Raw genomic sequence first — 72,089 nt, forward strand, 5'->3', positions numbered from 1 at the left:
AATAGTGATAAGTGCGGAGTCATCCACATGAGCACGAAAGGAATCAGCTAAATTTCATTTACACGATAAATCACACAAATCTGAAAGGCGTCAATTAAACCAATACGAATAACTTCAATTGGGACGCTCACATAGATAACATACTGGGGAAAGGAAACCAAAGACCGCGATATATTGGCAGAACACTTCGAAAATTCAATGTGGTTACTAAACAGATTGCATACACTACTCTTGTCCGCCCCCTTCTGGAATATTGTTGTGCATTGTGGGATCTGCACAGTTAGGATTCACAATGGACGTCGAATGTAGGCTCAGCACAGCTGGGATTGACGAAGGACATCGAAGAAGTTCAAAGAAGGGCAGCTCGTTTTGTACTACGGAGAAATAGGCGGAGTGCCACGGATATGATACGCGAATGGAGATGGAAATCGTTAAAACAAAGGCTTTTTCGTTTCGGTAGAGTCTTCTCATGAAATTTCGATGGTGATCCTCCTATTCAGAGTGTGAAAATATTTTATTGGCGCGCACTTACAACCATCATAATAAAATAAGTCAGAGCTCGCACGGAATGATTTAAGTGCTAGGTTTTTCCCGCGCTGTTAGTGTGGAACAGAGAAACAACTTGAAGGTGTTACGGTATACTGATAATTTTTACTTTTGGACCGTCTAACTACAAGTGAATGAAACAATTTTCGTGCCATACGCGTTTCCTTCAGTGGCAGGTTCTGTAGACGACCTACATGTCGTGTTCTTGTTCCATTTTTGGCACTGCTCTTCTCGCTACGGTCGTAGGTTCCAATCCTGCCTCCGGCATGGATGTGTATGATGTCCTTAGGTTAGTTAGGTTTAAGTAGTTCTAAGTTCTAGGGGACTGATGACCTCAGATGTTAAGTACCATAGTGCTGAGAGCCATTTGCACCATTTGAACTGCTCTTCTTGTAATCGACAGTTGGGTTTTCGTTACCCACACTTCCAAAGTAAAAATTATATTAATATACCATAATATTACACGCAACTGTGGAAGACACGTCTGCAAGTTGAAGATCTTAGCTTGAAGGTGGTTCAATGAACCCTGTTCCAGGTACTTAATTGTGAATCGCAGATGAATAATGTAGATGTAGATATTGACAGCTATCATAGTGTGGCAACCATCTGCAAGTCTTAAGCAGAGAAAGAAGAAAGTAGTTATGCTGTTGTATTGCTGATTGGGAGACCTGGAATAAAGTATTTCAGCCACGTATTTGGTAAGGGATTCCTTCCTCCGCACTTAATGCCCCTTGCAACGTAGTCTGTCAGCTGCCTCTTAAGTGATCTATCAAGTTTGTCACTGTTGTGGGTGCGGCAGTGGTGCAGTGTAACGCTTGTTTGATGATGATGATGATGATGATGATGATGATGATGATGATGATGATGATGATGATGATGATGATGATGATGATGATGATACAAAGTAAAGGATGAAACCTGGTGTTAGCAGGTAGTCTACTGCTCTCAAATAGCACCAAGGGAACTGCAGGATTTAATGTCTCCATTCGACGGACGTGTCATCAACAGTGTCACAAACCATCACTTCATGAAACACTTGAGTTCTGGAAATTAATCTAGGACATAGGTGCAAAGTCTGGTGATCAAGGACTTCGCGAAAGCACCAGGCGAAATACTGAAGGTGAAAATTTCTACCACCATCGGGATTCGAAGTGGCTACCTCCTAGTCGATTGCTGTGTGCTTCCGAAAGCGGCTACAGATACGGGTGTTATGAGAGTTGTCGATAGTCTGGATGGAGCTAATGTGGCATTGTGGAAACGAATAGTTGCGTGATGATACAATGCAACACACTGCAAACCCTACTGCACGACATACTGTAAGTAACTTGCATGCAACAGAATGATAATTCTGTAGTCGCTTGCAGTAGCAAGTATAAATTTACCTCCATCCCACCTCTTTCCCACTAAAGCTGATGTGCCCTTATTAAGCTGCCGATTACAGATGTGCTCATAATTTTGTGTAACGAAAATGGTATCCAGTTTCTATCATTTTGGTCGAGTGAAGTAGTGCAATGGTAAGCATACGAACCCGCTAAACAAAGTGGAAATTCTATGCTCAGCTTCTCATCCGAAATTGTGGCACTGGACCAACTTGTCGCCTAATGAGGTTGCATAGACAAGTGCAGGTGTGGCGAAATTCAGATCATGGAGCAACTTCGAAATGCCCGTCAGTGGTCACGCCTAGAGAATTCAGTCAGGAGGACCTTACTGTATACAGCTGCAATATACAGTGACCTGTCCGACGATCGAAATAAACCTTCTCCGCGTTGCTACATCTCTTACATGTTCTAAATTTATGTTCCCTATATTGCAGATACGTTATAGGTAATATACATACAAATGCTTCCACATTATGTGTTGGGTTCTTTTATGTTTTAAGACGCAGTTCGTACAGGATTACCCCCCTGTGGGTTCGGGGGTAAGAATAGGCCCGCGGTATTCCTGCCTGTCGTAAGAGGCGACTAAAAGGAGTCTCAAACGTTTCGGCCTTCTGTGATGGTCCCCTCTTGGGTTTGACCTCCTTTTTTTTCCAAATTTCCGTTGTTAGTGCGTGCCATTTGGGGAAGGACACCTTACGTGGTGTTTTTCTATTGGTCCATCATGCTCCACCATCTTGCATGTTACCTATTGTCGTGTGGGGGGGACTACGCCCAACATCTTCTGGATTGTCTCCTTCTCGCCTTGTGCGCACTCTTCCTCTTAGCGCCTACGACAACTGTGGACCCTTTCAACACCTAAAATCCAGCACGGTAGCCAGTCCGTTGTGGTGGGGTCGTCATGTACCCTCTTGGTGGTAGCCCCCTGACCACGCAGGGATCGCACTACAGATGCCAGAGCTGTTTCCTCCCCATGCATACCAAGGAGTATGTGCCCATCTTGTCTGGGGCACGGGGACTCCAGGCAACGGGATACTGGCCAGGTACCCGTTGCTTTGGCTGGGTGGCGCCCTTGGGGAGAGCCCTCATTCGGAGTAGGTGGCATCTGGGCGGATGTGGCGCAATGAAGCGCAATAAATCACATCAAGCTGGTGGTCGCACGGCCACCAGCGTCTCTAAGCGTGCTAGAGTAGACTTTGATGCTGCACAATATGATCCTCAGTCGTTCCCCTCGTTGGCTGCGCCATGGGAGGGACGCCGATCTAGTGCCAAGCGGGAGCCTTACGTACCGCAATACCTTGTCTGCAGCAGGACTGATGGTGACTCCTTTCTTATGACGAAGCCTCTGTTTTTTGTGGAACACCTGGAAGATAAGTTTGGGGAAGTGGCGGGGTTGTCTAAAATTAGGAATGGGTCCATCCTCCTCAAGACATCCTCCCCAGCCCAGTCACGAGCGTTGCTCTTGTGCGATAAGCTGGGTGATGTCCCTGTTACCGTCACTCCCCACAGTAGCTTAAATATGGTCCAGGGGATTATTTACCATCGTGACCTCTTGTTACAATCCGATGACGAGCTGAGAGCCGACTTGGAACGACGTGGTGTACATTTTGTCCGTCGTGTACATAGAGGGCCCAAGGCTAACAGGGTGGCCACCGGTGCCTTTATCTTGGCCTTCGAGGGTGATGTCTTGCCCGAGAAGGTCAAGGTGATGGTTTACCGTTGCGACGTGAAGCCATACATCCCTCCCCCGATGCGGTGCTTCCAGTGCTGGAAGTTTGGGCATATGTCCTCCCGTTGTCCATCCAGTGCTACATGTCGAGATTGCGGACGCCCCTCTCATCCTGATTCTCCATGTGCGCCTCCGCCTGTATGTGTCAACTGCGGGGAGCACCACTCTCCATGCTCGCCGGATTGGCCCATTCTTCATAAGGAGCGGAAGATCATGGAATTTAAGACCCTGGACCGGCTTACTTATCAAGAGGCAAAACAGAAATATGAAAGGTTGTATCCTGCTTCCATTCGACCATCTTATGCTGCAGCCACGTTATCATCGCCCACGCGAGCGACGGTTGTCGCCTCCTCTGTGCCGCCTTCAGTGGGCCCTCGGGGCCGTGTATCTCTCTGCCCCCCTCGTGTCTGGGGGCAAGCCTTCCTGTGTTGCCCCCTTAGCAGTTGGGGGCAAACCCTCTTCTGTCGCTCCCCCCGCGCTTACTTTGGGAGTGACATCTGCTCCACAACCGGGAGGCTCGATCCCTCCCCCTCCTTCTCCGCCGGCGTTGCCTCCGCCGGTTCCTCTCTCGCGGAAGGGGTCCCTCGGGGCTCTCCCTTCCTCCGTTTCTTCTCCTTCCCAGCCAGATGTCAGCCAGTGGCTGAAGGTTCCGCCACCTGCTGGTCGTAGGGCTTCTGCGTCGTCGTCAGCCTCCGACGCTCCTTCAGAGAAGCTCTCCCAGCCCTCTCACCCTAAGGGCCGACGTGAGAAGAAGGAACGGCATGTGTCCAAGAAGAAGGACGTTCCGGCGGTTTCAGCACCGCCTGCTGCACATAGTCCTGGCTCCGGGGATGAGGTGGAGATCCTCGCCTCTGCCGCGTATCTTGCCCTCACAGAACCCTTGGGGGCCTCTCCTATGGACTCAGCTGACTCACCCCCGGTGGCGGCAGTTGGCTCTGAAGCGCTGTCTGCCTCTTAGTCGCATTCACGCCCTCCCAGTCCCTTCCTGTTTCCATTCTCCAATGGAACTGCGGCGGTTATTTCCGCCACCTGCCTGAGCTCCGGATGCTTCTGAGTGATTCCCCTGTTCTCTGCATTGCTCTGCAGGAAACTTGGTTTCCTGCACTGCGGACCCCCGCCCTTCGCGGTTATCAGGGATACTATAAGAACCGTGCTGCCTGTCAACAAGCGTCAGGTGGGGTTTGCCTCTTTGTTCACCACTCTGTCTGTAACTCGCCAGTACCCCTTCAGACGCCTTTAGAGGCAGTTGCTGCCAGGGTTGAGCTCTCGCCAGCTCTTACTGTTTGCTCTGTTCACATTCCTCCAGATGGGGAGCTCCCCCGACATGTCTTGGCTGCGCTGCTGGCTCAACTCCCGCCACCATTGCTGCTTCTGGGCGATTTCAATGCCCACAACCCTCTATGGGGTGGGACTGTCTCTGATGACCGCGGTCGGGCCGTGGAGCCTTTGTTGGCTCAGCTCGACCTTAGCCTCTTGAACACCGGTGCTCCCACGCATTTCAGTGTGGCCCATGGCTCGTTCTCGGCCATCGATCTCTCTATTTGCAGCCCTGGACTTGTCCCATCCTTCCACTGGAGAGTGCATCCTGACCTGTGTGGTGGTGACCATTTTCCCATCTATTGGTCACTACTCGAGTGTCATTCTTCTGGGCGCCTGCCCCGCTGGGCTCTCCACAGGGCAGACTGGCTGGCTTTTACTTACGCTGCAACCATTGAGTCTCTCCCACAGGGTGACATTGACGAGGTGGTCCGTGTTTTAACCACGTCCATCATTTCAGCGGCCGAGGCTGCCATCCCCCGATCTTCTGGCCTCCCTCGGAGGAAGGCTGTACCCTGGTGGTCGCCAGAGATTGCTGAGGCTGTTCGCGACCGTCGGCGGGCTCTCCAGCGTCATAGGCGGCACCCGTCTCTCGAGACCCTCATTGCCTTTAAGAGGCTCCGTGCCTTGGCCCATCGTCTTTTGCACGGCGTAAGCAGGAGTGCTGGGAGAGGTATGTCTCATCCTTGGGCTCCCATGTCTCCCCCTCGCTCGTGTGCTCCCGGATCCGGCGGATTTATGGATACCAGACCCCTATGGGTGCCCCTGGGCTCTCCTTGGACGGCGCTGTCTGCACGGACGCTGCCGCCATTGCTGAATGGCTTGCCGCGCACTTTGCTCAGAGCTCTGCGACTGCATCTTATCCCCCCGCCTTTCGCTCTCTAAAGGAGCGAGCCGAGCGGACGCCGTTCTCATTCCACACGCATCGTTCTAAAAAATACAATGCTCCTTTCAGCGAGAGGGAATTCCTCGCTGCCCTCGCCGATTGCCCTGATACAGCACCAGGCCCAGACTGCATCCGTGCGCAGATGCTGAAGCATCTCTCCAGGGACTGCCAGAGACACATTCTCGCGATATTTAATCGCATTTGGAGCGAAGGCGTGTTCCCGTCGCGATGGTGAGAGGGTGTTATTGTCCCCATCTTGAAGCCCGGTGCAGACCCACTGGCGGTGGACAGCTATCGTCCCATTACCCTCACCAACGTTTTGTGCAAATTACTCGAACGTATGGTGGGGCGGCGTTTGTGTTGGGTCCTTGAGTCGCGCGGTCTCCTCGCTCCATCCCAGGGTGGCTTCCGTTGGGGCCGGTCTGCAGTGGACAATTTGGTGCAGCTGGAATCTGCTGTCCGTACGGCCTTTGCCCGACGTCAGCATCTCGTTGCTGTATTTTTCGATCTGCGGAAGGCGTATGACACCACATGGAGGCATCACATCCTCACCACGTTGCAAGAGTGGGGTCTTCGTGGTCGGCTCCCGGCTTTTCTTCAAAGCTTTTTATTGCGCCGCTCTTTCCGGGTGCAAGTCGGTGCCACCTCTAGTTCATTTTATATACAGGAAAATGGGGTCCCGCAGGGCTCAGTGTTGAGCGCCTACTTATTTCTAGTGGCCATTAATGGTCTGGCTGCAGCAGTGGGGTCGTCAGTGTCTCCTTCTTTGTATGCCGACGACTTCTGCATCTCATTTAGCTCCACGACTATGGGAGTCGCCGACCGCCGGCTGCAAGTCGCCGTTCACAAGGCAGCATCATGGGCTCTGACTCATGGTTTTCAGTTCTCTGCAGCCAAGACTCGAGTTATGCACTTCTGCAGGCGTCGGACGGTCCACCCTCATCCTGAACTTTACCTCGACGGCCACCTGCTTGAAGTGGTGGACACTTGCCGCTTCTTGGGACTCGTGTTTGATGCCCGGTTCACATGGGTTCCTCATGTTACTCAGCTGAAGCAAAAATGCTGGCGGCACCTCAACGCCCTCCGCTGCCTTAGCCACACGTCTTGGGGTGCAGATCGCTGCACGCTGCTGCGATTGTACAGAGCCCTTGTGCAGTCCCGGCTTGATTATGGGAGCCTGACCTATGAGTCTGCGTCACCGTCAGTGTTGAAGTTGTTAGACCCCATACACCACTGTGGGGTTCGGCTTGCCACTGGCGCTTTTCGCACTAGCCCCGTGGATAGTCTACTGGTGGAGGCGGGGGTTCCCCCGCTGCGGATTCGCCGCCATCGTCTGCTCGCCGACTATGCTGTCCACGTGCATTGCTCGCCAGGCCATCCCAATCGTCGCCTGCTTTTCCCTGCCATGGTCCTCCATCAGCCCGAACGGCGACCTAGGTCTGGGCTTTCCGTAGCTGTCCGTGTCCAGTCCCTGCTGTCGGAACTGGGGTCATTCCCTCTTCTGCCTCCCTTCCGGGTGCGTACACCTACGCCTCCCTGGTGTTTGTCCCGGCCGTCCGTCCGTCTGGATTTGGCACAGGGACCTAAGGACTCAGTTCCGCCTGTGGCCCTCCGTCGCCGTTTTCTTGCGCTCCTCGCCTCATTTCCGGGCTGTGAGCCTGTCTACACTGATGGTTCCCTGGTTGATGGTCGCCCTGCCTACGCTTTTGCTCATGCTGCCCATGTTGAGCAACGCTCCTTGCCAGCTGGCTGCAGCATTTTTACTGCAGAGCTGGTGGCCATCTTGCGCACTCTTGAGCATAGGCGTTTCTGCTCAGGTAGGTCCATCGTCATCTGCAGTGACTCCCTGAGCAGCCTTCAGGCCATCGACCGCTGCTATCCCTCTTCTCCTCTGGTGTCATCTATTCAGGAGTCTGTTTCCGCCATTGCCCGCTCTGGTCGTTCGGTGGTCTTGGTTTGGACGCCAGGTCACGTTGGCATCCCGGGGAACGAATGTGTTGACAGGCTGGCCAAAGGGGCGATCGACGCCCCAGCTTTGGAGATCGGCCTCACAGCTCGTGACCTGCAGCTGGTGTTGCGCCGTAAGGTGCTTGGGGTGTGGTCTGTTGAGTGGCATGGCATGACAGCCCAGAATAAACTGCGGGCTGTCAAGGAGACGACCGATGTGTGGCGCTCCTCCCTGCGGTCTTCTCGCAGGGAGTCTGTTATCCTGTGTCGGCTCCGCATCGGCCATACATACCTGACGCACGGCCATCTTTTGCGTCAGGAGGATCCCCCCCCTGTCGGTGTGGGTCCCGGCTGACGGTCGCCCACGTTTTATTGGAGTGTCCCCGACTGCGCACCCTTCGGCAGTCTTTTAATCTCCCGGGCACCTTGCCTTTGATTTTATGCGACGATGCCTCCATGGCTGACAGTGTTTTACATTTTATCCGTGCTAGTCCTTTTTATGGTTCCATTTAGAGTGGTCCTGCACCTTTCCCTTTGTGTGTCTCTTGTCCTCGAGTCTCATATTTGGTTGCAGATTTTAGTGTGTAGTCGGTTGGTTGACTCTTTCCCTTTTTTGTTGTCGTGGTCAGTCAACCAGTCTCCGGTCATCTTCTTTTGTTCTGTTTCCTTTTGTCTGGTGTCTTCATGTCTGTAGTGTTCGTTACCGCGTTTGTGTTCTTTTAGGGCCTGGGGGGAGTCTCCTTCCCCTTGGGGTTTTACCTGTTTCGTGCATTTCTGTCTCGCCTTGTTTTTGGAATGGGGGACTGATGACCTTAGCTGTTTAGACCCCCTTAAACACCCCAACAACCACCACCACCGTACAGGATTATCCGTACAGAATAAAAATGTCGGCAAACGACAAACTTTTTATTTCTTCTCTGTGAACTTCAAAATATTTCATGTTATTTACGTTCAGTCTCCTAATTTCTTCTTGATTTTCTGTCAGAGACGGGAAAGGGCTTTGCACAGCAGCTGAACGGTGTTAATACTTTCTGGAAAAGAGGTTACAAGAAAAGTCAGCAAAAATCATTGAAGGGTAATAGAATGCAGTCAGATTAATTCGGGCGATGTTGAGGGAAATAAATTACAGTAAGAGACACTAAAAGAAGTACGCCAGGTTTTCATTTGGACAGAAACGTAACAGACAATGATCGAAGTAGAGTAAATATAAAATGCAGAGTGAAAATTGAGAGGAAATTGTATCTGAAAAAAAAGTTTTAACATATTCAGAAGTTACTAACAATTTCAAGAATAAGTTTGTCTGGAGTGTAGTCCTCTACAGAAATGAAACGTTCGTAAAGAAACTTACTAATTTTTTTCTTATTGATAAATGTATAGATAATTCGACTCTCGTACCAACGATTCATTTGAAAAGTATTTAACACTGACGGACAAAAGATGATTTACGCTCTCCGTTTATTAGTTTTAGTAATATTTACGTTTCGTTGTGCTCATGTACTGGTGATAAGACGAAGTGCTGTGTAATTTCAAGTGAAATTTGCTAAATAATGAAAGGAACTTCAGAAACAATGAGATTTCATCATTTACGATGCTGTGGATCCCAGCTCCTGTAACTCTGTAAGATTATCATTATTTCAATTTTGTGTGGAGAATTTAGAAAAAGGCGACGATCTTCACAACGGCACTGTTCAACAATAGAGGTGCGTGAATGTGCTCACCTCTTTCCCTTCGTGGCCACCAGTGTCAATTTCAATATTTCGGTCATATTTGCCGCGACATTCGGAACCTGAAATCTTTTTTTCATTTAATTACGAAGTCTGATTATTTTCTTTTAACCACAACTCTGTTTACCCAGATCATGGGAAAGATAGTACTTAGAACGTACTTGCCTGTGTCACAATCTTACGTTCGCATATAACTGTGTACCGACGTAACTATACTTATGACCCGTTTCCCTCACAGTATTAATTCTTATTTTGAACAACTCACTCGCGAATGTACGTGCCCTCTTATTTTGTGTAGTGAATAGGGTGTATTCCTTAATGACGTTACTTTTAATATTCAGTGGCTTAGTTTCCACAATTGACCCTTGCCTCTATCGCAACGTCGCTTCACGTGAAACTTTTATTACGCGACGTTCATACTAACTCTCATTTCAAAATTACGACTCCAGCTGACTACGTTTTTAACAGTTTAACAGGGCGGTTACACGTTGATGATAAACGGTTCAGAGGAGAAGCTCTTGAAATGTGGTGGTACAGGAAATGTTGCGCATGAGTTGATTAACTAATGAGGAGCTACTGAATCACATTAGGAAATAGAAAGTCATGGCACCCCTTGACTAAAAGAAGGCTTTCGTTGACAGGACTCACCCTGAAGCAGTAACGGATAGTCAGTTTGGTAATGGAGCGGAGTGTGCATACGGCGGCGCGCTGCGTAGCAAAGTTCCACTCACCTGGTGGTGAATCGCTTCTCATAGGCACACCTCCCTGAAGTTACTGAAATGCAGTTCTCAGCCGCAAAAAGCTACAGAGAAAACATCCGTACACGTCTCAATCACAAGTAGCATTAAAATTTGTTTTGCGGGGGAAGGAATAGTTAAATGAAAGTATTTATGTGCGTAAAATTTCACTCTATTATTGTAAGCTTGCAAAAACCAGTGACTACCAATCCTTATTCTGAACTGTACGAAGTCTGAAAAGTTCACACGCACGCATCATTCATAACCGTAGCCAGTTTATGGTAATTATTAATGCCACTTCCCAAAAAGTTTAAAAACGGATTGTTTCCTTTAGAATAGCCCGCTCAAATGTTCCTATAATCAATCTAGCGTAACACAATGTTCACGTTCGCGATTAAGCAACAGGCCACGCTGAATTTGATTCTTTAAAACGTCACCACAAGTTCTGAATTTCACGCCGTGCATTAAATCGAACTATCTTCCACACCTTATGGCACTTCTCAAACGTTTTGGTACCGAAATATCACAATATTAATGATTTTCAGTAGATAAGAAGATGTGATAACTATGACATCCAGGCCTCGACTCTCATCATCTCTCTACGCAAAAGAAACTTGTAGTTCCCGCAATAAGCGCGAATATGCTAATTTCTGATTGGCAGAGAAACAACATAACCAATCGGAAGGCATCATCAAACACGCTCAGTCCCGCGCAATTGTACAGAGCTGATCAAAATTTTGTCAATGAATCACAACATTAAATTAACATAAATAACTTTGAAAACCCACAAATATAAAGTTAATTTGCTCCTAACAAAACCACTTCCCCGAAATCGTAATTTCATTTCCCCAGTACTATAAACGGATGAAATAGTTTATAACGAATTCCCGGTGCGAATGACTAACAAGCATGTCATCCTCGAACATTCCTCACGTGACCAATTAACTCAATGTGTTTTATAAAAACTTCACATAAAACATTATTTCACATTCACACCTTCATTCACTCTCATAACTAAGCACAATAATAGTAGTAATTAATAAACAATTCGAAAATTGAACAAACAGAACTGCAAATAAAAATGACAGTATTTTGACTGCAGCTCAGTGTCTGTCAGCTAGTGACCTCCACCAGATCACAAATAAACTACATACCCTCCAGCAATCTGACACCACCTGTCCTGCTCTTGACTCCCACTGCACGCCTGTTCACAGATCTCCCATTTGAATAGCTACGATGTAAGGTGCTATGCCTCAAGCAGGTTAAAAATGGCAGGGTGAAAAATTGCAGGGTGAAAATTGGATACAGAAAGTGGGTCCAGGGGTTCAATGGTTGCAGTGGTGAAGCAAGAAATGAAGAAACTTGCACAGGATACATTAGTATGAAGAGCTGCTTCAAACCAGTCCTCGGAGTGAAGACCACAAAACAAACTATCGTAAGTTACAATGTTTATACGCAGACTAAAGAGACGAATGAAAATTTGGGCCGAGGCTGGGAGTGGAAACGGGGCCTCCAGCTCACTAGGCAGATGCTCTAAACAATATACCGCCATGGCTTTGTACAACTGCATGGAATACAATAGCAAGCCCCCCTCCTCAATCCAAATTCTCATTGACCTCTCAGCCCACGTTGTACCCCCACAAAACTGGAACAGGATTTTAGAGGTTCTCCAACTGTACTGGAACAGCACTAGGAAACAGCGGATCCTGCCTGAAACCCAAGTGAAACTGTATGGTTCCAGAGACATCTTCGCGTCTCAAACATCTATGACGTTTAGCAGTCATTGCGGGAGGTAGGTGTGCTAGTGTAGCTCGTGAACCTGTGCAAAGCCTTTATGCCGGGCGCCTAGTGATCAAAAGACCTGGGTTCGAATCGCGGCCAAGGTACAAATTTTGAGTCTCACTTCGGCCTGCATGGGTATTTGAGACTTGAAAATTTCTCTGGAAACATAGTTTCATTCATATTAACAGAATCTTCCGTCGGTTCTTGGTAGAACAACATTGTAATAATAAATGAAAGCACCAGTTTGCTTTTGTTCTACAATATTATTTTTATTGCTAACCTGTTTTCGGCTTACAAGGCCATCTTCAGACATTTACTGAGTATTATCACCAAAGAAGTTAAATGTTAGCTGACAACATTGGAAGAGAAGTAACACATCTAGAGTGAAGTAGAAACATACAGTGAGTAACATCTTTGCAATGAAATAGTAAAAACTGAACAGTACATAAATAACAATGGAGTTGACAGGAAAACCTTTAGCACAAAATAGGAATAGCATCCCTACATAAGTTTATATTAATAAACAAAACTAATGAAATAAGATAAAATTAGTACTAGAAAAGGCTGCATCAAGAGGTATGAAACATGGAGAGTGATACACAACCAATTAAAAAAGAGAAGAGACTGTAGTCAATGTAAATACAGAATACACGAGGAACTTAAGCAATATCAATAAGATAAACAGAAATTAGTAAATGCAGGAAAATTGAGGTGTTTGAGGGAACCTACAGTTTGAGAGTGTGGTGGTACTGCATTTTAACATTAACATTGTAATCAAAGCAGTGGCTGTATACCAGTTTACATTAAATAAATGAGCAAAGTAAAATATGAACAGTATTATATAATACTCAGTAAATGTCTGAAGATGGCCTTGTAAGCCGAAAACCGGTTAGCAATAAAAATAATATTGTAGAACAAAAGCAAACTGGTGCTTTCATTTATTATAGTTTCATTCGATTGTCAAATTCAAATAACATATCAAAGTGGGTGAAACTCTTATTAACTTAGTAACCGTGAACCAAACTGTTGCACAGACAACTTTTCCTCTGTATGTAACAGAGTATAGTCACTGATGCCGTAAATGTCGTGGTCCAGAAACTCCGTGCCGTACCACCGAGCTGTTCTCCTCGCCTCACTTCCACGGATACCGAGAACTGGAAGCTGAGCTGGCCTTGCCTCGCCACGCTTTTTCTCGCCGGTTCTCCCGGCTCGTGCATCAGTTAAAGCGGGAATCACAACAGTTGCTGTTCATAAGCCGCGTCTCGGCAGAGCGCGTGCGCCCACAAGGGCCGCCTTGTTCGATTCCGTGTTTTTAGTGGGGGCCGTTAGCCGGCATGATGTCCCTCTGCGACGCACAAAAACGTCCACAGCTGCGGCGGATAAACCGTCGCCGGCCTCTCTCTAATGGGCGACGGCTGCCACCGACGCCGCGCCGCGCCGCGCCTCTAACCCACTTCCCTTATTTGGGGGACCGGCGTTAATCCCGGCGGCGCAGAGGACGCCGTCTGACCAACATTCTGCGGCTTAGACACACAGCAGACAGGCGCCGACGCCGCGGTTCCCGTACACGGAAGTCAAAAGTATTCGTATCTTCATAGTTTCATCCATATTTTACTCTTGGGGATGTGACTGTATTGAACACACATGATGTGCAGGGTTAGCCAGTGAAACGGGAAGATTTATATAAGTACCGAATTCTTTAAGAAAATTTATTTTTTTAATTTAATGGTGAAACCTTCCCGTCTCCTCTATACCTCTTTTGTTAATAACTTCCCCTTCTACAATAACCTATGTAACCTTACCTTAGGATTTCTCTCTCTTGCTTAATAATAACAAATGAAATCTTCCCTTTCAAATTTATTCTCCTCCTCAATCTTAGCATACAAATTTAATTGCCGCTTTTTAAAAGTGATTTTCGGATTATTTCGACGAAACATAGAATGTGTCGTCGTCGTGGCCCTCAGTCGTTATCTGCAATAGCCCAAAAGTGTTCCTTACCTTTTTTACTGTTACTGGATCGCCATCTGACTGCTACATCGAACTGCGACATGAATCTACTTACTGTTCTTTACTATACTCTATTAGCTGCTGGTGGGCTTTCATAATAACTGGCTGTATTTATTACTAAAGCTGACGTTATTCTTTAATACCAAAGCTGACGTTGTCATTTAATTAATTTGACTGAAGTTACGTAATTCATAGTCACACTTTTTCTTGACAACAATAAAATTTTTGCAAAGTTTCATTTTGATGGTTTTTGGGATGGATTATAATCAGTAATGCAACATTGCTGGCAAAAGTTAATTATATTCTGAATGAAATGATTTTACAAACGTTCAAATATGACTTACTTTTTACAATAATCTTAAAACTAGCAGTGCGCAAACATACCTTCAGAACTCTTGAGTTTCTCAAAAAATTGATTCAATAATATTAGTTCCTCTTATGATAATAGTTAGCTGATGTCTCTGTACATCCGTTTATGATCTCTTGTAAATCGTAGCTGGTGGCTGGCAGGCACACCGCTCCTCTCAACCTCTCGCATTTCAGACCTGCTACCGACTCGCTTCACTTCTCGCTTACTGCTGACTTCCAACGAACGCTAAAGTGCGATCTCTCCTGCTAACAATGCTTTCTGGTGCGGACAATCCCTGCTACCATTACAAAATGTATCAATGCGCGGTCTTTCCCGCTCTTTTCTTAAAATGTATCCATACGCCGTCTCTCCCGCTCTTCCCCCCTGCGGGTTCGGGGGTAAGAATAGGCCCGCGGTATTCCTGCCTGTCGTAAGAGGCGACAAAAAGGAGTCTCAAATGTTTTGGCCTTAATGTGATGGTCCCCCCTGGGGTTTGACTTCCATTTTTCAAAATTCTACAGAAGTACGAGCCTTTTGGGGAAGGACACCTTACATGGTGTACCACTGGTCCTAAGTGCACTAAGACCTTGGCACTCAGCATTGCACCGGCGTTGTCACCATACCCATTATTCCTCAAATTGGGCCTAAACGCCTGATGGGTTGTCCAAGTTACGCCCATAGTGCATCTCCATCTGCGCCAGCGATCATGATGGACTTTCCATGGCACCTGAAATCCAGCACGGTAGCCAGCCCGTTGTGGTGGGGTCGTCATGTACCCTCTAGGTTGTAGCCCCCTGACAACACAGGGATCGTACTGCCGATACCTGAGCTGCACCCTCCCCACGTTGGCCAAGGAGTAGATGCCCGTCTCCTTGGGGCATCAGGACTCCCGGCAATGGTCATCCTGCCAGGTGGCCCTTGCTGCGGCTGGGTGGCGCCCGTGGGGAGAGCCCCTGGTCGGAGTGGGTGGTATCGGGGCGGACGTTTCGCACATGAAACGTCAACACGTATCAGGTCGCTCTGCGGCCGAGTCTTCCAAAAGAAAAGGTACCGTTTCTAGTTCTGGTTCTCCTGCCCTTTCCCCCTTGGCCACTCCATGGGAGGAGGGACAGGCCCGCCGGCTTGGGGCGAAGTACTTCCCCTGCTATTTGGTCTGTTCTCGAACAGATGGGGGGACGTTCGCCACCTCCAAGCCCATGTTCTTTGTTCAGCACATTGAGGACGTCTTCGGGGAAATCGAGGCTCTCAGCAAGATGCGATCAGGGTCCGTTCTTATCAAGACCACCTCTGCCACACAATCGGCGGCACTCCAGGCGTGCGACCGCCTAGGGGACATCCCAGTCTCCATTGTCCCACATCTGGCACTCAATAGGACGCAGGGGGTTATTTTTCATCGTGACCTCCTGCTACAATCTGATGAGGAGCTCAGGGCCAACCTGGAGCGCCAAGGCGTGCATTTCGTCCGGCGAGTCCAGCGCGGCCCCAAAGACCGTCGCATCGACACCGGGGCCTTTATCCTCGCCTTCGAGGGGGACGTTCTCCCGGAGAAGGTAAAGGTGATGTGCTACCGGTGCGACGTGTGACCTTACGTCCCGCCTCCTATGCGCTGTTTTAGGTGTTTGCGCTTTGGGCACACGTCGTCCCTGTGTGATGCTGAGCCCCTTTGTGGCGATTGTGGACGTCCTCTTCATGAGGAACATACATGCACCCCACCACCTCGGTGCCCTAATTGTCCTGGCGTCCACTCGCCTAGGTCCCCAGACTGCCCCGCCTATCAGAAGGAGAAAAAGATACAAGAAATCAAAACTTTGGATCGGCTCTCTTATTCTGAGGCCAGGAAGAAGTATGACCGCCTTCATCCCGTGTCACTGGCCACTTCGTTTGCCTCAGTTGTGTCCACTCCTTCCGCTGTATCCTCACCTCTATCCTGTCCCCCCTCCGCCTCCTCTGCCCATCAGGGGGCTCTGCCTCCGCCTCCCAAATCCCTCCCTTCCAACTCCTCCTCCCCCGCGGCCCCCACCCCCCCTGCCCCAGGGGCCACCCTTCCTCCTCCTCCTCCCCCCACGCCACCTGAGAAGCGATCCTCTTCTCAGGCGTCCATCGGGGAAACGTTCCGGACCCCAGCTTCCGAGGTCCGGCGTTCCAAAACGGACCCCGCGCGTGAGGACCTTCTTCGGGTCCAGCCCACCATCCCTGTGCCTCCTCGGCCTTCCAAGAAGGCCTCCAAGAAGAAGTCTCTATCCCCCTCTCCACCCCGGCGCGTTTCGTCTGACGCTTCATCCGTGAGTCGCTGCTCCCGGCCGTCCTCAGTTTCGCCGGGACGCTCTGCTGCCAGGCGTTCCGCCGGCCTTTTGTCGGCAAATGATGCGGCCCCTCCTACACCATCAGGGACAGCGGCCGCAGCTGGCGACGAGTCGATGGAACCGGATCCGCCTGCCGTCAGTTGTAGCGTTGTTGCCTCGCAACCTGGCCCTCCGCGGCCATCGAGGTGACCAGCTCTTCCCCGTCTCGTTCCCCCAACTTTTTGACTAGCAATGGCGTTGTTTCATTGGAACATCAGAGGTATTCGATCTAATCGGGAGGAATTACAACTGCTCCTCCGCCTGCACTGTCCGCTCGTCCTTGGTCTCCAGGAAACCAAGTTGCGCCCGACTGACCGTATTGCCTTTTCCCACTATACCTCGGAGCGGTATGACCTCGCCCCTGTGGATGGTATCCCAGCTCATGGTGGGGTCATGTTGCTCGTTCGGGACGATGTCTATTACCATCTCATCCCATTGACCACCCCACTCCAAGCAATAGCTATCCGCATTACTCTTTCTGCTTTTACTTTTTCAGTTTGTACCGTCTACACTCCACCGTCATCTGCTGTTAGTCGGGCTGACATGATGCACCTGATCGATCAGCTTCCCCCGCCGTTTTTATTGTTTGGCGACTTCAATGCCCATCATCCCCTTTGGGGCTCTCCTGCGTCCTGTCCAAGAGGCTCCCTCTTGGCGGATGTCTTCAACCATCTCAATCTTGTCTGCCTCAATACCGGCGCCCCGACTTTCCTCTCGGACTCTACTCATACCTACTCCCACTTGGATCTCTCGATCTGTTCTACCACTCTTGCCCATCGGTTCGAGTGGTATGTCCTTTCTGACACCTATTCGAGCGACCACTTCCCCTGTGTCGTTCGTCTCCTGCACCACACCCCATCCCCACGTCCTTCGCGCTGGAACATACTGAAAGCTGACTGGGGACTTTACTCCTCCCTGGCGACCTTTCCGGACCACGATTTTTCCAGCTGTGACAGTCAGGTCGAATACCTCACGGCTGTTATTATCCATGCTGCCGAACGTTCCATACCTCGTACTACTTCTTCTTCACGTCGCGTTTCCGTCCCCTGGTGGAACGAGGCTTGTAGGGATGCTATCCGTGCTCGACGACGTGCTTTACGCACCTTTCGCCGCCATCCTACGTTGGCGAATTGTATTGAATACAAACGACTCCGAGCGCAATGCCGTAGAGTCATCAAAGACAGCAAAAAAGCTTGCTGGGCCTCTTTCACGAGCTCCTTTACCAGTTTTACTCCCTCTTCCGTTGTTTGGGGTAGCCTGCGCCGGCTGTCGGGCATTAAGGCCCACTCCTCAGTACCTGGCCTGACCTCAGGTAATGAGGTCCTTGTTGATCCTGTGGCTGTCTCCAACGCCTTTGGCCGCTTTTTCGCGGAGGTTTCAAGCTCCGCCCATTACCATCCTGCCTTCCTTCCCAGGAAAGAGGCAGACGAGGCTCGGCGACCTTCCTTCCACTCGCTGAATCTGGAAACTTACAATGTTCCCTTTACTATGCGGGAACTCGAACGTGCGCTTGCACTGTCCCGGTCCTCTGCTCCGGGGCCAGATGCCATTCACGTTCAGATGCTGGCACACCTTTCTCCGGCGGGCAAAAGCTTCCTTCTTCGTACCTACAATCGCGTCTGGACCGAAGGTCAGGTCCCCATGCGTTGGCGTGACGCCGTTGTTGTTCCTATACCCAAACCCGGGAAGGATAGACACCTTCCTTCTAGTTACCGCCCCATTTCTCTTACAAGCTGTGTCTGTAAGGTGATGGAGCGCATGGTTAATGCTCGGTTAGTTTGGATTCTTGAATCTCGACGACTACTTACTAATGTCCAATGCGGCTTTCGTCGCCGCCGCTCCGCTGTTGACCACCTTGTGACCTTGTCGACATTCATCATGAACAACTTTTTGCGAAGGCGCCAAACGGTAGCCGTGTTCTTCGACTTGGAGAAGGCTTATGATACCTGTTGGAGAGGAGGTATCCTCCGCACTATGCACAAGTGGGGCCTACGCGGTCGTCTGCCCCTTTTTATTGATTCCTTTTTAACGGATCGAAAGTTTAGGGTACGTGTGGGTTCCGTATTGTCCAACGTCTTCCTCCAGGAGAACGGAGTGCCTCAGGGCTCCGTCTTGAGCGTAGCCCTTTTTGCCATCGCGATCAATCCAATTATGGATTGCATTCCACCTAATGTCTCAGGCTCTCTCTTTGTCGATGACTTCGCGATCTACTGCAGTGCCCAGAGAACATGCCTCCTGGAGCGCTGCCTCCAGCGTTGTCTAGACAGCCTCTACTCATGGAGCGTGGCAAATGGCTTCCGGTTCTCTGAAGAGAAGACGGTTTGTATCAACTTTTGGCGATATAAAGCGTTCCTTCCGCCATCCTTACATCTCGGTCCCGTTGTTCTCCCATTCGTGGACACAACTAAGTTTCTAGGGCTCACGTTGGACCGGAAACTGTGTTGGTCTCCACATGTCTCTTATTTGGCGGCCCGTTGTACACGTTCCCTTAATGTCCTCAGAGTTCTTAGCGGTTCATCTTGGGGAGCGGATCGCACTGTCCTGCTTCGCTTGTATCGGTCCATAGTCCGATCGAAGCTGGATTATGGGAGCTTCGTCTACTCGTCCGCTCGGCCATCCCTCTTACGCCGGCTCAACTCCATCCACCATCGGGGGATACGTCTTGCGACCGGAGCCTTCTACACTAGTCCTGTCGAGAGTCTTTACGCTGAAGCTGCCGAGTTACCATTGACCTACCGGCGCGACATACTGCTGTGTCGGTATGCCTGCCGGCTGTTGTCTATGCCCGAACACCCCTCTTACAAGTCCTTCTTCGCCGATTCTCTCGACCGTCAGTACGGGTTGTATGTGTCTGCCCTGCTGCCCCCCGGAGTCCGCTTCCGTCGCCTGCTTCGACAATTGGATTTTGCCCTCCCTACCACCTTCAGAGAGGGTGAGAACCCGACACCACCTTGGCTCCAGGCTCCGATTCGTATTTATCTCGACCTCAGCTCACTCCCGAAGGAGGGTACTCCGGCTGCAGTGTATTGCTCACGGTTTGGCGAACTTCGTGCTCGACTTGCTGGTCACACCTTTATTTACACCGATGGCTCCAAAACTGACGATGGTGTCGGCTGTGCCTTTGTCGTCGGGACCGCCACCTTTAAATACCGGCTCCTTGACCAATGTTCCAGCTTTACGGCCGAGCTTTTTGCTCTCCATCAGGCCATTCAGTATGCTCGCCGCCACCGCCATTCATCGTATGTACTTTGCACTGACTCCCTCAGTGCTCTTCAGAGCCTTGGGGCTCCCTATCCGGTCCATCCCTTGATTCAACGAATACAGCAGTCCCTCCATTCTTTCGCTGATAATGGCGGTTCTGTCAGCTTTCTGTGGGTCCCCGGACGTGTAGGAGTGCCTGGGAATGAGGCTGCGGATGCTGCAGCCAAGGCTGCAGTCCTCCAGCCTCGGCCAGCCTCCCATTGTGTCCCGTCATCTGACGTTTGTGGGGATGTATGTAAGAGGCTTGTGTCCTTGTGGTGGGATGCTTGGTCATCCCTCCAAGGAAACAAGCTCCAGGCAGTAAAACCGCTCCCAACTGCTTGGACAACTTCCTCCCGACCATCTCGGCGCGAGGAGGTTCTTCTGACCAGGTTGCGGATTGGGCATTGCCGGTTTAGCCACCGCTACCTGCTCTCTGGTGACCCAGCCCCGCAGTGCCCTTGTGGTCAGGCATTAACGGTGCGCCATGTTTTATTGTCGTGTCCCCGTTTTAGTCAATTTCGTGTTGTCCTGTCCCTGCCATCTACCTTACCGGATGTTTTAGCTGATGACGCTCGAGCAGCTGCTCGTCTTCTGCGTTTTATAACTTTAACTGGCTTGACCAAAGACATTTAACCTTTTTACTTATTTCATCTGCATCTTCGTCAGGTCCTTTTGATGTCCCCCCATCCCCTTGAGTTTTAGCAGGTTCCTTGTGCTCTAACACCAGTGACTGGGCGCTAATGACCTCAGCAGTTGAGCGCCCTTAAACCTTACCAAAAAAAAAAAAATCTCCCGCTCTTTTCTTAAAATGTATCCATACGCCGTCTCTCCCGCCCTTTTTAAAATTGTCAATTTGCGGTCTCTCTTGTCAACAATACTTTGGTGCAGACATTCCCTGCTACCACAACTGTTTCCAACATGACAAATATTAATTATTCCTGCTTAATCCTATTAATAAAATATAAAAATCTTTCATAAATTGTGATTTGACAATAGAAATATACGCGTCTTACAATGGTTGTAAATATAAAATACAAAGGTAGCCATTTACTACTGTACAATAAATGAAAAAATTATTTTTTGAATATAACATCTGCCAAATGTCCTCCACTGGAATCTATGCACTTCTGCAGCTGGGCCTGGAAGTTTCCCATGACATTTTGCAGCATATTGACTGGTATTCCTTCAATTTCGTCCGAATTCGTTGTTTTAGGGCTGGGATAGTTCTGGGTGGATCGTTCTGAAAATTCTTGTTTTTAAGTATGTAAGACGTCATGGTCTCCTGACCTTCATTGCTTACATATTCCGCCCTCACAATCGTATTCCGCACATAAAGACGCTTCATTCGAACCCAAACTCGATAAGATAAAGTCAATGTTGTATGAATTCGTGTAAACGATATGGAAATAACTAATAAATCGCAAGTGCACACCGTCGTTGAAATACTCGAGGCTGGTGTACACACACATACATTCTAGACACGACGGTAACAGGAGCGTCTAGTTAGAGAGAGAGGCAAACTGCACGCCAGGAGGCCGGTCCCAAGCCATCTACATCGGCCGATGGCCGCCCGTGGAGCGGACAGCGTTTGCCCGAGTGGAAAGGGGGAACGACTCCGTGTTCGGCTTAAAAGCAAATTCCGCTACATTGCGTGGGAGCGACCAGCCTATGCATTCTTTACACATAGCATACAGTTTGAGATTTTCACAGGGACAGAGCAAACTTAAAACGCCGATACTACAGATTTCCGGATTGGTCACCTTAAACGAAACGTCATTCTCCCGTTTTAGAAGAGCAATGCTGATTGGCAGACGATGTTTCTGACACCTTGAGCTGAAGGAGTAATGGAAGAGACCGAAAGATATACCCCTTCATGTCTAGCGTGGAGAGGGGCCGTTCCGTTGTCACTCTTGGAGCGAGAACGCGTAACGAGAGCGTGCGCGCTCGTACGTGTACCCAAAGAGCGAGGAACAAGTCTCTCCTCAGTACTTCACTGGGAGAGCACCTCTGTCAAGAGCGAATCGGAGTGCGACTCTATACTGAGTCCTTGCGATTAAGTGTTGTTCAAAGTGTTGGCCGCCACACTTATTGTGCGGTGTCAACGGAGAGAGTTATAGTTAAACGCCTGCGAGCGAATATTTGAGTGCCATCACGGTGGACTGGTTATCTGACCGGTGTACCACGCCAATAGGTAGACTAGGGGCGAATGGGTGTCCTTGACTTCATCAAGGTGTAGGGAGAGTTTGATTGGCGAAGGTGAATCCAGATAGAACGAGAGTTACCTTATTTGTCAGCAGCGAGCGGCGCAGACAGCAGTCATCACAGCTTACGTTATTGTGCGCTACAGCTTTTGCGAGGGCCATATTTCCTCCACAACAGTACACTTCACTGCATTTCACACGCGACAGCCTCGACCATACCTAGCAACATTCTAACGCATAATTATTCAAGTTGAGTAGGCGCGGCTCTCAGCCATTCTGCGAAATCAATAACAAGCTTAAACTTTGCATAGAAATTTCATTAGCGAATGCTATCCTTGAGACGTAACCTCACATCCCGAATAGAACCGGGAAATAACGTGTTCAGTTCATAACTAAAAGTGCCATTGTGATTTCTCAGAATTTTTGGACAATAAATACTAATTCTCGTTAGTTTCATATTTTTCTTACACTAACTAGCACTACTCCAGTACCCAAGTATCCCACTAGTTACGTAAGAAATTTTGTGAATTTTTGTGTCATTTCCTTACAACCGACGACTCCAGAAGATACTTATTGCTGAAAGTTTTTCAGGCATTTCTCTGTAGAACGTTAGGAGCGTCTGTCTGACTTCTGTAGTAGTGTGGGGGTGGAAATCGCATCTTGCAGGAGCCACAGGATAAAGGGTACATCGCAGATTAATCGGTTGCACAGAATGACAGAATAGCAACCCCACAAGCTCACAAGTAACCCCATAGAAAAAAGTAGCAGTTTGTCAAATCTGGAGAGCGAGGGGGCCAAGGGATATCCCCGTTTCAGGAAATGACGCCGCCTGGAAACAAAGCATTCACACCATTCATGGCAACTCTTGCAGTGTGGCTTGTTGCCCCATCTTGTTGGAACATTGTGTGTTCATTCACTGGAAAACGGGCGAGTTCTGGCGTAAGAAAGTTCTGGATCATTGAAACTTAACGCACAGAGTTAAGTCACAGCACTTCCATTGATATCCCTGAAGAAAAATGGGCCTGTGATTCCTCTTGCCGACATTGCGCACCAGTCACTTTTTGAGCATGAAGAGGCGTTTCATGAAGTGCGCCAGGGTTTTCGTCCGATCAGTATCTGAAGTTTTGTTTATTAACAAAACCAGAGAGGTGGAAATGCGCCTCATCGGTCATCCACAAGTGGTTTACTTGGTCGTCATTTTCTTAAAGTCTTCTGGCCGTTTCCACACAAAATTGTAATCGTTTCTGATAGTCACTTGGTTTTACAGATTGCACAATCTGTATTTTGTATGGGTGAAAATGTAAATCTTGACGAAGATTCCTTCTCACCGAAGTGTTACTTATTCCAAGACGTAGAGCATGTTGTTTGACAGATCGGCGTGGACTTCTGAGCATTGCCTGTTGAATAGCAACTATGTTTTGATGGGTTCGAACGGTTTTTGCACTCCCACCTCGATTTTTAGTCGTCGATCCAGTTTGTTCAAGGTTGTTTATCCACGAACGAATTGCGTTATCTGAGGGAACAGGCCTGTTGCGCGGTATGTTGAAATGGCGTCGAAAAGCACGTCGCGTTTTCACCAAACTCTCACCATTCGTATAATACGCTTTAACCGCGTAGCCGGGAGTCCAACGATCCATCGCAACTAAATGGCGGGACATGCACGTAGAACGGAGCCGGCCACCATTAACCCCACCACTCACACTCCAGCTGTCAAGGCCATCTCCAATCTGCTCGTTTCGCTGGCTAACCCTGTATAAATGTCTTCAATCAAAATACGAGAGCCGTTCAATAAATAATAAAAAAATTCTGAAATCACGTTGATTTCAGCGTATTCCAGTACACCACATTATTCCTCACTTTTTAGCTCCGAAACCCTGTTTTTCAACATAATCTTCGTTCCATGCGACGGCCTTACGCCACCTTACTGCGAGAGGCAGTATGCCCACATGGTACCACTCTACTGGTCATAGGAGCCAATGTCTTCCTGTACCAGTATCCGTCATCATCCACGTACTGTTTCCTGCGGAGTGCATCCTTCGTGTGGGCCAAGTGGATGGAAGTCGGAAGATGCGAGATCTGGGCTGTAGGAAGGATGGGGAAGAACAGTCCAATTCAGTTTTGTGAGTGAGCACTACAGACAGACGTCCAGTTGTCCAGCGAGGTTTTGGTGATGGGTCGACCACCTCAAGTGAGAGTGTCGGCACTTTCCAACATTACTGGAGCCACAGCCACAGCTGCATGCTGCCGGCAGTGGTTAGCGCACTAGGCTCGCATTCGGGAAGACGACGCTTCAAACCAGCGAAGGGCCATTCTGATTTAGGTTTTCCGTGGTTTCCCTAAATCGCTTCAGGCAAATTCCGGGATGGTCCTTTTGAAAGGGCACTGCCGACTTCCTTTCCTAATCCGATGGGACCCAGACCTCGCTGTTTGATCTCCTCCCCCAAACAAAGCAACCAACCAACAGGTTTGTGCGACCTTGTTGCGATGATCACAGAAGCCTCGCAAACTACTCATCGTGCTGTTGTCCACTGCCAGGTCTTTGTAGACACTCTGCAAGCGCCTACGAATATCCGCGATGCTCTGGTTTTCCACCAAAAGAAACTAAATGACAGCTCTCTGCCTGCAACGCGCCTTCTCTGCAGACGCCATTTTGTTGGCTACGTTAAACACCGCCAGCTCTGGGAACTTGATGATGGGGGCTGAATCGGGAATATTCCACGATGTCCCACAACAAACTCCGCATTTTTTTCAACCGGAACTGGCCGAGAAAAAAAATGTGGCATTACTTACTGGACGGCCATCGTATTTTCGTGTTTTATTAAATCTCACGATTCGTTTCGGACCCTGTGGTTGTATCATCAGGAGCAAGTCGTTTTAATGCATTATCTACTTCTGTTCTTGAACGGAGTTGGTGGGAAATGCATGTTCCTGTCGTCAGATGATGTTGGGTTTCGTAATTCGCAAATCGCATAACGTAAAATATTATGAGAAACACTGCACAAGCATTACCAGGGGACCCTTGAAGAATATTTCTAACGCTTGTATAATGTTTCACGTCATTTTTTCCTTTGTCCGGTTCGCGAATTTCGAACCTTAACATCCAACCGGCTCACAACAGGAACATAAATTTCGCATCTTCTCACTCAAGAGCAGAAGGGTTCGCTCCAGATAACAAACCCACAGGGCCACAAACGCATTCAATAAAGTAAGAAAAAACTTGGCTGAAGGTCTTACTATTCGTACTTCTTGAGTTTTGTTTGTTAGTTTCTTTTTGTTTGTTTGCTTGGTTACTGGTCTATTATATGGCAGAGCTCTAACGGAATATCGGAGCCAGTTACGTCGAGACGCCACGAACATAGCTTGCAGACAAGTTAATTATACTTCCAGTAGCTCCAAGCAGTAATTTTTTAATCCTCAACGGAACGAGAAGCAATTCTGATACTAGGTCTGGAACAGTATCTGAAGAGATGAAGAGGAAAAACTGTGAGGGTTGAACAACCTTCAGTTAGTGCGTTATTATAGGAGAGCTGCAGTAAGAGGTTTACAAGCAAACTGAATATTGATGGTGGGGGAGGTCAATGACCATTGTGTAACACATGTAAGACTTTCTGTCGTTTTGTTCGTCACTGTGGTAGACGGATTCATCATCTAGTGGTTTCATTGTTTCACGCTTTCATCCTAAGGGTGTAACCTCCCCCTCACTTATCGACCTTAATGACAGTGAACAATTAAACCGCGTGCACCTAATGGAAATTTGGGAAAAGCAATCGTCACCGAAGTTAATTTGTCGGTAAAGAGGGAGGAAAGGGTTACATCTAAACGAAAGGAAAAATGCAAATGGAATTGGTGGAAATTAATTTTGAGAAAAGCGTAAAATTAATAAAGAAAGTAAATGTGCAGTCGTTACGTTAACAATTAATTGGAGTTCATTAGATATTTCAGATTTGGGGAAAATTACGGTCGCCAGTCCTATCGACAACTACTATAATAACTGAAAATGAAAGATTAATGCACATATAATTAGCACTAAAAGCGTGGCAAGTGAAGGTTGACACGCGCTGTGTGAAAACTGAATGTTTGTCAGAAGTAATAAATTTCGCTACACTCTGACTTCATTTAGCAAAAGAATTAATAAAACTGGAAAATTGAAAGTTAATTTAGTGACTGAAATTAATAGTGAACTTTGTTTCTGAAGCACTACGAAATTCAATAAAATAAGGTCAATCTTGAGCTACCTCAACAATCATTTCAAAAGCTACTTGAATCTACGCAATTTAGAAATAAGAGATTTAACTTTGAACTTGAATTAAATGATTCTGAACAATTAACAATAGTAAAATTTAGTACGTACCAAGCTGAGCTGCAGTCACAGGTAAGCTAAAATATGGTAACAAAACTCGCACTCTTAATTTGTGCTTGTGTAATCTAAATATTGTAGCCAGCTATAAATACTTTAACTGAACTTTGAAATTAAAGCAGTGAAATGGAATGATATTACTTTAATGCTGGCGTTTGAATTTCAAAGACACTCGGATTCATTCAGGAAAAGGAAGGGACCCTGCTTGGCAATGCAATTGGGACAATGAGCAACAAAGGTTCATGCTACGTTGCTGTAATTTTGCGATTTGAACAGTTTGAAAAGCTGAGGTCTGCCATACAGTTATAAAACTTTACGTGCTTCCAGTCTTCCTTGTTGGTTGATTGAAGGTTTGAAGTCGTCAATCGAGGAGGTGGCGACAGTCACTCATTGTCGGCCGTCGCTGTTGCAGAAGCTGGATGTTGGCGCGCCTTCTTCTCGACACGGTCACCAGGCGAAACGGGCTCTTGATGTGCGCCAGCTAATGCTTCCCGTCCGCGATACCGTGTCAGAAACTATCATAGCAAGTCGAGCGCAATTACATGCTGCCAAACCCCGAAAGCGCGGCAACTCGCGGGAGCGTCACACAACACACCTGCTCCACCGCCCTACTCCAACCAGACTCTGCTCTGCCCGCGCTCCACGCGGCAGAGTTAACACTACCAAAGATCCTAAACCCTTTGGTTCTCCACACGACCTATCGATGAATCGTTCAATAGCATAGTTTTCCCTAGGCCAGACCCAGCGTAAAACTATAAATAATATTCACAAAACAAACCAATTATACATCGACATAAATGCATAAATAAATATATATATATACAAATAGTAAAACAATTACAATATATAAAGACACAGAAATGTCATATCTTCAGGTAACAAAATAAGGGAAAAAATCTATAGTACAATAGATGGAAATAGGAGGATATGCATTTCCGGCGTTACAAGGGGACCTCAGTCCGAAACCCGAGGATGTCCATCCCACCTATGAGTGAAACAGCAGCAAGTGGTATGTTTTTGGGGCTGCAGTTATTTGTAGAATTAAAAAACTTGAATAAAAATAAAAAATCGCAGAAAAGGAAAGAAAGGATCACTGGTGTGAAAGATTACATCATGTAGTCGAACAGCTTGTTAGGAGGTGTAGGTAGTGTCGTGTTCCTGAGGAGATAGGACATCTTACAGAAGACAGGGAACCTTGCATCAGTAGACACAATCGACGAGATGAGGTAAGGTGGGTTGATACAGTCCTCCAACAGTGGCTCTGGGTAACCAGCTGAAAGTATTTCGTAATACTGATCTCGGTGTAAATCTCAAGGAAGCAGAATGGAAATAAGACTGGATTCATGGCGACTGAACTCCAGTCCAGGCACTACTTTAAGGATAAGATCTCCTTAGTTAATTCTATATCTAATTCTGAACTCGTGCCGATATAAGTTAGCTAACTATTCCTCAAAATCTCTTTCGTTAGCAGCGGTGGCATGCCGAGACTGACAACTGTTGTAACAAGGAGAGGTCCCCAACGGTGGGATCGACTTTTTGAAGCCAAATATACGGTTATGGATGTTAAGATCCCAGGTATTACTCACTGCAACCGTTTCACCATGGTGGGTCCTCATTTGCGAATAAGTGGCAAAAAAAGGGAATGTTGTCTCTGACACTCAATAGCGGTAAAAAAAAAAAAGTTGTGCAAAGCGGTCTAGTTGTGTAGACGCAATGGAAAAGATTACAGCTTTACGTATAGGTGGTTGTGGGTTCGAATATCGTCAGGTACAGGAAAATTTTTAAATTGTTTATCGACATAACTTTGATCATCATTTTATTCAGCTAATTGAATTAAATGTGTTTTATTTACATTCCTTTGTTACATAAAGTTAACCATATCAAACTCATTTGCTTTCATTTTTCTTCCTTTCATTCTTTTTCCACTTCAAATCTTTGTTCATGTTTGTAATTTTGTGTGTTGATTTCGATTCATTTATCATCCTACTTTTTTGTCCTGGTTATTGCCTGCGTTATACCCATTTCCCATTTGGTTCGAATTGCTTTTTACTTACAAACAGTGCTTTCATTTAAATCTTTATCTGCGTTAAGTTGTCCATAGTGAAATAGGAATTTAGGTTATGTTTTAAATGCCCGTATGAAGATTACGATGCACCTGGTTACGAAAAATAAATTTTTCACACCATTGCACAATCAGTATAAATAGATTGTTTCGTCTTTTGTTTCCTAACAGACCGGAATTTTCAAAAAAATTATTGTAATAGATAAATATAATTAATTTCACATTAACAAAAATTCAAACTGAAAAAGAACAATATAAAGAAACAAAAGAAACAAATTAAAAAGTTCATACGGTGATTTAAACAGCTGTCAGAGGTAGGAGCAGTTCAATGATTAATGGAATGATGAATTGTATAATCGAAATACCAGTTTCGTGTCTTTTACTTTGAATAAGGAAGCGACCTTAGGCAAAGTCATTTGTAATATCAACTGATCATAGAGGCAGTCGATTGTTCTAGCGAGGTACAGCGCCAATAGTGCTTGTGTCGTTCTAGCATTCCACAGCAGGCCCCAGAACCATACCCTGCAGTTTTACATTTTGGCTTTTACCGAAGCATAAGATTGTATTAGACACAATTTGTAGGAGAAGTGCTTGTTTTAAAAATACTCGGAAGCCATTCAAGTGTGTGTTTCAACGTGATGACATTCCCGTGTGGAGATGGTGGTCGGGGAAAATACATTCTAAAGATAGTTACAGAAACATAAATTTCAGAAAATCCGTATTACTGTGGATAACAAGGGATTTAAATGTAAACGATGGACAAAAATGAAAAAAGTTTATTTACTGGGAAACTTCGGATGTGAAATGGAAATGAAGTCCCATGCTTCTTTACAGAGCGTAGGGGAACGATGCGGGAGACCCGCACCGCCTTACTAGGCAAGGTCCTAATGGAGGTGGTTTGCCGTTGCCTTCCTCTGACCGTAATGGAGATGAATGATGATCATGAAGACGACACAACAACACCCAGTCATCTCGAGGCAGGAAAAATCCCTGTCCCCGCCGGGAATCGATCCCGGGACCCCTTGCTCGGGAAGCGAGAACGCTACCGCGAGACCACGAGGGGCGGATGAAACTTCGGATACGAGATTACAAATCAATGTTCCAAGGAGAACAGGGTATTTGATGCAGCCTACCGAGCTTTGGATGGGACTGGATGGGACTGGATGGGACTGGATGGGACTGGATGGGACTGGATGGGACTGGATGGGACTGGATGGGACTGGATGGGACTGGATGGGAGCAGCCACAGGACAATAAATATTACCGAAGAAAACCGCAAAAAAAAGCAGAAATGGAAACGTGGCTGACTTTAATAAGAACATGGTGCAGAGTGTAAAACGTCAAAATGCACCGTTATCAACATGACGGAGACACACACAGACGTGTGTACCATCTCCGCACTTACGAAGGAATTTAAGTTGGACCATTAGCACGGAGTATCCCTTTTGCCTACATAAAAAGGGATGCTGAGCCAGCTATTCGCTAGACTCTTAGTGAAAACAAACTTGTCGAGTAATGTGTCACATTCTTTCAAAATTGAAGCCGGCATCGCCAAACATGAGACGATGCGAATACATAAAACTGCAACCAGTCTTTCTTGAAACACTTACTTATTCGTTTCATGAACCTTTCCAGTCTCATCCTGAGATGGTTTTCCAGAAGTTACATAGCTATTTCAGGCACAATGCTGGGTGTTGACGCTCTGAGAAGAAGATGGATCGCCATGAATATTGTTTATATCTCAATTGGATCCAAAATTTGGTAGGCACGAAGCTAAATTTTGGATCCAAATCGATAGATAAACTATACAGCGATGCATTAATGCATATTCCATCTTGTCACAGAGCCAGCGCCCAGCATTATGCTTGAAATAACGATGTAGCGTCTGGAAAAAAATCTAAAGATGAACCTGAAAAGGATCGAAAACCGGTTCATGGGATGAATAAATAACTATTAAAAAAACTTGTTGCAGTTCTATGTATTCACACTGAGTAAACAGTCACGGGTCAAAAACATCCGTAATGGATTAACTTCAACCAGCAGACGAACTGAGTTCAGAGGCTTTCGCACACTCGGCAACGATCGTTTCATCGTACTGCTGCCAATTCAGAAGGGAAACGTAGCCTTCGTAATGCACAAAGCCAACTATGATGCGAATAATGTCAGTCCTCAACACACTGTTAGAGAAGAAAACCAATTACAGTAGAAGAATCAGATGCAAAATATTCGTTTTCTTTGCCAACAATCATAGAGCAGTAAGAATTCAGTCTCTGTTGACATATTCAAAACATTACAAGTTATGCTTCTGTACTCACCATCCAGATGTTGTCGTGGTCTCTACTCGAGAAACTCGTTTGATTCAGCTCTCCGTCCTACTCTATCCTGTGCAAGCTTCATCATCTCCGAGTAACTACTGTAACCTACATCCTTCTGAATCTACTCAGTGTATTCATCTCTTGGCGTCCCTATACAATTTCTACCCTCTACGCTTCCCTCCGATACTAAATTGGTGATCCCTTGATGCCTCAGAACGTGTCCCACCAACCGATAGCTTCTTTTAGTCAGGTTGTGCCACAAATTCCTCTTCTCCCCAGTTCTATTCAGTACTTCCTCATTAGTTATGTGATATACCCATCTAATCTTCAGCATTCTTCTGTGGCTCCACAATTCAAAAGCTTCTATTCTCTTCTTGTCTAAACTATTCATCGCCCAAGTTTCGCTTCCATACATGGCTACACCACACGCAAATACTTTCAGAAAAGACTTCCTGGCTCTTGAATCTATACTAGATGTTAACAAATTTCTCTACAGAAAAGCTTTCCTTGCCAGGGCCAGTCTAAATGTTACATCCTCTCTACTTCGACCATCATCAGTTATTTCGCTCCCCAGGTATCAAAACTCATTTACTTCTTTGAGTGTGTCATTTTCTAATCTAATTCCCTTAGCATCACATCATTTAATTTGACTACATTCTTTTATCCTCGTTTTGTTCTTGTTGTGGTTCATCTTATATCCTTCTTACGAGACCCTGTCCATTCCATTCAACTGCTCTACCAAGTCCTTTGCTGCCTCTGACAGAATTACAATGTCATCGGCAAACCTGAAAGTTATTTCTTCTCCATGGATTTTAATTCCTACTCCGAATTTTTCTTTTCTTTTCCTTTACTGCTTGCTCAGTATACAGATTGAATAACATCGGGGATAGGCTACAACCCTGTCTCACTCCCTTCCCAACCACTGCTTCCCTTTTATGCCCCTCGCTTCTTATAACTGCCATCTGGATTCCGTAAAATTGTAAATAGCCTTTCGCTCCCTGTATTTTACACCTGTCACCGTTAGAATTTGAAAAAGAGTATTCCAGTCAACAGTGTCAAAAGCTTTCTCTAAGATTACAAATGCTAGAGACGTAGGTCTGCCTTTGTGTAATCTACATCTACATCTACATTGATACTCCGCAAGCCACCCAACGGTGTGCGGCGGAGGGCACTTTACGTGCCACTGTCATTACCTCCCTTTCCTGTTCCAGTCGCGTATGGTTCGCGGGAAGAACGACTGTCTGAAAGCCTCCGTGCGCGCTCTAATCTCTCTAATTTTACATTCGTGATCTCCTCGGGAAGTATAAGTAGGGGGAAGCAATATATTCGATACCTCATCCAGAAACGCACCCTCTCGAAACCTGGCGAGCAAGCTACACCACGATGCAGAGCGCCTCTCTTGCAGAGTCTGCCACTTCTAAGACAAGTCGTATGGCTACACAATTTATGTGAACTTCGGCAAACCATCTCACGTTAATTACGTTCATGAAGGACAAATTGCCACGGTTAATGGCGTCCGCCTGTTACATTTTAAAGCGACACGTACTTGTGTCTTTGAGCGGAGCCGCCGAATCTGTGTGCTCTTGGCTGCCGCGTTCGCCGTTTTCATTGAACCCATTTGTTTCTCGTCTAATAAAGCCGTTGCAGCCATTACCCACGCCTCAGCTGCGTTGTAGCAGTAATGACGGCATCGCGCCGCGACCATGCTCTGCGTAAGCGATCGAGCAGATTTTTCCTTCCTTTTTGCCAACTTGTTTGGTTCACCTGTAATGGTCTAAAATTTTACACAACAGCATAATCACTGAGAATTCACCACGGACTAAATTGCAGGCTTTGCAAGCCGCATCGCATTTTCCAGTCTTTTTGCGCTTTTGCTGTCGGTAATTCCCGTCTCTTGTATTTGATGGCGTTCGATATGTTGACAGAATTATAATTTCCACGGGGTCAACGATAACGAGACATTCTTCCCCGGACAATGGCGCGAGCATTTTCCCACGGTTCGGACGAGAAGCAACGTCGCTAAGGATAAACAAGGCGCCAAAATTTCGTTGACAGTTGGGTAATTGCTACGCTGTGTACCCCGGTGAAATCCGTAAATCATGCGTGCTTATGGTTGCACACATAACCCCGACCGGTTAAGTTAGAACTTTCTTTCTTAGGCCGTAACTCTGCAGACATTTTTCGCAGTCTTTGCTGATGTTTTCCAGCTGGGAAAATATCTTTGTATAATCATCCAGGTATTTAAAGTCAATAGGACGCCACATTTTGAGCCTAGTTGTCTTGAAAACGTATTACAAGAACATATCCAGTGCGACTGCTGTACACATTATTCAGCTTAGAGTTAGTGTCTCGTCTGCTAGTGAGATTAAAACATGTGCGAATCACGTCAAGTAAACTCTTTGTCTCGGAAAAGAATCTCCTGAGCGGCACTAAAGTTATAAATAAACTAGAGAATATTAATGTCGTTACGGCTTCGTTTGCAGGTGCTCTCGACACTCCACTAAACAGAATACAATTCCGCTGCTTTTCAGCAGCGAGGAAGTATACTCAGAATACCCTATGAAGTGTATCACTACAAATTTCAGATAGGGGGGGATTAAAGATCATCGAGATGATCTGACACGTAAAGATGTTTGCGACCGAAAATAAGCAAAAATTTGGATGTCGCACGTTTCTTTAAAAACTAGTCGCTATTGTAAGAAACCCATTATATTAGTTCATTTACAACTTTTACAGAAATCAGGTGGCAGTTATAAATGTCGAGGGGCACGAAAGGGAAGAAATGGTTGAGAAGGGAGTGAGAAATGGTTGTAGCCTATCGCCGATGTTATTCAATCTGTATATTGAGCAAGCAGTGAAGGAAACAAAAGAAAAGTTTGGAGTGCGAATTAAAGTTCAAGGAGAAGAAATAAAAAGTTTGATGTTTGCCCATAACATTATAATTCTGTCAGACAGCAAAGGACTTGGAAGAGCCGTGGAACGGAATGAACAGTGTCTTGAAAAGAGGATATAAGACGAACAGCAAAAAAAGGCAAAACTAGAATAATGGAATTTAGTTGAATTAAATCAGGTGTTGCTGGGGAATGAGGTGAACAAATGAGACTTATAGTAGTAGATGAATTTTGGTATTTGGGAAGAATAGCAGATTGTGGTTGTACGAGGGTCAGTCAAAAAGTAATGCCTCCTATTTTTTTTTCTACGTTTAATTGTCAGGAAATTTAAATGCAATTACATAGGTTGAAAACCACAACATTGAGGATCATTTTGTCATTTTTCAATGTAATCTCCGCCCATCTCTACAGTTTTGGTCCATCTTTGAACAAGGGCATGTATCCCAGCACGGTAAAAATCACAGCTCTGCTTCCTAAGCCATTGACGCACGGATGTTTTGACGGCCTCCTCATCTTCAAAATGAATCCCACGATGAGCTTCTTTTAGTGGCCCGAACAGATGGAAGTCTGATGGTGCCAGATCAGGGCTGTATGGGGGATGAGGCAAAACTTCCCATCCAATTTTGACAATCTCGTCAGAGGTGTGACGACTGGTGTGTGGTCTTGCATTGTCATGCAAAAGAAGAACATCTGCCATTGATTTTGTTGGGCGAACTCGCTGAAGACGTGCTTTAAGTTTGTTGAGGGTTGTGACGTATTGAACAGAATTTATTGTGCATCCCTGCTCCAAAAAATCAACCAGAATCACACCCTCTGTATCCCAGAAAACTGTTGCCATAACTTTCCCTGCCGATCGCACAGTTTTGAATTTTTTCTTCCTCGGCGAGCTTGTGTGACGCCACTCCATTGACTGCCTCTTTGATTCGGGTTCAAAAAATGCACCCATGTTTCGTCCCCGGTCACAATTTTTTTCAGAAACTCATCTCCCTCCAAACGGAAGCGCTGCAAGTGTTGGGAGGCTACTGTTTTCCTTGCCTCTTTATTCTGATCGGTTAACATTCTTGGAACCTACCGTGCACAAACTTTTGAGTACCCCAATTGTTTAATAATCGTGATCACACTGCCTTTACTAAGAGAAATAATGCGACACACTTCATCTGCAGTCACCCGACAGTCACCACGAATGATGTCATCAACTTGCTGAATGTTGTGTGGAGTCACTGCACTCACCGGCCTGCCGCTCCGCTTTTCGTCAGTCAACGGTGTTTGCCCTTCAGCTTCCTTACAACGACGAACCCATCGTCTAACAGCGCTGACATCCACTGTCACAACACCATACACCTTCTTCAGTCTTTCATGAATGCGTATGGGCGTTTCACCTTCTGCATTCAAGAATTCAATCACACAACGCTGTCTCAAACGAACATCGATGTCGGCCATCTTACAAACTTCTGCTGTGCTGCCACCTGTTGACACAGAAAGTTACTACTGCAGTGGATTGCAGAAGAAGGTTTGAGGAATGACGCCAAATTCAAATTTTTCACTTAACTTAATTTCTTTAAGTAGAAAAAAAATGGGAGGCATTACTTTTTGACCGACCCTCGTAGTTGTCTATGCCGCCAATGTTAAATTACCGAATTTTGTGACCCATTACCTTGCAAACTTTTTAAGACACAGACTTAAAATTTTCCATAATTATTGAATGCACCTTTCTAGATACATTGAACTAGAACTATTCCTAAAATTGTATTGTGGGGCATGTTACTTTTTCTCAAGCACCCAATTTTTTGACAGAATTTTGTAAATAAATGAACACGAAAACAAAACAACTCAGGATATTTTAATTCTAGTTCGATATGTGTTGAATCTTACACTTGGCACGCTGTGAAAATTTCATGTCTCTACCCTCAGTATTTTCTAGAAAACGGGTCATTTATTGCAAAAAATGTGATTCAGAGATATTTAGGTTTAAAACTTTATTACAAATTCTTATACAGACTTACATTTCTGCGTCTTTTATGCACTAGGATTTCCCTGTCCCATAGTCTGTGTCTTATTCAGTGCTACAACTGCCCAGTGGTTGCTGCCTCCTTTTCTTTCTTGGTTCTTTTGCCGATTGCTGAGCAGCTAACTCTGCTTCACGTACACGAAGCTCATCCAGTTCCCGCAGTCCTTCAGCTGTGTTCCGTCCAAATCTTACCCCTAAATTGAACCTTAAGTCTTTCATAGTTCCCACCATTAAAAGTTATTACAGTATCAGACATTGCTAATTTTGGAATCATAAGGCCAACAAATAAATTTTTCGGCACATGGCACCTCACAACGTTATTGAAGGACTCGTTCACATTCTGGGTCTTTCCATGTAAACACTCAATTAGTAGCTCAGGATTTGCCAAATACCTGTAAATAGGTTTCATTGCCTCCATTACTGCCAAAGGAAGAGAATGTTTATGTGTAAATTCATGCAGGGTGCCAGAAAATTCAGCTTGCCTATATTTACACACAGTGTTTGGTGGAGGTGGACACAAAGCATGACATGGCTTTTCATCGGTTGATATTCGATGAAAGACAGTGTTCCACACACCTCTTTTCATCTTCTTTAAATTGTCACAGATACTTTTACGCTTAGTCATTTTATTTATGTATAAACAGCAATAGAAGTTAGCTTACTACAAAAATAGCTGATAATCACACTACTTTCAACGAAAACTAGTATCAGAAACAAAGGACTGATTTGTTTATTCGTAATGCCAACTTCTGAGACGTAGCAGTAGGCACAAAACAAAGCAATTTACAGCCTTCTAGACTCTGTAGTTCCCAATATATGACTGCTCAACTGTGCCAGTATATGCGTTTCCGCGAAATTTGACAGTCACACGTCAACATTCAAAATATTATTTCGTCTCATAATTGTCTGATTTTAATGTATTATATACCAAAATGTTAAGGAAAGTCCGAATTACATTATGGAGTAGAAAACATGAAATGTCAAATTTCAACGAATTTCACGTACATGTCCCCTTAAGTGTCAGCAAATCCTTTCTGACAGAGTTTGTATGGAGTGTAGGCATGTGTGAAACATGGACGGTAAACAGTTAAGAAAATAATAGAAGCTTTTGAAATGTGATGTCACAGAAGAATGCTGAAAATTAGATGGGTAGATCCGTTACTAATGAGGAGGTACTGAATAGAATTGGAGAGAAATTTGATATAACCTGACTAGGAGGAATCTGTTAGTAGGACACATTCTGAAACATCAAGGGATCACCAATTTTGTACTGGATGGAAGCGTGGGCCCTAGAAATCGTGGAGGGAGAATAAGAGAATAATGCAGTAAGCAGATTCAGAAGGAGGTAGGTTGCAGTAGTTAGTCGGAGATGAAGAAGCTTGCACAGCATAGAGTAGCATGGAGAACTGTTTCAAACCAATCTTTGGACTGAGAACCATAAAGATTGCGTCAACGAAGCGTAACTAGAGCAAGAAATACCTTAACGTCATTAGAGATGGGGGCACAAGCTCGTATTACGAAAGGATGGAATGGAAATCGGCCGTACCCCTTCAAAGGAACTGTTGCGACATTTTCCTGAACGAGTTAGGGAAATCTTGGAAAACCTAAACATCAATCGACAGACACGGATTTGGACCATCGTCCTCCCGAATGTGAGTTCAGTGTGCTAACCACTGCGCCACCTCGGTCCATAGATCGATTCACTCTTCCTTGGAGGTGCGTTCGTCCGTATTTGCGCCTGCACTCCGCCTCAGCGGAAGTGCAATGCAGAGAGACTGTTTCGCTGCACAACCATGCATTTGTCAACATCAAGTAAATAAAACTTCAGCTCTCAATGACTGGGCAAACTCCCCTTGAAATCACTTCACAAAGTTGTCACTTGTCATCCAAGTATTATTTGAATGCATAGAAGTGAAATGCATAGAAGTGAAATGCATAGAAGTGAAATGCATAGAAGTGAAATGCATAGAAGTGAAATGCATAGAAGTGAAATGCATAGAAGTGAAATGCATAGAAGTGAAATGCATAGAAGTGAAATGCATAGAAGTGAAATGCATAGAAGTGAAATGCATAGAAGTGAAATGCATAGAAGTGAAATGCATAGAAGTGAAATGCATAGAAGTGAAATGCATAGAAGTGAAATGCATAGAAGTGAAATGCATAGAAGTGAAATGCATAGAAGTGAAATGCATAGAAGTGAAATGCATAGAAGTGAAATGCATAGAAGTGAAATGCATAGAAGTGAAATGCATAGAAGTGAAATGCATAGAAGTGAAATGCATAGAAGTGAAATGCATAGAAGTGAAATGCATAGAAGTGAAATGCATAGAAGTGAAATGCATAGAAGTGAAATGCATAGAAGTGAAATGCATAGAAGTGAAATGCATAGAAGTGAAATGCATAGAAGTGAAATGCATAGAAGTGAAATGCATAGAAGTGAAATGCATAGAAGTGAAATGCATAGAAGTGAAATGCATAGAAGTGAAATGCATAGAAGTGAAATGCATAGAAGTGAAATGCATAGAAGTGAAATGCATAGAAGTGAAATGCATAGAAGTGAAATGCATAGAAGTGAAATGCATAGAAGTGAAATGCATAGAAGTGAAATGCATAGAAGTGAAATGCATAGAAGTGAAATGCATAGAAGTGAAATGCATAGAAGTGAAATGCATAGAAGTGAAATGCATAGAAGTGAAATGCATAGAAGTGAAATGCATAGAAGTGAAATGCATAGAAGTGAAATGCATAGAAGTGAAATGCATAGAAGTGAAATGCATAGAAGTGAAATGCATAGAAGTGAAATGCATAGAAGTGAAATGCATAGAAGTGAAATGCATAGAAGTGAAATGCATAGAAGTGAAATGCATAGAAGTGATGTGTTCACATGCTTCAAACACCTCGGTTTATTTGACAGAGAGATGGGTTCATTCTGAAACCCATCTTATTTCTTCAACTTTTTATGTAGTGCGTTCGCGTTGTCACCAGTCAATAATAAGGCGCAGTTTCATAAAAATTACAAATGGTTCAAATGACTCTGAGCACTATGGGACCTGACTTCTGAGGTCATCAGTCCCCTAGAACTTAGAACTACTTAAACCTAACTAACCTAAGGACATCACGCGCATCCATGCCCGAGGCAGGATTCGAACCTGCGACCGTAGTGGTTACGCGGTTCCAGGCTGAAGCGCCTAGAACCGCACGGCCACACCGGCCGGCTAAAAATTACACACTTCATATTGTTGCCGGAGGACATGCTTTACTCTCGCTTTATATTTAAATCCGCGCGCTGTCAGGCTTTTACAGTATCACATTAGTTCAGGAATTATTGATAGTGTTTCAAACATTTATCGATTTATTTAGAAACCTTAGCATTTTCAATACTTCCATAAGTAAGAATGTTAAAAGTATTAACCATGCAGTGGTGTATTCGGCTCGGTTTTTGCATTAGTACTTGATGCAAATACTGTTGCCAGCTGTCGAACATAATGTGAGAGATTAGAAGTTTCCACTTACAACAAGCAAAACTAAAATTTTGGATGGATCCTTTTCACTAGCGCGACGTTCCTTTTATCTTTGTCTATATTTTATTTTGAATTTCTCTCAAGCAGATAAAAACAAACTGTACGGGTACATTTTGGAGGTTATTTGTACTTGCTCTTTATTATAGCGCAAATGTCAGCTTTATGCTATTTCAAGCCACATGTATAAGATTTACGTCGCTAGAATCCGATACCACGTTTCTCAAGCTGGGAGCCCACCCATTCCACCAGCTGTCGTCACCACATTCAACAACGCGCGCTCGACCCTGGTGGGACCTTCTGTTTGTGTAAACAACCGGCTGGCGGCGTATGCTGACAGCTCGGTTCACTTGGCACGTTAGCCCGTCAGTTGCAACGACGCGCAGAGCGAAAACCTCTGGATACCAGACGAAGAGTTCTACATTGCTCTGCGTGGCTGTCAATGTCAGACAGTGTGGACGACACTTACCAGTCCTCGACAGAAAATGAATAAACGTGAGGATATCTCTGGCGCCTTACTACTGAGCGATTGGCTGCACAGCTTTGATGAAAGTTTGGTTTACTTTCTTTCCATAAACTCTCGATGTGTACTTGGCACTTCTTCGAGAAAATAATGAACGGTTATCTTGGTGCACAAACTTGTTTTAAACATAACACTAGCATAGCAAATCGCTTATAAAGATTAACAGGAGACTGTGATTTACCTGAACGAGTAACGTTCCACTTTGTGTCTGAAACAAATACAGTTTAGCCACACGCACTCCCACTCATTTATTTCATAGATTATCACAAGACTCAAGTTAAAATATTGTACAGAATAGAGACACGAAACGTAATTAAGAAACGGTTTCCACTTTTAGTTTTGGACGTTGGCGCCGGCCGTGGTGGCCGAGCGGTTCTAGCGCTTCAGGGCGGAACCGCGCGACTGCTCCAGTCGCAGGTTCGAATCCTGCCTCGGGCATGGATGTGATGTGATGTCCTTAGGCTGGTTAGGTTTAAGTAGTTCTAAGTTATAGGGGACTGATGACCTCAGATGTTAAGTCCCATAGTGCTCAGAGCCATTTGAACCTTAATAACGCTAAGGCCGACTGCCTTTTTATGCTTAGTCTACTGAACTAATGTTCAGGCTGATCTCCAACTTCAGCCCCCGCCTGCTTTAACTCATAAAACTCCTGTAACGTGCGCCTTTACTTTCAGAAATATCGCGCCAAATGAAACAACTGAGGGAGTACTGCGTTTTGCTCGCGCGTGTCGAACGTCAGGAAGGGACTGCTGTGGGTGCGGTACCAGGAATGTTGGGACAAGTGCCCTATGACGTCAGCCTAGCACTAAAACGACGCGCACAAATTCGTGACGTAGCATGCGGATAGCCTGGCCACTGTGCAAGCCACACAGACGCCTGTCTCCAGTTTTGTCAAGTTCCGTTGCCAACCCAGTAAAACGATAGCATTGGATACTGTGTGAAGATGGTACAATTTTTAGCACTGTGGGCTTCTCGTAACTAAGCAGAATGACAATTTACGGTTAAGCCATTCACTAGTTGGGTAGGATTTACATAAATGAGTAAAGATATCGGACGATTTCACTATGTACAATCACAGTCATAAATTTCGTCCTTCTGTTAATATCTATTGTTTTGATGGTAGTGAGGTCACTAGAAACGGAATATGACGGTTTTACCCGACCACGACATTACTGTACTGTGGCCGTTATCGGAAACACTCGGTGACGTTAGAATAGACACGTACCGGGTGATCAAAAAATCAGTGTAAATTTGAAAACTGAATAAATCACGGAATAATGTAGATAGGGAGGTACAAATTGACACACATGCTTGGAATGACATGGGGTTTCATTAGAACCAAAAAAATACAAAAATTCAAAAAATGTCCGACAGATGGCGCTTCATCTGATCAGAATAGCAATAATTAGCATAACAAAGTAAGACAAAGCAAAGATGATGTTCTTTACAGGAAATGCTCAATATGTCCACCATCATTCCTCAACAATAGCTGTAGTCGAGGAATAATGTTGTGAACAGCACTGTAAAGCATGTCCGGAGTTATGGTGAGGCATTGGCGTCGGATGTTGTCTTTCAGCATCCCTAGAGATGTCTGTCGATCACGATACACTTGCGACTTCAGGTAACCCCAAAGCCAATAACCGCACGGACTGAGGTCTGGGGACCTGGGAGGCCAAGCATGACGAAAGTGGCGGCTGAGCACACGATCACCACCAAACGACGCGCGCAAGAGATCTTTCACGTGTCTAGCAATATGGGGTGTTTCTAATAAAACAAGCAAGTGTGTCAATTTTTACCCCTCTATCTACATTATTCCGTGGTCTATTAAATTTTCAAATTTATACTGACTTTTTGGTCAACCAGTACAGTGGTGTGACAAAGGAAGACGCACTGCATTTTGAATGATTTCAAGACAGATGTGCATGGACCATAAAGTGATTCAGCGTCTCGCGCTGTCACTACCAGGTGCAATCATACTGTGGTTGACTAATATGAAGTATCATCTTGGAACAAGACCTACACCGTTGCGTTTTACACATGGATGAGTGTCTTCTCATTGTTGAGCTCAATTGGAAGACAATTAGGGGGCTCCGGGTCAATGAGTACAGTGAAGCGTCAGTTCGACTATCTTACAGTAAGAACCTAAATCTTGTGCAAACGAAACTGCACCTCTAGGAGTCGAAGTACGTGGAAGGGAAGCATTAATTAAGAAGTGAGGTAGCGTTGTAGCTTAAGTCTGATGATAATCTGTGCATCGAGAAAGCTGAGGAGGCGACGAAGGAGAAATTTGGGAATGGAATTAGAGATCAGGGAGATTAAATAAAAACTTTGTGGTTTGTCGATGACAATGTAGTTGTGTCGGAGACTTGAAAGGGCAAGGAAGAGATGTTGAACGGAATATATTGTCTTGAGAAGAGGTTACAAAATCAGCATCAATAAAAGTAACACAAGGGTCGTGGAATGAAACCGAATTGAATCAGCCGATGCTGAGAGAATTAGATTAAGAAATCAGAAACTAAAAGCAGTATTTTAAGCAAAGTAAGTAGCTATGGCCAAAATACAGAAAATGAAAACACACAGAGCTGAAAAAGAGAAATTTGTTAGCACCGAATGTAATTTAAATATTAGGCAGTCTTTCGAAAGGAATTTTTCTGGAAGTGAAACGTGGACAATAAGCATTGTAACGCCCCAACGACCACCTTAAAGTCAATTAAGAACGAACATGAAGTAGGGAAAGCTATCTTGGCAGTTACGACATCTTCGCCGATGAGCTAACACGAAAGAGTTTTGTCAACATCTACATTGTACACCACTGAGCATATTTGTTAGGGAAAGAGAAAAAAGAAACATCGTATTTCAGCAATGGACAAATATCCATGTGACAAATGTGAAATTAATATCTCAAAAGTTAAGTCCAAAGTAATGTCATCAGAGATAACTTTCATGTGGAAGAGAGTTGTAAGCGCAACGAAGAAATTCAATGCGCCTACAATGCTCTTCCACAGAAGAAGTTGCTTGTTAGAACTCATCCAGTGCAGACGTACGAGACCAATTCTGATCTGAATTATTTAGACTGCGTATCGTGACGAGTTTGTTTTAGAGTTCAGAAGTCTTTGTTGCGTGACGGGATTCACGGCTTAAGAAACTGATTTTATGAACTGAGACAGGAACAGGTAGACTCATTTAACCGTGCAATACGGGTTACTTGAAATCTAATAACGGATTAGTGAACATTGGACTTGACTTTAAATTAGTTGGACCTTAAGGAGAAGTGAATATTCCATGAAAGAATACACGCAATCAGTCTTGAGTAGGACCCAAGTACACGACATCATGAAGATAAAACAATTACGCTAAAGTGTTGTTGTGGTAATTGTCAAACTATAACTCAATCGGACTGACTTAACTAAACTATTACGTGTGCATGTGGTGCGGGAGTTATAAGTATTTAGCGACAAAATAACAATAAACAGTTCGTTACCAGTTAAATACCCGGTGTGGACTTGTAACGCCGGAAATGCATATCCTCCTATTTCCGTCTATTGTACTATTATTTTTTTTCCTTGTTTTGTTACCTCAAGATATGACATTTCTGTCTCTTTATATATTGTAATTGCTTTACTGTTTGGATATATATATATTTATGCATTTATGTCGATGTATAATTGGTTTGTTTCGTAAATATTATTTGTATTTTTACGCTGGGTCTTGCCTAGGGAAAACTGCTATCGAAAGATTACATCGATAGGTCGTGTGAAGAATCAAAAGTGTGTAGGATCTTTGGTAGTGTTAACTCTGCCGCGTGGAGCGCGGGCAGAACAGTAGAAGTCTGGCGGGGAGTAGCGAGTGGAGCAGGTGTTGTGTGACGCTCCCGCGAGTTGCCGCGCTTTCGGGGTTTGGCAGCATGCAATTGCGCTCGACTCGCGATGATAGTTTCTGACATGGTGTCGCGGACGGGAAGCATTAGCTGGCGCACATCAAGAGCCCGTTTCGCCTGGTGACCGTGTCGAGAAGAAGGCGCGCCAACATCCAGTTTCTGCAATAGCGACGGCCGACAATGAGTGACTGTCGCCACCTCCTCGATCGACGGCTTCAAACCTTCAATCAACCAACAAGGAAGACTAAAAGCACGTAAAGTTTCAGAACTGTATGGCAGACCTCAGCTTTTCAAATTGTTCCATTTGCCTCGCAAAATTACAGCAACTTAGCATGAACCTTTGTTGCTCATTGTCCCAATTTCATTGCCAAGCAGGGTCCCTTCCTTTTCCGAAATGAACCCGAGTGTCGTTGAAATTCAAACGCCAGCATTAAAATAATATTAGATTTCACTGCTTTAATTTCAAAGTTCAGTAGCTGGCTACAATTTTTAGGTTACACGAGCACAAATTTAGAGTGCGAGTTTTGTTAGCATATTTTAGCTTACCTGTGACTGCAGCTCAGCTCGGTACGTACTAAATTTTACTATTGTTAATAGTTCAGAATCATTTAATTCAAGTTCAAAGTTAAATCTCTTGTTTCTAAATTGCGTAGAGTCAAGTTGCTTTTGAAATGATTGTTGAGGTAGTCCAAGACTAACCGTATTTTTCTGGATTTCGATGTGCTTCAGAAAGAAAGCTCACTATTAACTTCAGTCACTAAATTAACTTTCGATTTTCCGGTTTTATTAATTCTTTTGCTAAATGAAGTCAGAGTGTAGCGAAATTTATTACTTCTGACAAACTTTGTTTTCACACTACACGTGTCAACCTTCAGTTGCCACGCTTCTAGTGTTAATTATATGTGTAATAACCTTTCTTTTTCAGTTACTATAGTAATTGTCCTTAGGACTGGCGACCGTGATTTCCCCCAAATCTCAAATATCTAATTACCGCTAGTTAATTGTTAACGTAACGGCCGCACATTTACTTTCTTTATTAACTTTACCCCTTTTCAAAATTAATTTCCACCAGTTTCATTTGCATTTTTCCTTTCATTTAGATGTAACCCTTTCCTCCCTCTTTACCGATAGATTAACTTCGGTGACGATTGCTTTTCCCAAATTTCCATTAGGTACACGCGGTTTAATTTTTCACTGTCATTAAGGTCGATAAGTGAGGGGGGAGGTTACAGACTACATCATTAAACAGTTTGATAAATGACTAAATCAACGACTACTCATGAAAGACTATGTCATTGAAGTGCAAATATTCACGTCATTAGTTGAGAAGTGAACTTTAAAATATTTTCGTATTACGACGCAATCTTACAAAGACTGAATCAGAGTATCTCTGGATCTCGCTGCATACCAGCACAATAATTCCATAGCAACGAGACAACAGCGTAAGAAGAAACTGTTAACTAAAATATTTCCTCGCAATCAGTGGTGTGTGCTATGCAAACGAGAGAAGAATTAATAACTACTGCAAATCAGGGCAATTAACAATACAATATTAATAATAAAAAGCATCAATTATACGAGTTCGCATAAGTGGAAACGCTGAGGACTTCCAATTGAGATACGACGACTACGCGAGGAGCGCCTTTTCGGAAGTTTTTCAGGTTTTTTCTCCCGTTAATCTGCGGGGACTGACGTGATATCGCATCGTGTCTCCACTCTGCCGCGAGAGCTGTGGCAGTAGCAGCTCTACGGCGTCGACTACATCAGCACGCGGTTGGAGTCCAGGGGCACGCGCCACAGTATTTCAGTCAAGAAGAGATCAGAAGCTCTTGAAGTTCTGAATATTAGATGGGTAGATCGAGTACCTAATGAGGTACTGAATGAAACTGTGCAAAAAAGAAATTTATGGCACATGTTTAATAAAAGAAGGAATCAGTTGACAGTGCGGATCCTGATGCATTAAAGAATCGTCAGTTTTTATAACGGAAGGAAATGCAGGGAGGCGGGGTGCTAAAATGCAAGGGCAGCGAAGATCCTTCTACAGTAAGGAGATTCAAATGGGTGTAGCAGTGAGCAATCCTACAGAGATAAAGAGGCTTGCTAGGGTAGAGTAGCCTGGAGACCTACATAAAACCGATCTTTCGTTTGAAAATAACAGCAGCACCATTGAAGTAAAAGAATAGCGAGTGGTCAAATGCTCTCTGATTTACAGCAAGTCCTAGAAGTGAACCGAGAAACTGTAGGATAGCTGTAGCGCAGACTTAAAACTCGTTGGCGAGTAAAGGCATGGGGGCATCAGAGTTGCGAATCAGTTAAAACTCCTTTCAATGAAGAGAGAATCGTGGTGGTCTCGTAGAGCAGTTACACAGAACAGAAACGCGGTTTCAGACCTTTACGGGCAGTTTTACCGAGAAGTTGCCGTCGTAGAGGAATATATATTCATGGGACGTGAAGACGTCACGTTGAGCATAATCATTGCTGCCTTGGCCTGCTATACAGTTATTCAGTAGACTTCCCATTCTGTACCCACTTCAAACTGTATGGACCGAGCAAGCAGCACCCCGGTTGAGAACCTGGAATTGCCTGTGGGAGGTTGCCCATTTAAATACCCATACAGCCATCCAAAATTATATTTTCTCAGTTTTCCTATATCGCTACCGTAATTCCTGCTACGGTTTCTTTGGAAACGACGCGGCCCGTTTCTTTCCCCATCCTTAACCAGTCCGAACCTGCGCTCCGCCTCTAAAGATCGCGTTACTTAAGTGCTCTGAATGTTCTTACGTAGTTTTCAGTTCTGTAAATAAATTATCTAATAATAAAATAAAAATTTCTCCTTTTTCATGCAATTATGAATGAAAAATGACCTATTTTTATCAGTCTTGCATTGAACCATACAAAATGAGCGATTTTCGGGTGCATCTTTTCACTTGCGATGATCAAACTGTGAGTCACACGTACTATCAGTTATTCCTGACGTAATATTTGATTGGAACCTCTCATCAAAGATAAGAGCGTTAAAGCTCTCTGTCGAACTCTAAAAGTCTTATGTGGCTGGAAAGACCTTTGTACTTGTTGTCCTTCTCGAACTTCTCTAGAGCTCTCGGCTTTTCAGCCAAGTCAGTTTTCAGAAATGGCGCGACGTTAGCACGAGTGAGTCCCATTTCCTTCTGGAGGTGTCAAAACAGCCAGATGATGATTCGAGTGACTGCTGATGTTGGTATTGGCGTCGTTGGTATCGGCGTCGTTGGTATCGGCGTCGTTGGTATCGGCGTCGTTGGTATCGGCGTCGTTGGTATCGGCGTCGTTGGTATCGGCGTCGTTGGTATCGGCGTCGTTGGTATCGGCGTCGTTGGTATCGGCGTCGTTGGTATCGGCGTCGTTGGTATCGGCGTCGTTGGTATCGGCGTCGTTGGTATCGGCGTCGTTGGTATCGGCGTCGTTGGTATCGGCGTCGTTGGTATCGGCGTCGTTGGTATTGGCGTCGTTGGTATTGGCGTCGTTGGTATTGGCGTCGTTGGTATTGGCGTCGTTGGTATTGGCGTCGTTGGTATTGGCGTCGTTGGTATTGGCGTCGTTGGTATTGGCGTCGTTGGTATTGGCGTCGTTGGTATTGGCGTCGTTGGTATTGGCGTCGTTGGTATTGGCGTCGTTGGTATTGGCGTCGTTGGTATTGGCGTCGTTGGTATTGGCGTCGTTGGTATTGGCGTCGTTGGTATTGGCGTCGTTGGTATTGGCGTCGTTGGTATTGGCGTCGTTGGTATTGGCGTCGTTGGTATTGGCGTCGTTGGTATTGGCGTCGTTGGTATTGGCGTCGTTGGTATTGGCGTCGTTGGTATTGGCGTCGTTGGTATTGGCGTCGTTGGTATTGGCGTCGTTGGTATTGGCGTCGTTGGTATTGGCGTCGTTGGTATTGGCGTCGTTGGTATTGGCGTCGTTGGTATTGGCGTCGTTGGTATTGGCGTCGTTGGTATTGGCGTCGTTGGTATTGGCGTCGTTGGTATTGGCGTCGTTGGTATTGGCGTCGTTGGTATTGGCGTCGTTGGTATTGGCGTCGTTGGTATTGGCGTCGTTGGTATTGGCGTCGTTGGTATTGGCGTCGTTGGTATTGTTCTCCATGTTAATGCAAACCATATAACTACCACAAACTACATCCGTTTGGTGACCCACCCGGATAGCAGTGTGTGTTAGAGCCTCTTTCTGGATGGGGAGATGAACCGGCTGCGGATTCAGTCCTCCCGGCAAAATGAACGAGGGTCGGTGTTCTGGCCTGCCTGGTTGTGTTGAATACCGGCGTTCACTCACCTTCACATGGCTAAAACTAACCGCTGGTCGTTGGATTATACATATTGCGCCCTCAGTCGGGGGAGGGGAGGGCAAAAGGGGTGCTGGCAGCGAGGGCATCCGGCTAACCTTAAACTAAACATGCCACACCAGTTAATAACCATACCAATCCAGCGCCGATGCGAGACCGAGACACAAGAAGAGGCTACATCAGTCTGATCCTGATTACTGTACTGAAACGTTGGTCTGTCTCTATACCTCTTTTATCCTTCACACTTCTTACTCTTAATCTTACTACCATTACCAAACTGACAATTCCTTGACAGAACGTTTCCCACTAACCGTTCCAGCCTCCCGACAGAGCTTCTCACCACCGAGGGCCTGAAATCGACCCCTGGATACGCCCGTGGAACAACGGCGCCGCGGTTCTACCCCAGCCCGCGGAACCGGACGATAACGCGTACCTGTAACTGCTCTAGCATGTTGGAGTAATAAAGAGTTTAAATGCACACCGTCCGTCTTGCTGCAGCCACCTTCTCAGGTGACTAACTCCTGTACCCCTTGCCAACCATTCGAACCCAAATTGCCCAGGTGGGATAATCATCGCCGTCCTGACCACTTGAAGAACGACTCCTCCACTCTTCCGTAGCGGTCATTGAACACCCCGACTCGCTACATTTTGGCGTCCAGCGTGGGCCGTCCATCTTGCAGTACCGTTACAGAAGGATTGAAGCACTTCCAAAATAACTGACTTTGTGAAGTTTTCTTATGCCACTACGGCTAAAGTGTACCGCTCGTGGCAAAATGGCCCTATCCAAAACCGGCGCCAGGGCAGCTGATCGTGCTCCACGAGTCATAGATGACAGCGGTGACTGACGGCTACGGAGATGTGTACGGGCGAACAGACGTGCGACTCCAGAATGAGATTTTCACTCTGCAGCGTGAAACCTTCCCGCCTCCTCTATACCTCTTTTGTTAATGATAACCTTCCCTTTTACAACAACCTATGTAACCTTCCCTTAGGATTTCTCTCTCTTGCTTAATAATAACAAATGAAATCTTCCCTTTGAAATTGATTCTCTTTCTCAATCTTCGCATACAAATTTAATTGCTGCTTTTAAAAAGTGATTTTCGGATTATTTCGACGAAACATAGAATGTGTCGTCGTCGTGTCCCTCAGTCGTTATCTACAATAAACCAAAACTGTTCCTTAACTTTTTTGCTGTTACTGGATCCCCATCTGATTGCTACATCGAACTGCGACATGAATCTACTTACTCTGGTTTACTATACTCTATTAACTGCTGGTGGACTGTCATAATAAGTGGCTGTATTTATTACTAAAGCTGACGTTAATCTTTAATAGCAAAGCTGACGTTATTCTTTAATTAATTTGACTGACGTTACGTAATTCATAGTTAAACTTTTTCTTGACAACAATAAAATTTTGCAAAATTTTACGTTGATGGTTTTTACGATGGACTATAATCAGTAATGCAATATTGCTGGCAAAAATTAATTATATTCTGAATGAAATGATTTTACAAACGTACCAACGGGACTTACTTTTTACAATAATCTTACAACTAGCATTGCGCAAACATACCTTCACTAGTCTTGAGTTTCTCAAAAAAAGAAAATAAATAAATAAATAAAATAAAAATAAAAAATAAAATAAAAAAGATTCAGTAATATTAGTTCCTCTTATTATAATAGTTAGCTGATGTCTCTGTACATCCGTTTATAATCTCTTGTAAATCATAGGTAGTGGCTGGCAGGCACACCTCTCCTCTGAACCTCTCGCTTCAGACCTGCTACCGACTCGCTTCACTTCTCGCTTACTACTGACTTCCTACGAACGCTTAAGTGCCGTCTCTCGTGCCAACAATGCTTTCTGGTGCAGACAATCCCTGCTACCATTACAAAATGTATCAATGCGCCCTCTTTCCCGCTCTTTTCTTAAAATGTATCCGTACGCTGTTTCTCCCGCCCTTTTTAAAATTATATCAACAATACTTTGGTGCAGACATTCCCTGCTACCACAATTATTTCCAACATGACAAATATTGATTATTCCTACTTAATCCTATTAATAAAATATAAACATCTTTCATAGATTGTGATTTGACAATAAACAATATAAATACACACGTCTTACAAGCAGTGTGTGCGCTGATATGAAACTGCAGATGCAGAACGAAAATCTCATTCTGGAAACATCCCCCAGGCTGTGGCTAAGCCATGTTTCCGCAATATCCTTTCTTTCAGAAGTATTAGTTATGCAAGGTTAGCAGGAGAGCTTCTGTGAAGTTTGGAAGGTAGGAGACGAGGTACTGGCAGAAGTGAAGCTGTGAGGACGTGGCGTGAGTCGTGCTTAGGTAGCTCAGATGGTAGAGCACTTGACCCGGAAAGGCAAAGGTCCCGAGTTCGAGTCTCGGTCCGGTACACAGTTTTAATTGGACAGGAAGTTTCAGACGTGCCACTGTTAATCAGCTGATCGCCCAGATGAACCAACAGCCTATCAACAGTGTCTCCTTAACGGCGTTAATAGCGAACGTTGCTGCATATGGGCCTTCCCATGAGGTGTCTGGTTCCAGCGCCCATGCTGGCCGCTGTTCATCAGCGACAAAGGCTCTTAATTCGCCCGCCAATATCGCAACTGGACTGCCACTGAGTGGCGACAGGTGGCCTTTCCTGACAAATCACATTTTGTGCTACAGCGGACAGATGGCAGTTGGCGTGAAACTTCTGGAAGCAAACAGCCTGCAACCAAGAGGGAGCGTTATAGTCTGGGGAATGTTCTCGTGGCATTCCCTAAATGATTTCGTCAGTCTGAAAGGCACACTGGACCAACACAAATACGCATTTATCCTTGACGACCATGTCCACCCCACATGCAGTTTCGCCTTCCTCAGTGGGACAGTGCAACGTGTCACACAGCCACAGTGTATGTGCGTTGCGTGAAGAGGACCAGGGTGAGTTTGCCTTACTCCCCTGGATTTAAGCCTAATTGACAATCTGTGGGACCATCTCGATGGGTCTGTTCACGACATGGAGACTCAACCGAGAAACTTACTGCAGCTGGCCACGGCACTGGAGTCAGCGTGGCTCCTTAACCATGTCGTCATCTTCCATAACATTACTGATGCTCTTCCAGCACGTCTCACAGCGGTCCGTGATACAGAAAGTGCTTGTCAGGCTTTTGAAAAATTGTCACAATGTGATTGGACAGTGAATTTAAGAGTAGACAGATGTTGTGGGCCTCAGTCAGAAGACTGTTTTGGTGCAACTCTACACATGATTCTATTCTGTACAAGCTTCTTCCTGTCTGCATAATTACTGCAATCCTATCAATTTCAACTGTCTTCCCACACTCTAGTCTGTCTTCCCCTACAATTTTGCCGCCCCCCAAAATTTTAGCCGCCCCCCAAAATTTTAGCCGCCCCCCAAAATTTTAGCCGCCCCCCAAAATTTTAGCCGCCCCCCAAAATTTTAGCCGCCCCCCAAAATTTTAGCCGCCCCCCAAAATTTTAGCCGCCCCCCAAAATTTTAGCCGCCCCCCAAAATTTTAGCCGCCAATTCCTTTCATTGCAAAATTTACGATTCCTTTATACCGCAGGATGTTCTAACAATTGCTCCGTTCTTTCAGTCAAGTTGTGCTACAATTTATTATAGCCACAGTTCGATTCACTACCTCCAATCTGATTTTCAATATTCTTCTGTAGCATCGCATTTCAAAACCCCTGTTCTGTCTTTGAACTCCTTATCGTCCACGCTTCAGTTACGAACAGGCTACACTCAAGACAGATATCTTCATAGTGCCAGATCTACAATTCAATTGCTTGTCAGAGTACACGCTGTACCCCCTGCGCAAGCGTCAGAATCGCATACCAAAACTACAGTAAGTTTCCGGATTCACAGAGGGAAGACGTTAGCAAAAAAATCAAGTTACAAAGATAGAAAGATCAATGTTAAATATTTCATGGACGTCAAGGTCGTTAGAGTCGAAACAGCAGATTAGTTGGGCATGAATAGAAAAAGAAATCCGACTCGTATTCCTTGGAGTATTCACACCAGCGACTGTGTGGTGTTGCGGAAGGCATAAATCAGAATGACGAGGCCGGAACTGAACTCCATTCCACATCTGAATCTATACTCTGCAAAGCAATGAGAAGTGCATAGCAGACTGTAGTTCCTATTCTACGACAAATTAGGGTCTCTTCCTGCTCCATTCATGTATGGGGCAAGGAAGATTGACTTCTAAAACGCCTCAGTGTTCGCTATACTTCGCCTAATCCTGTCTTTAAGATCCCTACAGGAGTGATACGTACGTGACTTAAGTATGTTCGTGGGTTCTTCGCTGAATACTGATCCCTGAAAATTTTTAAGTAGGCCTTATCGGGACAGTTAGCGTCTGTTTTGTAGCCTTTGCCAATTTCAATATTCTAGCATTTCAGTGACTCTTCAATGTGAGTCAAAGTAGTAGTTGTGGATGCGCATCGTGCGCTTGCAGGTGAATCAGCAGCCAAGGTCGCGATAGAATCAATGACGTCAGTGATCTATTGAATGAATGCGTCGAGAGTGGGGTTCTAAAATATTGAATAAGCCGCCGGCTACGCCTGCCCAGAAACGATATTGTGGGGTTGTGTGGTACTTATTGTCGCTGAACTTGATTTATTGGTTTCTTTTTATTACAGAATTTGTCCAATTATAGACCGCTTGGAACCTATTTATCTTCCCAAAACTTCAAGGGTTGGCTGATGGCCTGCCTCTATTTGACATCACCCTCCTAGGTTTTGAATTTCGTTGTTGGACAGGAAATTTTGCAGTACTGTTCAGTAGTCTGAATCTTTCCCTCTTGTATATGGTGTCTTCTGAGACGTTAAGTTTTCTCAAGTTCTTTCTTGTCTTTTCCAGCGATCCCATGGCGTATTTTAATTTCGAAACGAAGTTAAAAACTTCTTTCTCGTTAGCCTATTGTCATTCATTCTGTACATATGACCATAAAATTTTAATCTCCTATTTCTTATTGCGTCTGTGATTGTATCTATTTTTTATAGTAGAAATCCTTGGGTAACAGAAGAAATACTGAATTTAATTGGTGAAAGGAGAAAATATAAAAATGCACTAAATGAAGCAGGTAAAAAGGAATACAAACGTCTCAAAAATGAGATCGACAGGAAGTGCAAAATGGCTAAGCAAGGATGGCTACAGGACAAATGTAAGGGTGTAGAGGCTTATGTCACTAGGGGTAAGATAGATGCTGCTTACAGGAAAATTAGAGAGACCTTTGGAGAAAAGAGCGCCACTTGTATGAATATCAAGAGCTCAGATGGAAACACAGTTCTAAGCAAAGAAGGGAAAGCAGAAAGGTGGAAGGAATATATAGAGGGTCTACACAAGGGCAATGTACTTGCGGACAATATTTTGGAAAATAGACACAAAAAGTAGTAAAGGAGTTCTGCTACTTAGGGAGCAAAATAACTGATGATGGTCGAAGTAGAGAGGATATAAAATGTAGACTGACAATGGCAAGGAAAGCGTTTCTGAAGAAGAGAATTTTGTTAACATCCAGTATTGATTTAAGTGTCAGGAAGTCATTTCTGAGAGTATTCGTATGGAGTGTAGCCATGTATGGAAGTGAAACATGGACGATAAATAGTTTGGACAAGAAGAGAATAGAAGCTTTCGAAATGTGGTGCTACAGAAGAATGCTGAAGATTAGATGGGTAGATCACGTAACTAATGAGGAAGTATTGAATAGGATTGGGGCGAAGAGAAATTTGTGGCACAACTTGACCAGAAGAAGGGATCGGTTGGTAGGACATGTTCTGAGGCATCAAGGGATCACAAATTTAGTATTGGAGGGCAGCGTGGAGGGTAAAAATCGTAGAGGGAGACCAAGAGATGAATACACTAAGCAGATTCAGAAGGATGTAGGTTGCAGTAGGTACTGGGAGATGAAAAAGCTTGCACAGGATAGAGTAGCATGGAGAACTGCATCAAACCAGTCTCAGGACTGAAGACCAGAACAACAACAACTAGTAATGAGATTTTAGCTGCAATTTTGTGAAGTGTTTCCGTCATTATATTTGTAACTGTTTTGTCCTTAGAAATTACTGCAATATCGTCAGCAAAAGCGAGACATTTCACTTTAAATCTTCCTCTTCTTTTTCATAGACGGGTTCCTTCGATATTTTTCTCTTGTAGGTTTTTATCCCATTCTCTCATGACCTTATCTAATGATTGAAGACAATAGGTGAGAGAGCCCATCACCCTGCCGAACACCTGTGTTAATTCTGAAGGGTTCAGAAACTTGTCTTAGAAATTTAATTTTTGTGGTTGTGCCTTTGAGTGTCTGTTCGACTAACTCTGGTGGTTTTGTCGATACCTGCTTCATCCTGTGTTAGGTATACTGTCGGTCTCTCTGCAGAATCGTACGCTTTTTTTATAAATGAACGTAACGATTGTGCTAAGGTTCTGCATTGTTCTTATCCTGAGAACAGTTTCCAAGCTAAACATTTTCTGTGGACACGATCCATTTTCTCTGAAACCTGCTTGGCCCTCTCAAACTGTGTATTCTGTTTGAGCTATCTAATTCAGGAGAGCTTTGGACATAATTTTGTAGGTGACTGGAAGTAGAAATATGCCTCGGTAATTGTTGGTGCCTGTCTTGTCACCCTTCTTACGTAGCAGGTCGACTATAGCTTGTTTCCTGTCGACCGGCATTCTTTTTTTTTTTCTCCCACCAGTCGTTAATAATTCCATAAATGGCTTCAGCTGACCGGTCCCATCCCAGTTTCCACATCTCAGCTAATATACCGTCTTCGCCTGGCGCGCTGTTTTCCTTCTGACCAATGTATTGTTCAGTTTGATGGAGTGATAGTGGTTCTGGAGTGGATTTTCCTTTTGAGGCTGTTTTAAAATTAATCGTTGTTGGTGCCTCCCAGTTTGCTTCTATTATAGTAATGAGTTTTGTGCTTTTTCGTCTTCCTAATCTTTACCTCGTTGTTTCCTTTGTCTTCGTTACTCATTGCAAGGTTACGCGATGGTCTGGTATTTTTCCTACTAGTGTTCTCCCGTAAGAGAGACGAAATGTCTGAAAGCAAGAAGATACCGCTATTCACGTTTTGCAATATCAGGACGAAAAAAAGTAGATTATGCGTAAATGAAACTGTAAATGGTAAAATTTTTAATGAAAATAGTGTCAACAGTGACGAATCCAGAATTATTTAACAAGGAAAATTACTTTCAATGTTATTCGGCGTTTAGAAGGAAACAAGATACAAAGTAAAAAGTCGCTGTTTTTTGCCTTCCAAATATTCTTTGAAGCGTTTATAAGTGCATATTTTCTTAAGTAGATAAACATAGATACTTTTCAATATTTGGACAAGACATCTCCTACTATTTGAATTTTCAAGAGCGTAGTGAATTTACGATAGGAACTTCCTCAAGATGATCCACTATGAAATATGTTTCGCTGAAAAATAAACTCTTATCATTGCTTCTTTCTAGATTATTACATTTCGATTTTTTCTTAGAAAAGAACTGCTCGAACCTCACTTCCTCAGTTCAGGTGAGAAACGGCACAGTAGACATAATATACAATTACAGCGCCAACTCGTAAACGAAAACGACCATTCGTGGTAGACGAGTCAGTACAAGAATCAAACGTCAAGGCGCTGACGTTGACTCGCGTGTCTCGAGTAATCGATTAGAACAAGGAAGTCGATCGTGTAAAGGGGGATTAAGGGCGATTCACATTTGACGCAACGGAATGTCTAAACATCCCAAAACGTATGTCGAATAGCACTACTAATATCGGTTGTAAGTGAAACGAGACGTCAAAGTGAAGATTTCTTGGGAAGGAAGTGGTAAAGCTGACGTCGACGAGAGGAAGGTGAAGTGTTAATGTCAGAAGTTAACCTATTATCGTAGCGCTTACTCGCATAATCCTAGCTGATTTTGTACTTGGTTCTTCTTAGTGTAATTGCTGCTTTGCTTCTTCACACATTGCGAAGGTTCCATAAGGTCTTGGATAGTTGAGGAGTGTTCCACAAGAGGCCAGACACCTGAAAGCGCAAAGTGGCTGAAGTTTTACGAAACGTGGAATAAGAAGCAGCCTATCTTGTTCACAATTAGTAACGGGAGACGTGTCAACAGTGAAAAAGTCAGCTCTACTGAAGGAAGAGAAATCGTTGTTGACGTTTTTTGCCCTTACAAAGGAAAATAAATACATTGAATATAGTAAAATGTCCCCATTTATCGCCTGATAACCTTTGTTCGGTGGATTTTCCCCCCTAGCACATAAATATCGATGCACTGAAACGTTTGAACGGCATTTTTCCTCTTCGGCAGTTTACTATACAAATACTCGGCTTTATAGCTGATGTCGCTGAATTAATCACCGAATTGATAAGCATAACTAATGTCCTAATATTAACAAAAAGATCCAAGAGAACATATGGAATGAACATACGGAATGAGCATATGGGAAAGTTTAAGTACAAACATTAAATCAGATAATTCAGAGGAAGCAGGAGTTTAAGCCTCAACAAACAGACAAAAGTCTAAAAATAAAAGGCCTGCCTTTTGCGCTTCTGAAGCAGCAGGTGGGCTGTATTAAAACTAACCTTACAAAAGGGGACGGGTTTGTCTGAGAAACAATTATCACAGTTTTCCATAGTTTATAAAAATAAAACATATTAAAAATTCAGAAAGCAATTCTAAAATATGATCTATCGTTGCCTGTTATTTGATTAACTCTCTTCTATTATTATAATATTGAGTGTTGAGGCAATTACGATGATAAATGAAAAGGAAATCTTAAATGCGCATGAGAAAAGTTCACATAACGATTGACATATACAAGAATAGAGAAGAAAAGAAATTTGTGCATCACAACGAGTCAAAGGTTCAGAGGTTCATCCCTATCACTGTGATTCAATTATTGTGAATAAGAAGACTATGGTCAATGTTCGACAAAGAAATTTATCTGCATCACCTTGCTCATGAAACTAAGGTAGACTGACGTGACACTCCCGCAGATACCGTGAATATTCATAAACAGAGCAAAATTACTAAGACTCATGAAAACTTCAAGAAGAAAGGTGTAAGCCGTATAGAGCTTTGCAGGATTCTCGAACATATTCTCAGTTCGAATATAATGAATTTCCTTGAGACAGAGACGTTGCTGTCCATGCATCAGCACGGCTTTAGAAAGCATCGCTCCTGCCAAACGCAACTCGCCCTTTTTTCACATGATATCTTGCGAACCATGGATGAAGGGTATCCGACGGATGCCATATTCCTTGACTTCGGAAAGCGTTTGACTCGGTGCCCCACTGCAGACTCCTAACTAAGGTACGAGCATATGGGATTGGTTCCCAAATATGTGAGTGGCTCGAAGACTTCTTAACTAACAGAACCCAGTACGTTGTCCTCGATGCTGAGTGTTCATCGGAGGTGAGGGTATCATCTGAAGTGCCCCAGGGAAGTGTGGTAGGTCCGCTGTTGTTCTCTATCTACATACATGATCTTTTGGATAGGGTGGATAGCAATGTGCGGCTGTTTGCTGATGATGCTGTGGTGTACGGGAAGGTGTCGTCGTTGAGTGACTGTAGGTGGATACAAGATGACTTGGACAGGATTTGTGATTGGTGTAAAGAATGGCAGCTAACTCTAAATATAGATAAATGTAAATTAATGCAGATGAATAGGAAAAAGAATCCTGTAATGTTTGAATACTCCATTAGTAGTGTAGCGCTTGACACAGTCACGTCGATTAAATATTTGGGCGTAACATTGCAGAGCGGTATGAAGTGGGACAAGCATGTAATGGCAGTTGTGGGGAAGGCGGATAGTCGTCTTCGTTTCATTGGAAGAATTTTGGGAAGATGGGGTTCACCTGTAAAGGAGACCGTTTATAAAACACTAATACGACCTATTCTTGAGTATTGCTCGAGCGTTTGGGATCCCTATTAGGTCGGATTGAGAGAGGACATAGAAGCAATTCAGAGGGGGGCTGCTAGATTTGTTACTGGTAGGTCTGATCATCACGCGAGTGTTACGGAAATGCTTCAGGAACTCGGGTGGGAGTCTCTAGAAGAAAGGAGGCGTTCTTTTCGTGAATCGCTACTGAGGAAATTTAGAGAACCAGCATTTGAGGCTGACTGCAGTACAATATTACTGCCACCAACTTACATTTCGCGGAAAGACCACGAAGATAAGATAGATTAGGGCTCGTACAGAGGCATATAGGCAGTCATTTTTCCCTCGTTCTGTTTGGGAGTGGAACAGGGAGAGAAGATGCTAGTTGTGGTACGAGGTACCCTCCGCCACGCACCGTATGGTGGATTGCGGAGTATGTAACTCGTAGATGTAGACACAAATAGCAATAAATTATCACGTGGAGTTACGAATAAAACTTAGTCAAGATGGTACTGAAATTACACACGGTGAAATCAAAACCAGGGTGGTACAAAAAAGCTACAAAAACTGAAAATTGAAATGAATAGTAGAAGAAATAAAACACATGTTACGGCGTAAAGTCAAGCGCCGTCACGCCAGTCGGGAACAATAGAGAAGATGCAGCTGTGAGAAGACGCCAGCCAATCGCACACTGACCGAACCCTCTCCAGGACGACGACGCGAAGCAGCTGGGTGAGGAGGACTCAAGCGGCGCAACCGACTGGCGACGCCCCAGTTCAATAGCAGCTTAAAGACTGACGACTTGGATAGATGCGTCAACGCTCGTTACATCACTTGTACACTCTATTTAACACAGGCTTCCGAATTGTTACAGGGAAGTGATTGCTCATTTTGTCTATCGCCTTTTGCTGGCGACGAATCTGTGTCATTTTCAAAGTTAAGTGTTGTCATTTACTGTTTTGTAATAAAGCTCATTGTTTGAATTGTTTCTCTGGCGAACCGAGTGTTGTCTAGCGAACTGAGTACGTAGGATTCATAGACTCCACATATTTGATGACGGGCATAAAGACATAACATACACACTAGAAAAGTTCGCATATACCTTCCAGTTAAAAGAGGAGTCAGACAACTGAATTTTAAACTTGTGCTGGAGTAATGAACTTCCGACACCACGTGTTCGGCTTGTACAAAGAGCGGACCGGGAAAACTTGCTATATACAGAAAAATATAGTCTTGATTATGCTCTGAAAAATATAATTCGACTACCGAACTTGAAATATGGAATAACTATACACCACCACACAGTAACACACCAGCGCCAAGTCGCTCTTACGACTCACCAGAGGTCGAGTCCCGAGTGCTGAGCACTCTCTCCCTGCAACGAACTTCCCCAAGGCACCAAGAAGAGGCCAGAGGCGTCCTTTCCGCCACCAGCTTAACTACCGTCGAATGACCACGAAACTGTACAAATCTCTCTGCCTTGACTGAGAAAGCTACGTTGGCAACACTGTTGCTACCACAGCTGACAACCAGATGCTGCACTCCTACTATAAAAAAGACAAAATCAACGTTCTCACTCACTCTACAGATGATGGAGAAAAACATACGGGAGCAAAAAATGTAGGTAATGTACACAGGCTTAGGTGCTTACTGGAAAAATTGATACTTTATAAAGTAGTTGTGTACCACTCAATGGGTGCCGGCCGCAGTGGCCGAGCGGTCGTAACAGCTTCAGCCTGGAACCAAGGGGCTGCTGCTGTCGCAGGTTCGAATCCTGCCTCGGGCATGGATGTTTGTGATGTCCTTAGGTTAGTTAGGTTTAACTAGTTCTAAGTTCTAGGAGACTAATGACCTCAAAGGTTGAGTACCATAGTGCTCAGTGCCATTTGAACCATTTTTCGTTCCATTAATACACTGTTAATTCCGTTCTGTTGATGTCGGTGTCTTCCGTTTCTTTCTGTTCAGTTGACGCAAGTACGTTCCATTGCTTTCCATTCTATTGACGCCCAGTTTCTTCCATTTCCTTTCTGGTGACGCCCAGTTTCTTCCATTTCCTTTCTGGTGACGCCCAGTTTCTTCCATTTCCTTTCTGGTGACGCCCAGTTTCTTCCATTTCCTTTCTGGTGACGCCCAGTTTCTTCCATTTCCTTTCTGGTGACGCCCAGTTTCTTCCATTTCCTTTCTGGTGACGCCCAGTTTCTTCCATTTCCTTTCTGGTGACGCCCAGTTTCTTCCATTTCCTTTCTGGTGACGCCCAGTTTCTTCCATTTCCTTTCTGGTGACGCCCAGTTTCCTCCATTTCCTTTCTGGTGACGCCCAGTTTCCTCCATTTCCTTTCTGGTGACGCCCAGTTTCCTCCATTTCCTTTCTGGTGACGCCCAGTTTCCTCCATTTCCTTTCTGGTGACGCCCAGTTTCCTCCATTTCCTTTCTGGTGACGCCCAGTTTCTTCCCACTCTTTTGGCGCCCAGTTTCTTCCCACTCTTTTGGCGCCCAGTTTCTTCCCACTCTTTTGGCGCCCAGTTTCTTCCCACTCTTTTGGCGCCCAGTTTCTTCCCACTCTTTTGGCGCCCAGTTTCTTCCCACTCTTTTGGCGCCCAGTTTCTTCCCACTCTTTTGGCGCCCAGTTTCTTCCCACTCTTTTGGCGCCCAGTTTCTTCCCACTCTTTTGGCGCCCAGTTTCTTCCCACTCTTTTGGCGCCCAGTTTCTTCCCACTCTTTTGGCGCCCAGTTTCTTCCCACTCTTTTGGCGCCCAGTTTCTTCCCACTCTTTTGGCGCCCAGTTTCTTCCCACTCTTTTGGCGCCCAGTTTCTTCCCACTCTTTTGGCGCCCAGTTTCTTCCCACTCTTTTGGCGCCCAGTTTCTTCCCACTCTTTTGGCGCCCAGTTTCTTCCCACTCTTTTGGCGCCCAGTTTCTTCCCACTCTTTTGGCGCCCAGTTTCTTCCCACTCTTTTGGCGCCCAGTTTCTTCCCACTCTTTTGGCGCCCAGTTTCTTCCCACTCTTTTGGCGCCCAGTTTCTTCCCACTCTTTTGGCGCCCAGTTTCTTCCCACTCTTTTGGCGCCCAGTTTCTTCCCACTCTTTTGGCGCCCAGTTTCTTCCCACTCTTTTGGCGCCCAGTTTCTTCCCACTCTTTTGGCGCCCAGTTTCTTCCCACTCTTTTGGCGCCCAGTTTCTTCCCACTCTTTTGGCGCCCAGTTTCTTCCCACTCTTTTGGCGCCCAGTTTCTTCCCACTCTTTTGGCGCCCAGTTTCTTCCCACTCTTTTGGCGCCCAGTTTCTTCCCACTCTTTTGGCGCCCAGTTTCTTCCCACTCTTTTGGCGCCCAGTTTCTTCCCACTCTTTTGGCGCCCAGTTTCTTCGGTTCTTTTCCATTCTGTTGATGACAGTGTCTTCCTTTGCGTTCCATTGACGTTCCGTCGACGCCCAGTGTCTTCCGTTGGTTTTTACGCCCAGTGTGAGCCGGCCTTCACGCCTCAGCGTCGCCTGCGCCTGCTGACCAGTGGGCTGACCCGTGGCGCTCGCTAAAGGCCAGCGGAGCCCAGCCCAGGCGGGCCAGGCGGCGGTTTACGGCGGGCGGCGTTTATGCGGCCGTAAATCTCTGCGCCGCCTTTGCGCGAGCCGCCGCCAGCCGGACGCAGCCCACGCTGGGGTCGCCAGGGCCGACACAGCTGCGACCGGTCAGCCCGAGCGCCAAAAACCCGCACTGGGCAACTACCACCGTGGTGTCAAGAAATAATCATTCCATTTACTAATACACCACCGGACACCTATTAGCGGGCATTAATATGGGATGCGCCCACCCTTCGCTTTTATTATGGCTTCAACTCTCTAGGGGACACTTTCAATAAGGTATCTGACCGTGTGTGGAGGAATGGCATCGAGTTGTCATCAAGAGCTGAAATTAGACAAAGTAATGATGTTGGACGCTGGCATCTGGAGCGAACTAGACGTTCTAACTCATCCCAAAGGTGTTTGACTGGGTTCAGATCGGTACTCTGGCCAGGCCAGTCCAGGGATGTTGTTGTCCACTGACCATTGTCACGCATACCCTGTGTTCTCACAGGGCGAATTGCCATGCCAATACTACCAATAATCATCCCCAAACTGTTGCTTAGATGTTTGCAGTACACAATGCTCTAAAATATGTTCATCTCCTGGCGCATTTAGCATTTTCTTAAGCTCAAGAAGAAGACCACACACTAACAACGAAAAACCACATCATACTGTAACACCACCTCATCCCTTCTTCACTTTTGACACTACACAAGATGACAGCTAACGTTCTCCAGGCATTCGCCAAACCCATACTCTTCCACTGGTTGCAGTAAGCTATAGCCTGATTCGTCAGTCCGATTGACTCGTTTCCCGTGGCATCGATCCTTACACCACCTCAAATGTCGATTAGCACTGACGACAGAAATGCGTGACTTATGAGCAGCTGCTCGACCATTCTACCGCATTCTTTTTAGCTCCCGACGTACCGTCATTGTGCTGGCTGGATTTCTGATGATGTCCCATACTCCGAGGAGCGTAGGGGACGATGCGGGAGACTCGCATCGCCGTACTAGGCAAGGTCCTAAGCGGAGGTGGTTTGCCGTTGCCTTCCTCCGACCGTAATGGGCATGGACGACGACGACGACGAAACAACACCCACTCATCTCGAGGCAGGAAAAATACCTGACCCTCCGGGAATCGAATCCGGGACCCTGTACGCGGGAAGCGAAAACGCTAACGCAAGACCACGAGCTGCGGACAGCACTTTAAAACTCACGACTGATTCCTTTCGCTGATTTCATGCGATTTTGTTTCACAGTCACCCTCCCCCAACAGTCACTGACCAGCAGTATATGAGATCTGCCTGGTTGTTCATTTGAATTTACACATCACAATCACTTGACCAACAGCCTGTTTGGGCGGATGAGATGTTCTGACAACGGGAAAACGGGAATTTTCTTCTATCTCGGAGAAACTTGATAAATCGCACACTAATAATGTGATGAACAGTGGTTTAAATTACACTGGTATCCTGTTTATCCAGGTCTCATTAATGATTTCCTTACTATCCATCTCATTTTAGATAAAATGAAGTGTTTCTCATTTTACTTACCTTTCTTGCATTAAGATGATTTATAATCACGGTAGTCTGAGGACCCCGTACTTATCACGGCAAGGAGTCAATTACGTTTACTTGTCGTGACTGGGAGAGGAAAATATCGTGAGTGAAAAAATCGTTCAGTTTCTCCCATGACACTGAAACGAAGCGCTGATAACAAAGGCGCTCTAGACGTCTATGCTAATTTACGTATGGCTTTTCACGGCGTATTGGACGCTATGTGAGACTAGATGCTACACTGGACGTCGAAGGCACTCGCTCATAAGAGGCTAGTGAGCAGAGTTTCAGCATGTTTCCGGTTGACTGGGCGCGCACAGTACCACCAACAACGGTTCCCAGAAGACGCCAGCGGCTTAGGGCGTTTTTGCAGTGCTTACCTACACAATGGCGTACCATTTGGCTGCGGAAAGACCCAACAGTGTTGGATGGGCACAGAAGTAAGCGACTACTTAAGGACGGGTGGAAAGCCATTACCTGCGCGAAACGAGATGGACACACAGAAGCACGTTATTGACTTCTGTTAGAGAATTCCGAATTTTAAGTGCTCCGCTCAAGCTGACAACAGGCGCGAAAGCAAAAGATGAGAACCAAAGTACCAAAAGGCGAATTAGCGTCTGATATTAGCTGAGAGAACTGCGAAGTCCCTTATCAAACTCCGGGAGACTGATGTTCTTCCTGCTATCCGTAGGCAATACCAGTTTCCCCGCTGTATGTTTCTGCAACGCTCTAATACTAACCACTAAGCTGCTCCATACTTTAAAGTATCGGGAGTCTAACTATAACAAAGCACGGCTGGTTGTTGCTTCGGCCATCAACCCTAGGACTGGTTTAATATAGTTCTGCATTCTTGCCACTTGCCAGATTAACATTTCAGAGTTAACGTCCGCTTTCTACATCATCAACGCTCTGCCTTAAACACTCATATCCAGACCTGACCGTGATGTTCTTTATTTCCATCAGCCCTTCGCCCAAAGTCACAGGCAACGATTTACGTCGTAATCCTTTTGACTACCAACGAGGCGTATTTGTTCCGCTGTACGTTATCAGAGAATAAGTGAGAATCTGCTGCATGTTACTGCTATGGATATACGTCCTACAGGTAAAAGGACTCCTGCCAACGGTTTGCTTCTCAGCTTTCATTGTTAATCCTCATATCTGCATTGTAGTAACGAATTCATTCTCGCCTGCAGATAGGTAACTTAATTAGCAAATTTGAACAGCTGGCTGCCGTTACGTCATCGTGCCAACGAACGGCATGCACATATTGACGTTCGTCACATCATAACCGAAGAACCTGTACACAGAATTTTAAATGAATTATCTGAAAAAGTACAACACTAGTAAAGTTAGCGCTGCGGCATTTTGGCTTACGAGAAATCCAACACTATCTAAATATTACCAGAAGAACTAACGAACTATCCTGGCAGAAAGGTCGACGTATGCAACCTCCCCACTATCTTGTTTCTGTACGAAATTCAGCCCGAATTTACCTCCCGCTATATAAAAGTCTACGTATTACCGTAACTATGTCCCCACAAACTGTTATCAAACTAAATCTCGTATGCTAAACTTTTTCTAAACAGAACGTAAATTGAATTGAAATGAAACTGGTCTGAATACAACTGTAGTAAAACAATTATCCGGCCCTAATCAAAAATTCCACTTACCTCGCGTCTTTGCAGCATTGTTGCAGATTTCTCGAAAGCACAACAGCAAACCGCAAGCAGGCAGCGGCTAAGCTCATTTCTATTTCTAAATAAAATTCTCAATTGTTGCATAGCACATGTGGTAATGCGTAATAGTTAACAGTGGGGTGAAGAGAGTAACTATTCCCATGAAACGATATTGCAAGACAACGATTTTAGAATGAAATATATATTCAAAAAGGCAGAGTAAAACTTCACGTGATCTTCACACACAACACAGATCTGAGCAACAGTATGCTTAAAAACGTGGACAATGATTCAGAGGATAAAGTGTTAACAGAGAATTTCTGTAAAAATAAAACAGCTAAATCAATAAATATGTTACTGCATGACTCAGGGAAGTGGGGCGGTCTTCGTCAGCTCTGCAGAAATGGTTATTGGGAGTGTGCACTTGATCAAATTGGGTGCGCAGTGCTACAGTCTTACGGCTAACTTCTCTTAAAAAATTATTCAAAATTTATATTCCTTTCACCTTTGAATGTATACATCATTTTCATCTTTGCTGTCCTTTAAAATAAATCTTTCTTTATCTAACAGATACCATCACCAAGTCAACACAGCACTGCTGAACACGCCTATCACCTACCACTCTCCAACTAAGAATGTATATGACTGTGCAGAGGCGAAGACTGTGCCACGGCAAGACCAAAGATTGTTTAATAGTATCGTAACTCGTTCTCTCTCTGACGTGCACATCGATAACATACAAAAATCGAAATGACATGACCACCTTACAAGGCGTTGCAAATCAGATTTACGTTGTTCGCACAGCGTTTCGCTGATGCTGACCATAAAAATCAGGATCATATCATTGTTGAAGTACATCAATGTCAACTGTAAACTGTGGTTAAAAGTGTATACCAAGCTGCTAAAACATATTTAGGTGTGTCAGTCTGTGAGATGTATTTTGTGTATCATTTTTTACAGTGTTGCAGTACGTCTGTAAATATTTCATACGGTTTTCCTTCTTTCTTTGTAAAATGTTGTTGTTGTTGTTGTTGTTGTGGTCTTCAGTCCTGAGACTGGTTTGATGCAGCTCTCCATGCTACTCTATCCTGTGCAAGCTTCTTCATCTCCCAGTACCTACTGCAACCTACATCCTTCTGAATCTGCTTAGTGTATTGATCTCTTGGTCTCCCTCTACGATTTTTACCCTCCACACTGCCCTCCAATGCTAAATTTGTGATCCCTTGATGCCTCAAAACATGTCCTACCAACCGATCCCTTCTTCTAGTCACGTTGTGCCACAAACTTCTCTTCTCCCCAATCCTATTCAATACCTCCTCATTAGTTATGTGATCTACCCACCTTATCTTCAACATTCTTCTGTAGCACCACATTTCGAAAGCTTCTATTCTCTTGTCCAAACTGGTTATCTTCCATGTTTCACTTCCATACATGGCTACACTCCATACAAATACTTTCAGAAACGACTTCCTGACATTTAAATCTATACTCGATGTTAACAACTTTCTCTTCTTCAGAAACGATTTCCTCGCCATTGCCAGTCTACACTTTATATCCTCTCTACTTCGACCATCATCAGTTATTTTACTCCCTAAATAGCAAAACTCCTTTACTACTTTAAGTGTCTCATTTCCTAATCTAATTCCCTCAGCATCGCCCGATTTAATTTGACTACATTCCATTATCCTCGTTTTGCCTTTGTTGTTGATCATCTTATATCCTCCTTTCAAGACACTGTCCATTCCGTTTAACTGCTCTTCCAAGTCCTTTGCTGTCTCTGACAGAATTACAATGTCATCGGCGAACCTCAAAGTTTTTACTTCTTCTCCATGAATTTTAATACCTACTCCGAAGTTTTCTTTTGTTTCCTTTACTGCTTGCTCAATATACAGATCGAATAACACTGGGGATAGGCTACAACCCTGTCTCACTCCTTTCACAACCACTGCTTCCCTTTCATGCTCCTCGACTCTTATAACTGCCATCTGGTTTCTGTACAAATTGTAAATAGCCATTCGCTCCCAGAATTTTACCCCTGCCACCTTCAGAATTTGAAAGAGAGTATTCCAGTTAACGTTGTCAAAAGCTTTCTCTAAGTCTACAAATGCTAGAAACGTAGGTTTGCCTTTTCTTAATCTTTCTTCTAAGATAAGTCGTAAGGTTAGTATTGCCTCACGTGTTCCAACATTTCTACGGAATCCAAACTGATCTTCCCCGAGGTCTGCTTCTACCAGTTTTTCCATTCGTCTGTAAAGAATTCGCGTTAGTATTTTGCAGCTGTGACTTATTAAACTGATAGTTCGGTAATTTTCACGTCTGTCAACACCTGCTTTCTTTGGGAGTGGAATTATTATATTCTTCTTGAAGTCTGTGGGTATTTCGCCTGTCTCATACATCTTGCTCACCAGATGGTAGAGTTTTGTCATGACTGGCTCTCCCAAGGGCATCAGTAGTTCTAATGGAATGTTGTCTACTCCCGGGGCCTTGTTTCGACTCAGGTCTTTCAGTGCTCTGTCAAACTCTTCACGCAGTATCGTATCTCCCCTTTCATCTTCATCAACATCCTCTTCCATTTCCATAATATTGTTCTCAAGTACATCGCCCTTGTATAAACCCTCTATATACTCCTTCCACCTTTCTGCCTTCCCTTCTTTGCTTAGAACTGGGTTGCCATCTGAGCTCTTGATATTCATACAAGTGGTTCTCTTCTCTCCAAAGGTCTCTTTAATTTTCCTGTAGGCAGTATCTATCTTACCCCTAGTGAGACAAGCCTCTACATCCTTACATTTGTCCTCTAGCCATGCCTGCTTAGCCATTTTGCGCTTCCTGTCGACCTCATTTTTGAGACGTTTGTATTTCTTTTTGCCTGCTTCATTTACTGCATTTTTATATTTTCTCCTTTCATCAGTTAAATTCGGTATTTCTTCTGTTACCCAAGGATTTGTATTAGCCCTCGTCTTTTTACCTGCTTGATCCTCTGCTGCCTTCACTACTTCATCCCTCAGAGCTACCCATTCTTCTTCTACTGTATTTCTTTCCCCCATTCCTGTCAATTGTTCCCTTATGCTCTCCCTCAAACTCTCTACAACCTCTGGTTCTTTCAGTTTATCCAGGTCCCATCTCTTTAAATTCCCACCTTTTTGCAGATTCTTCAGTTTCAATCTGCAGTTCATAACCAATAGATTGTCGTCAGAATCCACATCTGCCCCTGGAAATGTCTTACAATTTAAAACCTGGTTCCTAAATCTCTGTCTTACCATTATGTAATCTATCTGATACCTTCTAGTATCTCCAGGATTCTTCCAGGTATACAACCTTCTTTCATGATTCTTGAACGAAGTGTTAGCTATGATTAAGTTATGCTCTGTGCAAAGTTCTACAAGGCGGCTTCCTCTTTCATTTCTTCCCCCCAATCCATATTCACCTACTATGTTTCCTTCTCTCCCTTTTCCTACTGACGAATTCCAGTCACCCATTGACGAATTCCAGTCACCCATGACTATTAAATTTTCGTCTCCCTTCACTACCTGAATAATTTCTTTTATCTCGTCATACATTTCATCATCATCTGCAGAGCTAGTTGGCATATAAACTTGTACTACTGTAGTAGGCATGGGCTTTGTGTCTCTCTTGGCCACAATAATGCGTTCACTATGCTGTTTGTAGTAGCTAACCCGCACTCCTATTTTTTTATTCATTGTTAAACCTACTCCTGCATTACCCCTATTTGATTTTGTATTTATAAACCTGTAATCACCTGACCAAAAGTCTTGTTCCTCCTGCCACCGAACTTCAGTAATTCCCACTATATCTAACTTTAACCTATCCATTTCCCTTTTTAAATTTTCTAACCTACCTGCCCGATTAAGGGATCTGACATTCCACGCTCCGATCCGTAGAATGCCAGTTTTCTTTCTCCTGATAACGACGTCCTCTTGAGTAGTCCCCGGCCGGAGATCCGAATGGGGGACTATTTTACCTCCGGAATATTTTACCCAAGAGGACGCCATCATCATTTAATCATACAGTAAAGCTGCATGTCCTCGGGAAAAATTACGGCTGTAGTTTCCCCTTGCTTTCAGCCGTTCGCAGTACCAGCACAGCAAGGCCGTTTTGGTTAATGTTACAAGGCCAGATCAGTCAATCATCCAGACTGTTGCCCCTGCAACTACTGAAAAGACTGCTGCCCCTCTTCAGGAACCACATGTTTGTCTGGCCTCTCAACAGATAGCCCTCCGTTGTGGTTGCACCTACGGTACGGCCATCTGTATCGCTGAGGCACGCAAGCCTCCACACCAACGGCAACGTCCATGGTTCATGGGGGGAGGTTGTAAAATGTATAATTATTAAATGAATTATAAAAAAAAACTGTATGAACTAGTCCAACTTACAGGACAAAGGCATATTTTCAGAAATGTAAAGTTCATGAAGTGTCCCAACTTCTGGTTCATGCATTTTGGAAAAAAAAAATGTAGTTTACTGATTTGTAAATTTATTTTTGAAGGGAAAAGATAAAACAAACAAATCTTCTTTATTAAACTCTGGTATCTCGTTTTCCTTTCTGTCTCCACGTTGTCATTTGTTTATGATATGAAAATGTTACACCATACTGTTGTGGAGTTAAATCAGTAGTGACGTGTATTTTCTACACAAAGGGATCCATTCAAGTTCATTAACGGTGTTCAATTTGTTGCTTCATGCAGTGGACTCGCGCATCTACATTGTATTCATCTTTTTATAAGAGCAGCAGCATTTACGTTGAAAGGTTGTTACCATTGGGTGCGAAAGAAATAGTTCTCTCGCACGCGATCTGCGGTGTTCTAAACTTAGTGGAATGTGGGTGGGGGAAATTCGTTAATCATGCAGGTTCGGTGAGTGAATTTTGTGATGTAAGAGGGCAGGTAAAGTTGGTTAAACTTAAGAAAATTTTCAAATGTGTGTGAATTCCTAAGGTACCAAACTGCTTAGCTCATCGGTCCCTAGATTTACACACTACTTAAACTAACCTATGCTAGGAACAACAAACACACCCATGCCCTAAGGAGGACTCTAGGGATGCTGCGCAATCCCTAACATAGCGGGTCAAACCACACGGCCACTCCGAGCGGCTAAACTTAAGACAAGTGGCCTGTGATGTTAGAACAACTCCCAGCTGCCACCTTGGAGTCTATACGTAGCACACAAGAAATCTACAGGTATATTTGATTTAAGTGACCATGCTTATGACACAAACGTAGATGGGCTCAAAACTGTCGCTTTATTCTCACGTCTGCCGTCTTGGATTCTGGTGTCATAGAGGATGTCCTCATGTCCGCCATTTTTTGGATGTCATATGTAGTACAATTAGGTTAGGTCAGCCATCTCAAATTTTTTAATTTACCGCCATTTTACACAGCACATGAGATATGTTTTGATTTTCCAGCAATTTTACACAGATGGCAATTACAACATTTTTCAACCTTCCTCCATTACTCAGGTCATTTTATACGTAGGGCAATTAACGCGCCTAAACGACACTTTCCATTGTCCTCGAACTCCCACAGCTATCCTACTGATTTCTTTGAAAGAATATGGCCGTTTTCTTCTCCAGCCTTGAATCAATACAAGCTTGTTCTCCATCTTAAATGACCTAGATATCGACACACGATAAACCCTGATCTTCCTTCCTTCCTTCCTTCTCGATACCTTCTGTAGCATGCTAGAAAAATGTTACTAACTTTTTCCTCACATTGCCGCATCCACAAGAAGAAGTTGGATTCATATTGAAGTGGTAGAGATGTTGCCGGAAATTCAGTAAATCGATGGGATGCTAATTACGACAAGAGACACGACGCCAAGGTAATGGGATTACCGTACCATGCCCAATCAAGAAGCAGCAATGAGCACATAAGTATCACAGTAATGGTGTGAATACCTGTATTATTAAGTAAAATTTTCTGCAATATTGTCAACATTACTACAATTTTGCGTGAACTTGGCTGATTTTATTGCACAGAAGTGCAATTTAATGCTTGGAAGAAAACTGTGCGAAAAATTTTACGTTCTGCAGGGATTTGGTTTCGAAAGAGGACAGAATAAAAGTCATCGTGTGCGAATGAGATGACGTAGCTTAAAAAAAAAGGCATTTTACACTAGATTATATAGACAAAAATGAAGTATCAGTATAACAGCAGCAAGAGGTTTATTCAGATCAAACTTGGATTCATGCGTATTACACAGTGAACAAATTTTTTAAAGTCACGGGGTATGAGTATTGGCATAGTGCAGTTAAGTGTTTTGTTGTTGTGCTATGCAAGGGTTTGCCACATAGACGTGTGTAGGTTGTGACAGTGGCTCCACTTAAAAGAAAACTGGAGTACTTGTTGTTGCCTGTTCCTGCTTCTCGAGCGCGAACACGACGGTGCTGCCACACTAGCTGGGTCTTCAGTTCACTTTCCCGGATGGTATACTGTGCGCGGCGGAAATGCAGAGGTCATCACTAGATGGAACTCGAGAGTGGAATCTAGAGACAGCCGTCAGTCTTAATGTCCCAAAGTAATCTGGAAGAGTAACGCGACGCGCAGCTTTTGTTAGGGCCAGTTGACCTAAAGCGGGGAGGCGGGCGTTCGCTCTTAATGAGGGTCGTCGCGTCGTAACTGGCCCACTTGACGCCCCGCTCGCTGGCTTGATTGACGCCGAGCACCCAGCGGCGTGTCCGGGCCGGAAGCGCTGACGTAAACAACACTAGGGCTGTTTAATTCCTCTCGCGTAATGTGCTGTGGCGCCCAGCTACGACGAAGCGGAGGCACACGTCTGGCAATCGGACGTTCTTCCTCGTGCGGCCTCACACATGTCGTTACGCACCTTTACAGCACACTGTAGCCTGAAAGGTAGAATCGGAGGGAAACGCGCAGGAATGACAGTAGATAACATCTAGAATTCCCTCAAACCGAGGAGTCATGTACGAGCGTATCAAGACGCACCCGGTAACCATTCTGCGGTCCCTATGCCCATTACGCGTGTTAGCTCCACAGAGTAAATATCTCTGGAGTGAGCATTCACATGCGCAGAACAGATTTTGTGTTGTCAACATACATTGCCGGCTGGTGACGTGTTCTCGGGACGTCGTGTATTTGTCCTTATAGCGCCCTGTATATTTCGAATGTCAGTACATCCCTGGTACAGACGGATTCTTTTCGTACGTGCTGTGGATTATTTACATATGTTGCGCAGACATTTTAACAGTATCCATTTGATATCGGGAATAAACCAGTTACGTAACTTTTAAGGGCAAGTGATATTCTGCTTCTTTGCGATAGGTGTCACAGTTCAGATGCACTCGATTTTTGGTAGTTTTCGGTATGATACGGCACT

General features: G+C 44.8%; 2 protein-coding genes across 2 annotated transcripts; one reads left to right on the plus strand and one right to left on the minus strand.

Moving 5' to 3' along the window:
- The first annotated feature begins 27,515 nt into the window (after positions 1–27,515).
- LOC126485066 (keratin-associated protein 10-4-like) lies at positions 27,516–39,699 on the plus strand. The gene is made up of 3 exons (XM_050108668.1): positions 27,516–27,552; positions 37,729–38,690; positions 39,487–39,699. The coding sequence occupies exons 1-3, from the start codon at positions 27,516–27,518 to the stop codon at positions 39,697–39,699; spliced, it is 1,212 nt and encodes a 403-aa protein (XP_049964625.1).
- A 753-nt stretch (positions 39,700–40,452) lies between these two features.
- On the minus strand, positions 40,453–47,853 carry LOC126485067 (probable serine/threonine-protein kinase clkA). Its single transcript, XM_050108669.1, has 2 exons — positions 46,921–47,853; positions 40,453–40,509 (listed from the first exon to the last, which is right to left on the minus strand). Exons 1-2 carry the CDS (start codon positions 47,851–47,853, stop codon positions 40,453–40,455), a joined length of 990 nt encoding a protein of 329 aa, XP_049964626.1.
- Between the last annotated feature and the right edge of the window lie 24,236 nt (positions 47,854–72,089).

The sequence above is a fragment of the Schistocerca serialis genome, chromosome 6 (assembly GCF_023864345.2).
Source record: "Schistocerca serialis cubense isolate TAMUIC-IGC-003099 chromosome 6, iqSchSeri2.2, whole genome shotgun sequence".
Classification (NCBI taxonomy): Eukaryota; Metazoa; Arthropoda; class Insecta; order Orthoptera; family Acrididae; genus Schistocerca; species Schistocerca serialis.

Bases quoted from the DNA above. Each gene is read 5' to 3' on its own strand.
- LOC126485066 (XM_050108668.1), top strand. From the start codon at position 27,516: ATGTCCATCCCACCTATGAGTGAAACAGCAGCAAGTG. The intron at 27,553-37,728 runs GTATGTTTTTGG...TTGAATGCATAG, and splicing joins GAGTGAAACAGCAGCAAGTG to AAGTGAAATGCATAGAAGTG. The intron at 38,691-39,486 runs GTGATGTGTTCA...TCTTTATTATAG, and splicing joins TAGAAGTGAAATGCATAGAA to CGCAAATGTCAGCTTTATGC.
- LOC126485067 (XM_050108669.1), bottom strand. From the start codon at position 47,853: ATGGAGAACAATACCAACGACGCCAATACCAACGACGCCAATACCAAC. The intron at 40,510-46,920 runs GTTTTGACACCT...CGCACGTTACAG, and splicing joins ACTCGAATCATCATCTGGCT to GAGTTTTATGAGTTAAAGCA.